The sequence below is a fragment of the Gymnoscopelus microlampas genome (assembly GCF_963454915.1).
Source record: "Gymnoscopelus microlampas genome assembly, chromosome: 6".
NCBI classification, from domain to species: Eukaryota; Metazoa; Chordata; class Actinopteri; order Myctophiformes; family Myctophidae; genus Gymnoscopelus; species Gymnoscopelus microlampas.
In genome coordinates, this window is record NC_139943.1 from 730,799 (window position 1) to 802,887 (window position 72,089).

General features: G+C 42.3%; 4 protein-coding genes across 9 annotated transcripts in view; 1 reads left to right on the forward strand and 3 right to left on the reverse strand.

Moving 5' to 3' along the window:
- kcnq1.2 (potassium voltage-gated channel, KQT-like subfamily, member 1.2) overlaps positions 1 to 1,265 on the reverse strand; it is a gene marked incomplete at both ends in the record, with an annotated part of 592,759 nt that extends 591,494 nt beyond the window's left edge. Inside the window, one exon of the mRNA XM_084060875.1 lies at positions 703 to 1,265. Within this exon, the coding sequence (XP_083917001.1) occupies positions 703 to 1,265 (563 nt within the window). The remainder of the gene's footprint in view (positions 1 to 702) is intronic.
- Positions 1,266 to 13,925: 12,660 nt separating this feature from the next.
- Positions 13,926 to 28,555, forward strand: mrps35 (mitochondrial ribosomal protein S35). The gene is made up of 9 exons (XM_084059861.1): positions 13,926 to 14,046; positions 14,877 to 14,923; positions 15,500 to 15,667; positions 17,253 to 17,313; positions 17,452 to 17,591; positions 19,876 to 19,985; positions 20,390 to 20,459; positions 27,296 to 27,403; positions 27,936 to 28,555. Exons 1-9 carry the CDS (start codon positions 13,929 to 13,931, stop codon positions 28,104 to 28,106), a joined length of 993 nt encoding a protein of 330 aa, XP_083915987.1. The 5' UTR covers positions 13,926 to 13,928; the 3' UTR covers positions 28,107 to 28,555.
- A 5,290-nt stretch (positions 28,556 to 33,845) lies between these two features.
- mansc4 (MANSC domain containing 4) lies at positions 33,846 to 39,232 on the reverse strand (the record flags this gene model as incomplete). The annotated part of the gene is made up of 5 exons (XM_084060876.1): positions 33,846 to 34,280; positions 35,321 to 35,550; positions 35,878 to 36,231; positions 37,254 to 37,388; positions 39,001 to 39,232. The coding sequence occupies 5 exons, from the start codon at positions 39,230 to 39,232 to the stop codon at positions 33,846 to 33,848; spliced, it is 1,386 nt and encodes a 461-aa protein (XP_083917002.1).
- Positions 39,233 to 43,376: 4,144 nt separating this feature from the next.
- tead4 (TEA domain transcription factor 4) overlaps positions 43,377 to 72,089 on the reverse strand; it is an 88,734-nt gene continuing 60,021 nt past the window's right edge. For 2 of the 6 annotated variants that reach the window (XM_084059310.1, XM_084059309.1), the window contains exons 5-12: positions 69,757 to 69,891; positions 68,202 to 68,245; positions 67,016 to 67,077; positions 65,098 to 65,228; positions 63,949 to 64,122; positions 53,562 to 53,702; positions 48,622 to 48,774; positions 43,377 to 45,386 (exon numbers count right to left, since the gene is read on the reverse strand). In XM_084059310.1, the coding sequence (XP_083915436.1) occupies positions 45,273 to 45,386; positions 48,622 to 48,774; positions 53,562 to 53,702; positions 63,949 to 64,122; positions 65,098 to 65,228; positions 67,016 to 67,077; positions 68,202 to 68,245; positions 69,757 to 69,891 (954 nt within the window). In that variant the 3' untranslated portion in view covers positions 43,377 to 45,272. Of the gene's footprint in view, positions 45,387 to 48,621; positions 48,775 to 53,561; positions 53,703 to 63,948; positions 64,123 to 65,076; positions 65,229 to 67,015; positions 67,078 to 68,201; positions 68,246 to 69,756; positions 69,892 to 72,089 lie in introns of all 6 variants that reach the window. The other 4 variants (XM_084059308.1, XM_084059307.1, XM_084059312.1 and 1 more) reach the window with 2 other exon arrangements.

Consider the following 72,089-nt stretch of genomic DNA (forward strand, 5'->3'; position numbering starts at 1 on the left):
AAACATAAAGGACATGTAAGTCATTACTGTAGCAACAAGTGGCCTCATAAGTACACATTCATTCATTCATTCATTCATTCATACATTAATTCATTCATTCATTCATTCATTCATTCATTCATTCATTCATTCATTGTATACTGTTCAGCGTAAACAGAGCAGTGGTGGAAAAAGTACTCAAATGTTTTACTTAAGTAAAAGTATCAATACTGCAATATAGAAGTACTCCGTTACAAGTAAAAGTCCGGAATTCAAAATTCACTTGAGCAAAAGTACAAAAGTATTGGTAACAAAATGTACTTAAAGTACCAAAAGTAAAAGCACTAAATGTTTGAAAATAGCAGATCTACAAGCTCACAACGCGTCGCGATGCGACGCGTTGTGAGCTTGTAGATCTGCTATTTTCAAATAGCCTATGTATAAAATAGGTCTAAAGTAGTTAATGTATGTTTCATAATATCATAATTAATTTATGTCTTAAAAGTAACTAGTAACTAATGTTTTCAAATAATTGTAGTGGAGTAAAAGTACAACATTTGCCTCTGAGATGTAGTGGAGTAGAAGTATTGGAAATTGGAAATACTCAAGTAAAGTACAAATACCTAAAAATTGCACTTCAGGTACAGTACTTAAGTAAATGTACCTAGTTACTTTACACCACTGAAACAACAGAGCCAGGGAGGCGTTAGGTGTGTTACTCACACTAGGAAGTGGTAGAGGAAACATTTCAGGCCGGCGGGTCTCTCTAGGAAGTTGTAGACATCCCCCTGCATGCTAGTCTTGATGTAGGGGCTGTGGAACTCCCTGTGGTGGTGGTGCAGCCAGCTGGAACGAGGGAGAGGCGGCGGGGGAGCTGAGACGATGGAGGGCCGGCTCTGTGCGATCTGCAGCGCAGGGTCCTTCTTTGTGTCCGACGGCAGGCAGTAGGGAACGCCTGATCCATTATTCACCCCCGCCGCAGGGTCCAGTTCCAGTGAAACAGGAGAGTAGAGGCTCCTGGCAGCAGCAGCAGCAGCAGCAGCAGGAGCCGTGTGGGCTGTGGTAGTAATCGTAGGGATGGTGGCCGTGCGGGCGGCCTGGTCGCCGCCGTAGTCCAGGCTCTGGTCCAGGCTCTGGTCCAGGCTCTGGTCCAGGCTCTGGTCCTCCAGGCTGGTCCAGGTCCCGGCGAAGCCGTTGGGCCCAAAACCCGACTTCACGGAGCTCCCCCGCCGGCCGCCGGCCGTGTGGCATGTCATGGGGAAGGAGCGCGCCCGCCTTTCTCCCATGATGCTTTGAGGTGGTGGTGGTGGTGGTCCGGTCCCGGGTTCAGGAGGAAAGCTGGCAAACGGGTGCTTTCAAGCCGGGAGGTTCACAGCAACCAGTCTGAGGTCCAAGTGGAAGGGAGAGGAGAGACGGTGAGGTAGAAGACCTTAGCTATAGGGATGTCTGGCTTCCCACTGCGATGAGGAGCTCTCTCTGGTGGGTACATGTGTGTCAGGACCTGTGGTGGGGGAAGTGAAAAGAGTCAAGGAGATTGTATGACAGTGAGCCCTTTGCCTTGTACTGGGATGGACCTTTGTAACCTAGTAGTCGTGCTCATGGCTCCAGCCCACGTCCCCTTTTGGCCAATAATGCATGTGACCAGTTTACAAAGTTTACAAAGCACACACATCCAAAAGATGAAAACCCCCCAGGTCCTGAGTGGACAGAAGAACATGTTCAAAACCTCACCTTGCTGGTAATACATTTAATTAACTATGGGAGCTTTATCCATCCATCCAGTGTTAGGACTATTTGTCCTGTTATTCAGTTCTCCCTAGGACCATTTATTGATTGATTGAATAGTTTATTAGTCAAAAATGTAAACAGCACGTGGTACAGTTTTTTTTAAGGCAACATAGCATAAAGATAACACAATAATCAACAAATACAAAATACTACATGTACAAAGGAGAAAATGGAAAAACAGCGGTAGTGAATGACACCTCATTTCTATGGGAAATTGCTTTAGGCCAAGAAGTTTGTTTTGGGAGGTCTGAAGCTTAGTTTTTAGTGATATTGAGATGTTGGAGAACGAAAAGGTATAAGAATAGTCAAAATGGCATTGAATGAAGCCTCCAGCAAGAGTCTTGGGAGCACTTTTGTTGAGAAAAGACAAAATTATGCCCAAAAATCCATCTAAAAAATGTATGGTAGTATGTTGATCTGTTCAGAAACTATGTGCATGTTTGTACCAGGCCACACCCCCGTTTGGCCAACCAGCATGAGAAGTTAATGGGTTCTTTCTTGGCCCAGGACCAACCTTCCCACCAAGATGACCTCCTTGGCTACAGGAGGTTAATTATAGAGCCAGGTCTGCTGTCAGAAACACCTGAGACAGGAAGGCGCTGTTCTTACAAGGTGTAACTCATAATCTCTAAATCCAAATCTAAATCAGGAGTCTGCAACCTTTTTGACATGAAGTGCCATGTCTACATTTGATTGATAGTCTGTGGTGTCATAATTAATATTATGACATAATTAATATTATGACACCACAATCAAATTTAAAAAAAAATCTAACATATGTTGATTGTCCATAATATACTAACATAGACACATATTAGAAACATATTCGTTCACATCAGGACATTGTAAAGATAATAAGACAATAACCCCACCCACCTTATCTCACAGACTCCCACCCCATATTATTATGCATCAGTCAGTGTTCAGAGTTTAGATAGCAGCAGGACACTTATGATTGACTCTATTTTGTCTGTTAGCTTGATCTTTGAAAGACACCTCGTGTTTAGCCTCAAGTTGGCACTTAACACAAGATGTTCAGCAAACACTATTTTCAAGAAATAAACAAAAACAAAACCATATTTGTCCATGAGGCAGGGATTTCCCAAATATAGCTTTGTTTGTCTTTTTTGCCATCGTTCTCTGAGCCAGTACCGTGTGATTACACGGTCATTGTGAGCAGACGTGTGACGTAGGCTACATGCTCCAAGGTGTACACATCACTAAATAGGATAGGCTTCATGAACAGGAGGAAGGATTTCATTGAAATGACTACATTATCAGTGATGTTGCTAGGTTTTCAATGTAATGGGTCCTGGGATGCAAGGGTGGTCTTTTAGATGGGTCCCAGGGACATTTTATGGGTCCCACAAAAATGCACAGCGTTTAACTCGTGTTTCATCTTATATGGTTATATTCATGTAGAACATGTATCTGAAAGAAAAGTACACAATTCCAAATCCGACAACTAGTACTTGTAGTACTTGTAGTACTTGATTTTTTTTTTACATTAACCACTTGAATCCTAGTATCCCTTTTCTGAGGAGAACTTTAGCCAAAAAGAGCAGATCTACAAGCTCACACTTGTGAGCTTGTAGATCGGCTATTTTTGGAGTTATAGGTGTGTAAAGGGAAAAAAGAGCAGAAAAAGGTTATCTGAAACACAATTTTATACAATATAGAGGGGGTCCCTGCTTCATCTCTCTCTCAACTAGGGGGTCCTTGGCCTGAAAACACTGAAGACCCCTGCTCTACAGGGAATTATTTGATATCTGGCTGCACGGAAAGACACAAGAATCACAGCTGCCATTAATTAGTGCTGTTCAGTGTTGATTGCCTAGTGGTCAAATTGGGGTCAACGAGCCATCGTTAACTTGCTTTGAAGTTGAGCTGTAAGTTGCGCAGCACTCTGACTCTCTCTCCCTCTAGCAGCAGCTTGCACTGCCCTGAGACAGAGAGAGAATACTTCTCCATACGGCGGTGTTTTACCGAGATTTTTCTTGTTTTCTGCACTATGCCTTGTAATCCGCGGACGGCTTTGAAATCCACGGATGGCCTTCAAATCCGCGGTAATTTCCGCTAAATTGTAGTGCGTCCCATGGACGCAACAAAGGTGCCATGAATGCGTCCTTTCTCAATATGGTGCGTCAGAGACGCAGGACGCAGGCCTATGAGCATCTCTGCATTATGAAAGTAAAATCTCTCTCACACTTATGCCAGTGTGCCCGAGATTACCCTCCCTCATGCCAATAGGTGGCACCCATGCCTAAGGTTGTCTACACTTGCTTTAAATGATGAACTAAAGGCTGATCACAGGGGCCACATCTGTTGATGTACAGATTATAATATGTACAGATTATAATATGTACAGATGATTGTTTTATTTTATTTTGATATTCTACCGTTTAGACTGATGATAGGTTATTGGTTTACTTATGATCCTAGATCACTATGTCTATGCATTTGATGTATTACCTTGTGTTTACCTTGCTTACTGTAAATCTCTCTGGATGATCAATGCCTACATTGTAATTGTAATCCCTCATTAATTCTCCATCGTCCAGCGACAAACATGGAGAAGGTGATGATGACACAGAGCCTTGGTCTGGCTGTTTTAGTAAAGTAATTACACAGTAAAATCCTCAGTGTGAATGTATCTCTGTGACTGAGTTGTGACTGTAGCTTGTAGCTCGTACTGTAGACCAGCCATTCTTGCAGCAAAACAATATCGACAAAGTAAGAGTCTGGTATTCAGTGATATTAACGTTAAAGGGAAGCGGAAACCATGGGGATTACTACGGTGAATTTGTGAGAAGACATCTCTGTGCACTGTTGAAAAGGGCCTATACATACTGTACGACACATACTGTATAGACAGGGCCTATACATACATACTGTATGACAGTGCTTCTCAAACTTTTTCATGACAGGGACTCCCAAATTGATATATATTTGGCTGCGGACCCCCATCTGAAAATATTTTGTGCCAGGGACCCCCAGAAGCAAAGATGTGTTAAAATGTTTGCTTTAAAATAAATATATTCAAAGATTTGCACGAATCTTCAAGATTTTTCAAAAATAGCAGATCTACAAGCTTGTAGATCTGCTATATTTGAATAGCCAAAGTATAAAAGGTTAAAATTATTGTGATGCTATATTCACACATTTTGCTGGGGACCCCCTGGAACCCCCTCAAGGACCCCAGAGGGTCCCCGGACCCCACTTTGAGAACCAATGCTGTATGACACATACTGTATGACGTGTGCACATAACACAACACAATACAACCCCATAATAACACAACACTGTCTGTACTATCCTCAGAAAAACTATGCTACTCCAGGGAATATGACAGCCAAAGGTCAGCACAAAGGTTCTCTTCTGACAGCACTTTGGAAGGATTTGCTACAGGAAATAGTAGACAATCCAGCTGTAAAGCCTTTAATCGATGTGGAACATGCCTATATGGAGAAGTTAAATGCTATTGTATCCATTATAATTGTATAATATCCATTCATAGATATATTCATGCATATATCCACTGGTGATAGACTGTATACTACTATTGATAGCATATTCAACTCAGTCAGACCAAGTGCAGATATCTTGGGTCAGCCTGTCTGTATGTTTATTAATTCATTCAATAACTCATTAATTAATTATCTCTATAATCTTACCTGTACCTATCCTGTTAGGGACACCAGGTTGAAAGTGGTTAACAATAAGCTGTTACATCGTGCATTAACCCATTAAGACCTGAAGCCAATTCTACAAATGTCTTCCCAACAGTATTCTGAAAAACGTATGTTTCTACTGTATATGTGGTGCTCAAACTTTTTCATGTCAAGGACCACCCAAAATGATATGTATTTGACCGCCGACCCCCATCTCAAAATATTTTGTTCCAGGGACCCCCCAGAAGCAAAGATTTGAGTTAAAAATGTTCTCTTTAAAAGAATATACATATATTCAAAGATTTATATTTTCATGATTTTTCAAAAATAGCAGATCTACAAGCTCATAGCGAGGCACTCGGTGCCACGCTACGACCTTGTATATCCGCTATTTTTGAATAGCCAAAGTGTAAAATAATGCTTTTTAGCTCAAATCAAACAATGACACAGATCTTAAAGGATTACCACAAAGACCACCGAAGTCCTGACGTCACTCGCTCATCCCCAGGTTCGTAAAGTAATTTCGCTATGGAGAATAACATTGGGTCATCTTAGAATCGTCTCATATAATAATTGTGGTCCAAAAATAAACAAACTGTCTCGGCGCGATTGTCAGGGAGCAGGCTCTGTATCGTTTATGATAATCAGTCACTTATATTTGATACAGTCTGTTTCTAGCGAAAATGTAACTAATTCGGTGGAAGTAACATTAGCGTTTTCTCACCGTCAGTTGATGCTTCATATCCATAAGAGTCAAACCGCCGGGATCATTTGTTTGTTTTTGGAACACAATTCTTATTTGACGCGATATTAAACACGTCTATGGGATTCAGAATGGGGGTGGAAAACTGCGAACCAGGTAGAGAAACAAAGGATGTGTAAATGACGTCAGACTTCGGTGGTCTATACCACACACACACACACACACACACACACACACACACACACACACACACACACACACACACACACACACACAGTGCTTAATTTGTAAATGATTAGGTGCCGGAGCTCATGAACCGGACTAAAAGTAAGGAGGTGACAGAACCCTTTCTAGAGGTCCTGGAGCGCAGCAGGCAGGTTCCAGAGCTGAGCTCCAGGGCAGAAAAGAAGCCCTGCGCACACCTATAATTAATTAGTGTGCGATCGCATTCATTAACACAGCTTATTACACGGCTTGGTTGAATGCTTGATTCTGATTGGTTATTCACTGAATTGGGCGGTGTGTTATTTCTGGATAATGACGATGAGCTCAATAACAGACCTCTGTCTAATCAAAGGCTCATACCTGGCTGCGCTGCTTGAATGTTATGCTGTATCCAACATGGCAGCCATGTAAACAAACACACAATGTCACGTACACAATGTCACGTACACAATGACACGTACACAATGTCATGTACAGCTAAACATTGCTCTCAAAAATGTGTTTGAAAACATTTGAAGCGAGAAATAGACAATGCAGTAACAACACCGAATATGTATTCTATTTGATCAACACTTCCTGTTGTTTTCCGAGGCGACCGTGTTACACTGGACGGACGACCACACAGGGCATAAAGCAATGGAATACTTTCATTACCGTAAGCAAGGAGATACTTTGTTTTGTTGTTACTTTTGGGTCAAATTTGATAATATATTATTAAGTAGCCGTGTATTGTGTGTAATAAGCGGGCTGGGAGATTTAAATCCCTCTGGATTTAATCACCCGTCAATTATCCCTTGCATGCTAAACCACACAGGTGTAACGAGGGTGCAATCCCAGTCAAACCATTGGAGTGATTGTGATTGATGGGTGACTGACTGCATGGCAGCTTGTCTTGCCCCATTCATAGGTATCTGTTTCTTATAGAGCTGAGCTGCATCCATGGGAAAAGTCAAGTACACTAATGAAGAACACAGCTATCTGCTTATCAAACATGTACACAACACAATCCTACTGTGAGGAACCCCACTGTCTGTCTGTCTGTCTGTCTGTCTGTCTGTCTGTCCTCTTCCATTTCTCCCCAGTGGGTTGACCAATCAATCTGAACATGCACATAGGCAATGACCATTGGCATACGTAGGGAGAGGGGAAGCCTTTTTCCCCCACAATGTAAGCTGTTTATTACATTTCTGTGAACTCTCACTCAATTGGGTTGAGTGAGAGTTCCAATTGTCCCCGATTCCAATTGTCTAATTAATTGTGCTCTGCTCTCTTACAGTAGCATGCTGGACCCGGGCTCAGGGCTATAAAGAGAGACAGCTGGCTCTATCAAAGTTATAAAGGACTTTGATTTAGACACACACACACACACACACACACACACACACACACACACACACACACACACACACACACACACACACACACACACACACACACATACAACAAGCAGCAGACCTGAGGCTAGTGGGCATGGGCAGCCTACTAGAGGATGGGGCCGCTACACAACCCTCACATCTACAGCTCAGGCCACTATACGCGGCCCTCATACCTATGTGTGTGGCTCTGGACAACCGGATCTCTTTATTTGTCAGTCCTTGTCCCTTTTATGCCCATATATGGAGATCGCTGATGTCATCAATAGACTATATGCCCACATATGGGCATGCCCCCTTTTGTGCCCATATATGGAGCTTCCTGATTTTTTTGCGGCTGATGCCATGATAACACATTTAGGGTAGACAACACACTCCATATTTGGGCGTAGCTGCATTGGGAACTCCTTATATGGTTATGGCTGAGTCAGAATGATGTCAGAGGTCCGCCCGCCCTGGCTAAAATTAGCCAATTTTAATAGCCTAAACTAAAGGATATAGACTGTGCACCAATAGGCCCTACAGTATGTTATATGTTATATGTTGGCCTATGAGTGCATAGGCTATTGTTACAACTAATCGTTTATGCATGGTGTGCATAAAGATGGAACCAACGGGTCCATTTGGTTCCATTTATACATTCTCAGAGCTAAATTCACACTGAGGATTTTACAGTGTAATTACTTTCCTAAAACAACCTAGACCAAGGCTGCGTGTGTCATCACCCACAGCACAAAGCGTCAGGATAGTGTCAGTGATAAGGGGACACATTGTCCCAAAGGGGATCGGAAAATTGTCTTTGGGTCAGGAGCTGGTTGGAGGTAACTGGAGCTACAGCCCCCTGTCTGTCACCATGAGGTGATGACAGCACCTGACACTGGCTGCCAGGGCTGGAATAAGTACTGTAGCTACACAGATTTGTTTACTTACTGTAAGTAAAAGTACCAATACCACAATATTAACAAAAAATATACTCTGCTACAAGTATATGGTCTGATGATGACAGGCAGCACCTGCCTCTGTTAAGCTGCTGCTGTCTTTTACTAGAGTTTCTGCTTTTACAGAGACTATCCAATGAGGGGCCACAACAAACTCTCTCACACACACACACACACACACACACACACACACACACACACACACACACACACACACACACACACACACACACACACACACACACACACACACACACACACACACACACACACACACACACACACACACAAACTTGACTTTGAGACTTGCATAGATACTTTAAGCCTCTACACTCTACAGTTACACAGCATTGTGTCTTTGTCTTTCCAATCAACTCAATGAGCTCCAGCCGTTGGGGTTATTATGTTAATGAAGCTTACAGTTCACATTTAGTTCTTCTGCCTAGCTTTAGTACAAATATATCATATAGCCTATACTTTCTTTTAAGGCGTATATAGGCCTCGCCCAGATAGATGTTGTATTACATATATTAAGTGTTTGTTTGGATAAACTGTAAAATGATCAGTGTTGGAAGAAGTACTCACTACCCTATTGTAGAAATACTCTGTTTCTAAAAAGTAAAAAGTAAAAGTATGGAATTCAAAATTGTAAAAGTACACAACTATGTGTATCAAAATGTAGAAAGTACTCATTATGCAGAATGTAAGTTTTCAAATGCATAAAATGTATAAAATATATTTTGAGTAGTCTAGGGCTGAAATGGTTAATGTATGTTTTGTAATAATATTCAAAATCTAAAAAAAGAAATTAGTAATTAAAGTTTTCAAATAATTGCAGTGGAGTAAAAATTACAATATTGGCCTCTGAGGTATAGTGGAGTAGAAATGAAAGCATTAAACATTGGAAATACTCCACTAAAGTAAAAGATACCTCAAAAGTGTACTTAAGTACAGTACTTGACAACTTGAGTAAATGTACATAGTTACTTTACACCACTGGTTTTCAACCAGTGGTCCGGGGACCACCAGTGGCCCTTGAGGGAGTTCCAGGGGGTCCCCAGCTAAATGATGGATAGGAACCAAATGGACCTTTATGGGTCTGTAACTCTGAGAGTGTACAAATGGAACCAAATGGACCCGTTAGGGTCCATTTGGTTCCATTTGTACACTCTCAGAGTTAAATTAACATTGATTTTATAATATAAATTGGGGTCCCAGAGATAGAAATGCAGGTAGAAATGGGGGTCTGTAGTCTAATGCATGTTAAACTGGGGGTCCTTGACATTAAAATGGTTGAGAATCACTGCTAGAGCCGTAAAAATCGTCTCTTATTGGGGGTCCCTGGCATATCTTTTCAAATGGGGGTCCCTGGGCTAATGTGTGTCAATTTGGGGGTCCTTGACGCAAAAAAGGTTGAACACCACTGCTTTACACCACTGCACTGCTAAATGTCAGTAGGCTATATGCAAATAGCATATATAGCCTACTGACATTAAACACAGTGTGTACTCCTGTAGATAAGTAAAAACTCAGAATTCAGTATGTATTTCACGCAACTTTAGAGAAGGAAAAGCTAAACTAAACATAATGTTACACGTCATTATGTATAAGTAGAACTTAAAGGTAACCGTTAACCTACCTTTAGAGGTAAAGGACAGTCTTCCTCATCTCCACAACATGTCAATGTTTGTCTCTGAAGCTTTTAACAACAAACACTCACTGTCTCGATGTTTCGGGAAGAAACGCACTTCCTGTCAATGACTTTCTCTATAAAGAAACAATAAAACACAACATTACGTCTAAAAAGAAACAATAAAACACAGCATTACGTCTAAAAAAGAAACAAAACGGTGATTGTGTCATTTATTTCATCACGGCGGCGTGTTGTCCTTTGAAGCGCATCGTCTGTGTGGAGACAAGCTGCAGCAGCTGGATGATGATGAGGATGAAGAGGAGGATGATGAGGATGCTGACATGTGGACTATAGCCCCTACGGCAGTGGTTCTCAAACTATTTCATGTCAAGGACCCCCAAATTGACACTTATTACCCCGCAGACCCCCATTTGAAAAGATATGCCAGGGACCCCCATAAGAGAAGGTTTTTTTACGGCTCTCTAGCAGTGATTCTCAACCATTTTAATTTAAAGGACCCCCAGTTTGACATGCATTAGGGCTACGGACCCCCATTTAATGGCATTTATACCTCTGGGACCCCAATTCATATTGTAAAATCAATGTTAATTTAACTCTGAGAGTGTACAAATGGAACCAAATGGACCCGTTACAGACCCATAAGGGTCCATTTGGTTCCTGTCCGTAATTTAGCTGGGGACCCCCTGGAACCCCCTCAAGTACCCCTGGGGGTCCCCGGACCCCACTGTGAGAACCAATGCCCTACGGAACCTCTCTCTCCGCTGTATAGCTCCGAGATCAGGTTCCTCGTTCGTCGGTGCCGTTTGAGCAGGACATAGTCGCACATTTTCCACTTTACATGTTTCTTACCCCTTTCTGCACATCGTATCCAAAAAGTAAAGCTTTTCTGAAATGCTCTCAGATGTTTGAAATTTTAACGCACAATAAAATCTACCCAACGAGTTGAAAAAAAGCGTTTAATCCGCTTCTCTCCTCAGCCGGCTCCATAATATTTTGCATATTAGAAGATGCAATTCAACATTTGACCAGTAGGGGAATCAGTAATGTTATGTTATCTCTCTACGGGCGCAACTCTAGCGCAATGTCTTAAAAACATGTAACCGGATGAAGACAGAGGCAAATTAAATACTTTCTTTGACTCATGGATAGATTTTATGGTGCGCTAGAACTTAAAACATCTGAGAGAGTGGCGGAAAAGCTTTACTTTTTGGATACGATGTGCAGAAAGGGGTAAGAAACATGTAAAGTGGAAAATGTGCGACAATGTCCTGCTAAAACGGCAGAGGGAAACGAGGAACCTCATCTCTGAGCTACACCGCGGAGAGGTTCCGTAGGGGCTATGTGTGGACATGTGTAAACCCACTGTAAAAACAGTACTGTACTTAAGTACAATGTTGTACTTCACTGGAGTATTTCCAATTTTCAATAATTGTACTTCTACTCCACTACATCTCAGAGGCAAATATTATAAATAATTATATATACATATAATTATATATATAAATATATATATATACATTTTACTACACTACAATGATTTGAATACTTTAGTTGCTAGTTACTTTGCAGATATAAATTATTATATTATAAAACATACATTAACCTCTTTAGCCCTTAATGCGGCCCGCAGATTAATATCAGAATACTGATATATTATTGATTTCAGCTGTTACAATTCCAAACATGACCCGCTTTAATTATCAGTTTAATGACTTTATGTCCAATGTATTTGTATTTAAGTTCATAAAGTTAACTTAATCAACTAATCAACTTAATCAACTGAAAAGTATCATTTTTATTTGATTTCTAATGCATTATGCATTTGAAATCAAATAAAAATGATACTTTTCAGTCCAATTAAAAAATATCAAAAAAATAATTCAGGATTCCAATTCCAAAATAGAAAAATGATATAATAATAATAATAATAATAATAATAGCTAATAATACTTTTGTGTATACCAGAATGATGCGGCATTAATTTACGAAAAAAAGTTAAAATATGGAGATAAGAGGAACAACATGCAATGTGGCCCCCTGGAGTGAGTGTGGTAATATAGTGGCCCTCTCCATCATCAAAGTTGCATCACCGCTGTCATAGACCCTATATTTGGGCATAACTGACATCGCTTGCTCCATATACAGATATGACTGACATCACCTTAATGATGACACTAGCACTGTAAACATAAAGTATTTTTCATACGCATTGTGAGCTTGTAGATCTGCCATTTTCAAAAGATTTTTTTTTTACATTTTAGATTTGAAATTATCATAATGAGTAGGCCTACTTTCTACTTTTGGTATACTTTTAAGTACATTTTGATGCCAATACCTTTGTACTCTTCACCATGATTTGTGTGCGTGGGGAACTCATTTGAAACAAGCTCAGTGCTTTTATGAGTCTTCCAGTTTAGTAGACCTCGTATTGTGAATTTGTACTTCCATGTACTGTTGTTCTCATGTCTTACTAAATAAAGTACATCAATCAATCAATCAATCAATCACTCAAGTAAATTTTGAATTCCGTACTTTTATTTGTAACAGAGTATTTCTATATGGCAGTATTGATACTTTTACTTAAGTAAGAAATGAGAGTAGGCTACCTTTTATAAAATGAACCAGATAGCCCCTCGCAGAGCCTTGTACCTTATATTAATACAATTAATATATAATAATAATGTATAATAACGTAATACTCTTGTATTAATCTCTCTCTCATATGGGTCTGGCCCCTCGTTAGGTTATCTCATCGTCTAAATCATTGGTTCTCAAAGTGGGGTCCAGGGACCCCCAGGGGTCCTTGGGGTGGTTCCAGGGGGTCCCGAGCAAAAGTAGTTAACCACTTTATCCATTTATAAGTTGCCTACTCAAAAATAGCAGATATACAAGCTCACAGCGCGTCACGAGCTTGTAGATCTGCTATTTTTGAACATTTTTGAAAAATCTTTAAATTCTTTTGAACATTTTGCATTTGCAACATAAATCTTCTCTTCTTTGGGGGTCCCTGGCTCAAAATATTTTTAGATGGGGCATCATGGGGGTCCGCGGACAAATATATAGGAAATGTGGGGGTCCTTAGACATGAAGAAGTTTGAGAACCACTGCTCTAAATCATTGGTTCTCAAAGTGGGGTCCGAGGACCCCCAGGGGTACTTGAGGGGGTTCCAGGGGGTCCCCAGCTAAATGATGGACAGGGACCAAATGGACCCTTATGGGTCTGTAACTCTGAGAGTGTACAAATGGAACCAAATGGACCCTAACGGGTCCATTTGGTTCCATTTGTACACTCTCAGAGTTAAATTAACATTTATTTTACAATATAAATTGGGGTCCCAGAGACATACATGCCATTAAATGGGGGTCCGTAGCCTAATAATGCATGTCATACTGGGGGTCCTTGAAATTAAAATGGTTGAAAATCACTGCTAGAGAGCCGTAAAAATCTTCTATTATGGGGGTCCCTGGCATTTCTTTTCAAATGGGGGTCCGCGGTCTAATAAGTGTCTATTTGGGGGTCCTTGGCACGAAAAGGTTTGAGAACCACTGCTCTAAATTGTCCCTCGTCAGCTGCCTTCCGCACTAGTACTGTCAAACATGGCGGCTCACAGTGTCTGTAAGGTGTTGTCCTTAGGACGTGTTTTATCCCCTCACAGTCCTCTGTGCAGACTGACATACTCCACAGGCCTGTCCTCTAACAGACCTGATAATAAAGGTGAGAATATGTTTGCTTTTACTTAATATTCCTCCTTTATGTAGAGAGAACCATGCAGACATACAGTACACAGCCTGCTAGCATGTCAGTTAGCCGCCTGCCATGCTAACTAAGTGCTTATGCTGCTGTTATGAACTGGCTTTATCTCTGTACCAGTGGTTTAAAGTAACTAAGTACATTTACTCAAGTATTGTTGTGCTCAAGTAAAAAAATCTGAGTTTTCTTTTTACTTTACTGGAGGGAGTGTTTCAGTAAATCTTTAGTTACTACTGTAGATTAAGATTTTGATTATTATTACAAAACATACATTACCCACTTCAGCCCTATATACATTTAGGCCATTTGAAAATAGCAGATCTACAAGCTCACAATTGTAGATCTGCTGTAGACATTTTGCATAATGAGTACTTTCTACTTTTGGTACTTTAAATACATTTTGATACCAATACCTTTGTACTTTCACTCAAGTACATGTTGAATACCTACTTGTAACAGTCAGCATGTCTACATTGCAGTATTAGATACTTTTACTAATGCAAAAAAATTTAAATACTTTTTTTTACCACTGCTCAGTTCTCAAACTTTTTTTAAATTTCAAAAACCCCTAAACTCTGAGAGTGTGAGTTACTGATCCGTTTTATCAAGGAACACTGCGCGGTCCCTGGACCTCACTTTGTGAATCACTGCTTTATCTCATCTGCTGGTTCTTGTTATTATGCTGAACATATACAGTATCATATATAATTGTTTTATTTCACTAGTTTATGTAGTTAAATGTAGCTCATGAGCCTGTTGTTAATGACATGCTTCCTACACTGTGTTATTGTAAGGATTTCCTGATCGAGGCAGCAGAGGACCCAGAAAACCCAGGAGAGAAGTAAGTCTGTCTCTTTATCAATATCATAAACCCCACAATAAAACCATGCATTGTAGGACTGACTGAGTCATTGATTACGTCATAGCGAATATTCTTTTGGTTACTTTTTCGATTAACCCATTCAATCCGAGAACGCATTCTCTGTCATTTTAGATTTCTTTGGCTTTTAAAAAATAGCAGATCTCATAGCGCGGCAACGAGTGCTGCCCTATGAGCTTGTAGATGTGCTATTTCTTTGTAAAAACGTGAAAATATGTGCAAATCTTTGAATATATATTATTTTCGAGCGAACAATATTTTACAAGTGTTTGCTTAAAACATATTATATTGAAAGATTTGCACACATTTTCATGATTTTTTCAAAAATAGCAGATCTACAAGCTCATATCTCAGAGCTTGTAGATCTGCTACTTTTGAATAGCCAAATAAATCTAAAACGACAGTCATAGATGCGTTCCCGGATTGAATGGGTCAAGCAATCAATTAACCAATCAGTTTGATTAACTGTTAACACCCCTAATGCATCGTTTAAAGAAACGTTTTAATCCTAAACATCCTCCCTGTGTTACTCTATAGTCAGGGGAACCCAGGACAGAGCAGATGGCAGTGGATCAGGACTGGACCGCCGTGTACCCCGCCTGGGCTCCCTTCAGACCCGGCTCGGTGCCCTTACCTGTGCGTATGGGCAAGCCCGTGAGGGGGGGCGTTCCCCCCGAGAAGAAGGGAAACCTGGAGCTCATCAAGGTCTGAACACATCCATGAACACATCCATAAACACATCCATAAACACATCCATAAACACAATGAGAAAAGTGAAGGAGGAAAAAAAAACACATGCACTTCCCCCAATGTCCAGTGAGATAACTGTCTGCCGGATCAGAATAAAACCTTTAGAGCAGACAGACACGCTCACACACACCAAAAAGATCCCATTCGTCACTGTCGGATGGAAAGCTTGCATGTCCAAAACTGCAATGGTGGAAAAAGTACTCACATTTTGTACTAAGTAGAAAGTACTCATTATGCAGACTGTCCCATTTCACAAGTTTTCAAATGTATAAAAATCTTTTGAAAATAGCAGATCTACAAGCTCACAATGCGTCGCATCACGACGCATTGTGAGCTTGTAGATCGGCTATTTTCAAATGGCCAAAATGTATATAGGGCCGTAGCGGTTAATGTACGCTTGGTAATAATAATCTAAATCAACAAAGTAACTAAAGTTTTCAAATAAGTGTAGTGGAGTAAAAATACAATATTTGCCTTTGAGATGTAGTGGAGTAAAAGTAAAAGTACTGAAAATTGGAAATACTCCAGTAAAGTAAGAACACCTAAACATTTTACTTAAGTACAGTACTTGAGTAAATGTACTTAGTTACTTTACACCACCGCAAAACCGTTACTACTTAGTACTTCAGGAAATGGGGGGAAAAATAAGCTGTGTTCCTTTGGATCCAGTGTAGTTATTATTTAGTCACAAGCTCTATTGTGCATCTTGTGTGTGACAGTGAGTCTTGTATGACAAAGTAGGGCATTCATTCATTTATGAAACACTTACAAACATGAAAAGCTGGAATATGGACATACGAGGTTTATGCCTGACAGCCACGCATTAAGAGGATTTTATTTAATGCTTTTTTTGGGTTATATTTTACTTCTACCTAAAGTAGAAATCCTCTTAATTTAATATGAGCTTTTTGGTGTGTATCTCTCTGCTCTAATGCACTGCATTCATAGTTAAATACATAGAGACCCACAGACCTCCCTCTGTGTTTGGATGAGGACCAACCAAACTAAAGCATTGTCTCTTTGGTTAAACTCCAGTAATGATGTCTGTCTGTCTGTCTGTCTGTCTGTCTGTCTGTCTGTCTGTCTGTGATGACAATGTTTTGGGGTTGTATGCATCTATTAAAGGGAATAGGGGAACGGCTATTTTTATTGTAGGATTGTCACTATCATGACGAATAATTATCATACACATAATTGTGATTAAGTAATTTTCAATTATGTTGATTAATAATTGATAAACCTAGAAATCAGCCCAATTGCTAGATTTCTTTTTTTTTTAAACAATCAGCCCTATTTATACCTTAGTCACTTAGTGAGCTTGTAGATCGACTGTTTTCGGTAAAGAGATTTGTTGAGGGAAAACAGGGGGGGCTATTACAGACCCGGGAGACTGATAATGAAGTATGTAGGGTTTAAAAAGATATCTGTGATGTGGGAACGTGCTGTATATTGTCTACTATGGAAATGTGAAGATATGAAGGTTGCTCTATCTCAATACAGGCTGCTAGTAATGTGTGTATTTATAAAACCTCTCTTCCAGATTCCCAACTTTTTGCACTTGACACCAGCAGCCATCAAGAAACACTGTGACGCTCTGAAACGTAAGCCCTTTTTTCAACTAGACAAGCACCTATATATATATATATATATACAGTATATATATGTGTATTCATTATTATTTCATATCAAATAATAATCCAATGGAGGGCATACTAAGTGAGGGGGTGTGGTGTCTTTAGCCTTCTGCACAGAGTGGCCCTCAGCGCTGCAGTCTGATGCTGTGTGTGATGAACACTTCCCCATCAAGTTAACAAGCACAGACTATGTTCCTGCTGGGCTCTCCCTTAGAAACCCTTCTGCTCGCATCGTTCACCTCAAGGTAAGTGTTTCCTCTAGTGCTCTCTTCAGGGTTCCATTTGTAAAATAAAGACAAAACTGGGTGACATTTATGAATCCAACTTCCCCCTTTACCTGTTGGTCAAAGTGTTTAGGTTCCTTTCCTTTGTGAAACATCAAAGTGAGCTGAACTCTGGCGGTGAACTTAAAAAAAGTCAAAGGCACCCCCGTTCAGTTAAAGTTAAGAAGCCTTTATTTGTCCATCTCAAAGAGAAAAAACAAATGGAAACGCAGGTGACCAACATGGTTCGGCCTTCATCAGGGTCCACCTTTACTTGCACTACAATATTTTGCATAGAAAACTGCAAGAGAAAACCATATAGCTTACAGATGATGCTGAATGAATGATAAGATTATAAATCACACATAAGAAATGCAGTGAAAGATCACTGCCTCCTGAGCAGATCTATTTTAAACTGTTACCATAACATTCGCCTATGTCTAGTTTTCGATGTCATGTTCAAAATAAAAAAAGCATAACGGGAAATGAGTATTGCTTTCTATTCAATAACAGTTGTGCTAGTGTTGAATTTAATCAGATTGAACAAAAGTTAGTTTGATTTGAAACTATTTTTTTGCAAGTGTTTACATGACAGACATACCCAATATAGGGACACCAGGTTGAAAGCGGTTAACGAGCAGCCATCTTCTGCAGTGACACTTTGACAGTAGATTAGGATGCTGAGGTAAACATGTTTTAGCCATTAATCCCAGTGGATTAGGCAGCATCAAAGTTAATAATGCAGATAATATGAGATGATATTGCACTGGAAGGGAGATAGATTTCACTGGTAAGTCCCAGAGAGCCAGGAAATAGTGATGCACAATATTGGAGTTTTGGCAGATAATAACCGATTAATTGCACGCTCAAATCAATCGATCGATATGATGGTGATTGCAATACAAGTGATTCTAGGTGCAGATGCAGACTTCTACAAAACAGTAGATTCTTATTACCAGACCTCACAACACGTTATGAGCTTGTACAGTGACTATGTTCGCCACAGACACTTGGTGTAGAGGGAAAAACTGAGCAGACAAAGTATAGATCCCTGGGGGACTAGCAGGGATCTGCACACACACACACACACACACACACACACACACACACACACACACACACACACACACACACACACACACACACACACACACACACACACACACACACACACACACACACACACACACACACACACACACACACACACACACACACACACACACACACACACACACACAAGTATACAGTCGGAGTATATTTATGTTGTCATGTACAAGTGATATAATACAAATCCACGGTGAGACATTATAATCACACAGTAATCTCTTTTGTTCTACAATAGGGTCACTGGTTAATCAAGAGATTTACGTATTGAATGTATAGGGATTTAAACTAACGGTTGACGTAGTTGATATTGAATGACCTGGTTTTAGGCTTGGCTGTGTTTTCATTTTTTCCTTTTTATTTAGAGTAGAGTCTTTGTAGTAATAATAATATTACTATAGAATATGTGTGTGTGATATTTATTATTTTTATGACACATTTCATAAGAAAATGCAGCTCTCAAGGTGCTTTACATTAAAGAACAAGAAAAAGACCAGGAGACCTGGTTGTGCCAGACCTAAGCCGGTGTTGTGTGAAGTCTAATTCTAAAGGTAGGGTAGAAGATATATCTTTTAGTCGTCTTTCATCTCAGAGAAATCAAGGTGCTTTTCCTTGACGTTAGGGAGGTAGACCAAATGAACATCAACATCGGTCAAGGACGGACCCTGTTCTATCTCTCGTTTCCTCTTCCTCTTCATGGACTCCATTGGCAAGGTTTGCTAAATGAATCGAACTTTGTTCGATATACTGATAAGGGGAACCCTAATTTATGGATAACAAGACCAGGATATTTGACATTGAAGGTCTAATTGAAATCTTTGTGTCTTACGTTATATACCAACTGTATTTATACCTGTGACATAATAGTGATGTCACGAATAGTCTGTGCCTATTTATTCATGCATAAGAAACCTAACCACAACCAGACATAACATGTATGGACACATTGGTGACAAAGGCTTGTGTAGGCCATACCTTTCAGGTCTGGCAAAAAAAAGGAAATATGGACAAACAAGAGAAACAAGGTGCTTTGCAGTAAGAGGGAAAACAAGACAAACGTAAAGAGTAAAGCACACAATGAATCAATAATGAAGTTACATGTGGTCTGTAAGAGTATTAGTAGAAATGTGTTATTATATTATTGTCATTGTGATTGTAGGTAAAGCTGTCCAGTCTGAATCTAGACGACCATGCCAGGAAGAAGATGCTGAAGCTGGTCGGGGACAGATATTGCAAAGAGACTGATATCCTTAGCATCACAACTGACAGGTAAAAAAAAAAACGCTTCCTAAAAAGGAGTTTTGCGAACCGTCCTGTTGCGCTGGACGCACCTGGCATCATTTAATGGACTAAACTGTATTTTTTTTCTTACAAAATTAATGAAATCTTTTTGCCGTTACATTTTGTGTCAAATTATAAATTGCTTTAATGAATAGCCGTGTAATAAGCTGGATAATGAATGGTGAGCAGATGGTTGTTGAGAAATAAAGCCCTTCAGGGTGATAAAGACCCCTCCACTCAGGGTGATAAAGACCCCTCCACTCAGGGTGATAAAGACCCCTCCGCTTCAGGGTCCAATTTCTCAGCAATGACCTGCTCAACATTCATTATCCTTTTGCTCATAGGTCATCATTTTCATCTTAATGATTCCTAAACGTCTCCCCCTCCCCCAGTTGTCCTTTGAAGCAGCAGAACAATGACTATGCCATGTACCTGCTGACTGTCCTCTACCATGAGTCCTGGGTAAGTGCTTCATGAGTTTCCTTCTAATCAACATTTTAACGCATCTGTATCATTTTCAGATTTCTTGGCTATTTTTTTTTAAATCGTGAAAATTTGTGCAAATCTTTGAATATATATATATACATTTTTAACTCAAATCTTTGCTTCTGGGGAACACAAATTTTGGAACAAAAATATTTTGAGATGGAAGTACATATAAAATACATACAATTTTGGGGGTCCTTGACATGAAAAAAGTTTGAGAACAACTGATATTATATCAACATTTAGTTTAAAAAAAAGAGAAGACATTTGTAGAATCCCCAGAAGCAAAGATTTGAGTTAAAAATGTTTGCTTTGAGAAAAATATATATTCAAAGATTTGCACAAATTGTAACGATTTTTCAAAAAAATAGCAGATCTACAAGCTCGTAGCGTGGCACTTGGTATCGTGCTACAAGCTTGTATATCTGCTATTTTTGAACAAAGAAATACAAAAATTACACACAGATGCGTTCCCGGTCTCAATGGGTTAAAAGACCCTCTGTCGTCATCACCCCGAAGCAGTCCATGACTCTGATCTCGGTCTAAACCCTTAACCAAACACTCTTTAGTCGTCGTCATCGCACGTTCATTCAGGGTGTTATTCAGTGACAAGGAATTTGAAAAAGAAAGAAAAGTGCCCCATGGCTTGGCAGCAGTTTGTTTGGTCCATCTGAGAGTCTGATCACTGAGACGCCACTTGACTGTGTGGACACATGACACTACTTGGTCAGCCTCTCGTGGTCAAGGGTTGGAACACACTAAAGGTCTTTGTGGTGGGATGAGCACTACAGGTTTGTTCTGCTGCCTTTTCCACTGAGCCATGAATATTTCATGACTTCACCATTCATATATCAGCCCTAGTTCCACAACGACCCCCCCATCCCATCCCATCCCCCATCACCTTAGTCCTGAGCAGTGTTGGGCCGTCACTAGTTACGGTAACCCTGTCGCTTTGTGGCCTTTTTTGGTCTTTCCTCTTCCTTTTTGTTTAATAAGCCTTTCCACGTTTTATCAAAGGACTTGATTCATTGGAAGGGTTGTTTATTCTTTGGCATCACCCCTCTACTCACAGTCCACTGTCTGTCACTATGTCTGTCAGCATGTTTGCCATATCAAGAGATTGTTTGGGATTGGACACAAGATACCATCTGTCCTTATGTGCCCTGACACACATGTCTATATTACATGAAAGCCACACAGATGCTCTGGTGAGGCCCTACTGTATGCCATGGTTCAGGTGTTTGCTGATGTTTTACTAATGTCAAGAAAATCAAAAATCACTACTAACATAATTACAGTAATTACCACTGGTACTGCTAGTACCATATCCTCTCCTCCAACTATGAAGAGCAGTGACGTACCGTGTCTGTATTAGCTTGTTTTGATTTTCAGTGCCCTGAGCACCCAAATGTTGACTGCTTCATGTTGATAAAATGGGCCTTCATAATTCATCACAAACAAGGGTAAGAATCCACATGCAGGTTGTGATCAGAATGGTATTAGAGAAAATATTCACGTGTGGAGCAGGTGTTCTAGTATCAGAAGAAGAAGGTCTCACACACACACACACAAACCCAAATGACAAAAAGATGCCAAGACAGGTCTAGCAAAATAGAAAACCTAAACAAAGAATGTGTAGAATGTGTATTAGTCTGAATGTTAGGTGCCCAGAGGTCCAAATGCAAAAAAGGGAAAGATCCCGCCCACCTACAGTGTGTGGGATCTTTCCTTTTTTTGCACCTCAACATTTTTACCCGTGCTTCAGCCTTTTGTCAGGAGACCAAATGTGCCACCAGCATCGTTTGGACCAGTCACTGAGACACTGGTGAAGACCTGATGGGTCGTAACGTGGCAGTGGACCCCCTGCTGCCTCTTTGTTATTCATGATGCACATTCAACATTTTATTGTTACTGTATCCCATATATTGTATTGTCACTGTCAGGTGGAAACCTTGTACAGTATGTCCACAACCGTTACTTTTCAGAAATGGAAAAACAGAAGAAACTGTGTTCCAAGCTCTTGTTAATACTTTCGATTGGCTAAATATTAATAAAACCCACAGACATACTAAACCACTTTCACTTCAGAAATAGCCGATCTACAAGCTTGTTTTTGCTACTTTTGCGTGACACTCTTGTACGACAGAGCATGAATTTACGAAAAAACATTACAACAAATTTGAAATGTGGAGACACAGGTTTTCTGCTCCAGTCACCATTTACAGGTTCAGTACATGAGGGGAAAGTTCTAGGTTTTCGGCTTGCAGACAAGATTGCAAAGAATGCAGAAAAAAACATTTCTGCCATAACGTTGGTGGTGTTTTAACCACTTTAACCCTGGTGTCCCTATTCTGGGATTGTCATTATGCAAATTCAAACATCTCAAATTTAGAAAACATTTCAGATTTGTTTTGTAATATATATTTTTTATATAATATATATATATTTTTTAAATTGGGCATTACATGGTTAAGAATGTATGGGATATTTTGGGGATAGGCTAATGTCTGTCTTAATTTTAACCCATTGATACCTGGAACGCATCTGTGTCACTTTAGATGTCTTTGGCTATTCAAAAATAGCAGATATACAAGCTCATAGCGCGGCACCGAGTGCCGCGCTATGAGCTTGTAGATCTGCTATTTTTGAAAAATCGCAAAAAATATTTTTTAAATATTTTTTTTAGATTTTTTTTTTTAGGATTTTGAATTTTTTTAGACACAGCCTCAGGTCTTAATGGGTTAATTAGTGACATTTACATAGTGTTACAAAGTAGCTCTTTAGCAGGACACAGTCATCATGTTTTATGGGAAAGTGAGTCCATTAGGGAGACATCAGGCTTGAATGGACCCAGGCCTGCAAACTGACCCATTGTCCGTTTGACATTTCCCTGCAGGGGACGGGGGGGGGGGGGCGGGGGACGTGGGGGGGGACAGCCTCCCCTATCAGGTGTTGAACCTGACACACATTCACATTAAGCTGGCCGGTGGCCATGCCCCCACCAGAGCAACTCACCGACAGGTCATTACCAGGTGATGCCATTAGGCCGGTGGTTCTCAAAGTGTGGTCCGGGGACTCGCAGGGGGTCCTTGAGGGGGTTCCAGGTGGTCCCCAGCTAAATGAGTTGATACAGCCTTAAAGTTTAAAGTTTATCCACTTGAACACTTTTTTTCCTTTTTTACTTTGGCTGTTCGGGGGAAAAAAAATCGAAATCTGCAAAATTGGAATAATTTTTAAAACCACAAATCTTCTCTTATGGGGGTTTCTGGCACATCTTTTCAGATGGGAGTCTCAGGCCAAATATAAGTTTGGTCCTTTGACATGAAAATATTTGAGACACACTGCCAATAGGCCACAAGATGACCCCCCCCCCCCCCCCCCTCCTCCTCCTCCTATTGTGCAAACTGCTACTTTGGGGAGCCTTTTCTCGTTAACGTTTTAGTCACGTTTAAAAAAAAAAGAGATTGTTCTCTGTTGGGAATGAGTGTCCGGAAAAGCGTCCTGGATGCCCTTTAGGGAGGCACAATGGAAGGCACAGTGCTGTGCCCGTCGGCCTGCTGGAAGCTGTGAGAGTGGAGTGGCGCTCGGCTGAGAAACGCAAAGCCCCACAAAGAGGCTGATTGTTGGCAGCCACCGAGGTGATTTTATCTGCCCCGCTCAGGGAGAACGCAGGACCATAACCTGCCTGCCTGGGCCTGGTAATGCCACTGTGTGCTAATCCAGTACCAGCGCTCAAACCTCCTGCCCGGGTCTGCCCGTCACCCACCCAGTGGGAGTCTATTATGTTCTACTAACTGCTCTTTTTGTCTACGAGCTCATAACGTAACGTGCTTCTTTATCGGCTATTTAAACTTATTTTTTTTTCTTGTGGGGCGGGGGGAGGAACTTTTAATTTTGTTCCCCCGAAATTGTTTATTTTTTATTAAAATCGAATAGTTCGATTGGAGTAACTGTTGCGCCCCTATTCACCACAAGAGGGCCACTCGAGTCACTTTTTGCCCGTGCCTCAGTGCCTGGACTGTCCATATTATGTGAAAATGTAAACATGGAGTCTGTGTCCCATGAGCCAATCAGTGCACATGTTGTCCTCCTCAGCGGGGGAAGGACAGGTGGCCGCTGGGCTCTTGGCAGAGTCTCTCAGCGCTGTCTTTTCCTCCTGTCGGCCAAACTCTTTGGAGATGGATGAAATGACAGACATGGCGTCACGACTGTCAGCACCTCATTATTTACTTCTAGCTTTGGTATTTTTGAACTGGAGGACAGTAAGCGGAAAAAGAGATGATGTGCTCATTCATTTCATTTCTCATTCACTGCTGATTGTTCTTTTTTTAGTTATTTGTTACTAAATAAAATGTAAATACAGAGATGACCAACAGAGGCTGTCTCTGTCCTGAGTGAGAGCAGACCATGTTGTTTTTCACTTTCTGTGTTTTAATGTTAAAGTAGTCTCTGCTTGGGATTCGGATACATTAAAAAGGGACGCACACCGATCTATTCTCAGTGTTAATCCTGTGCCCGGCGGCAGCGTCACTCCATCCAGTGTCTTATAGATCAGATAATGTACGGTATAGTTAGTAATGACGGTCATTAACCTCACAAACACCTGGCAAAGAGCACGAGATGCCAGGTTCTATCGCTGCCTTCGCTTTAAGCTGACACACAATGGAGTCTATTGTCCTGGTCAGGGGAATGTGATGGCAGCCGGACAGGGCCGTGGACGGGGCCGCACGTATGGAGAAACCCTATCGCTGTGAGAGGACCAAAACCCCCACAACACACCTGTACAACCTTTTGAAACGTACGCTTATAAAGATACAGTGCGTCGTACAGGGCTACAGCTATTGATACATTTTTCTTAGCCATTCTATGGATTACTCGTTGGAATTATCAAGAAGCACGTTTTATTGTACGCCGTTGCTGTCGGCCAGTGTTGATTTTGACAGCAAGTTTGGATTTAGTTTTAGTCATAGTCTTTTGAATCAAATTCCATTTAGTTTTAGTCATATTTTAGTCATCTGAAATGTTTTAGTTTTTGTCTAGTTTTAGTAAATCTACAGTTGATTTAGTCGACTAAAATGTATGTTGGCCGTGCCTTGATGGCGTCGTAATGGCTGATTTTACACTTGGTTGCGTGCTGAAAATAGCAGATCTACAAGCTCACAACGTGTCGCGCTGCGACGCGTTGTGAGCTTGTAGATTGGCTATTTTCAGAGCGCAACACCCGAGCGCAACCAAACATAAAATGACTTGTCTTTTAGTTCTACTGGATCTCTTCTCCACTAGATCCCTCACTAACATTTTAGTCTAGTTTGTATTTGTTGACAAAATTGTCAATATATTTAGTCTTAGTTTTAGTCACCATAGCTTAGTTTTTATTTCGTTTTTATTTTGTTTTCGGCAGTGAAAAAAGGTAGTCGACGGACATTTTTCGTCATAGTTTTAGTCGACGAAATCAACACTGCTGTCGGCCAGAAACCTTATCTTCATATTTTAACTTTTGTGTTTTTCTGGTAAATTATTGCCCTACATCATACAGTCACACAAAAGCATAAAATGTTGATCTGCTAGTTTTGCCATTTTTGAATTTGAATCCTGAAAAGCAACAATTTTGGTGGTGAGGTTTCCACCCGACAGAGACCATATATATTTTATTTTTTAATGATTTTCATAATCAACTGCTCAAAAATAGCCGATCTACAAGTTCACAACGCGCCGCAGTGCCTTGTGAGCTTGTAGTAAGTCACCGCCACGTACTAGTGTCATGTCCATGGGGTGTACTTGTAGGAAAGGGGAAAGAGGAGACCTGGTTAGACGTGGTTCTGATGAGTGTTTGAGGGGTATAGTAGGATTTAGGGGGCTGAGTGTCTCGCTCATGGACACCTCGACACATAGCCGGGGCTGGGAATCAAACCTTCCCAGGCTCCTGGTTCAGCTATGACCGCTGCCAACAACATAGCCTGTACAAAACTTATGTTTCTATATCAGTGGTGCTCAAACCTTTTCATGTCAAGGACCCCCAACATTATATGTATTTGGCCACAGACCCCCATCTCAAAATATTTTGTTCCAGGGACCCCCAGAAACAAAGATTTGCACACATTTTCACGATCTTTCAAAAGCGCGGCACGAAGTGACACGCTATGAGCTTATAGATCTGCTATTTTTGAATAGCCAAAGTATAACATTATGGTTAAAGTGGTTACAATGAATGACGGGTGCTTTCCCGGTCTTAATGGGTTAAAAACTTGGTGAAACCACATCATAACATAGCAGATAATAATAATAATAATAAAACAACATTTGAGTTTTTAGCTTGAAAACGATCATTTTTGACAAGCGACAGCAGAGCAAAGTATAGATTAGGTTTAACCCATTGAGACCTGGAACTGTGTCATTTTTAGATTTGAGCTAAAAAGCATTATTTTACACTTTGGGCTATTCAAAAATAGCAGATATACAAGCTCATAGCGCGGCACCGAGTGCCGCGCTACGAGCTTGTAGATCTGCTATTTTTGAAAAATCGTGAAAATGTTTGAAAATCTTTGAAAATATATATTTTTAAAGCAAACATTTTTAACTCAAATCTTTGCTTCTGGGGGGTCCCTGGAACAACATATTTTGATGGGGGTCAGCGGCCAAATACATATCATTTTGGGGGTCCTTGACATGAAAAAGATTGAGCACCACTGATATAGAAACATACGTTTTTCAGAAAACAGTTGAGATTTAGGAGACATGTAGAACCGGCTTCAGGTCTCAATGGTTTAAGGAACCCAGACATCAATCCTTTTCCTCCTCCTTTCATTGATCAGAAAACGGAGACGTGGGAAGCAGAGAAGACAGTGGGGGACATGGAGGAGTACTGCTGGGAGGACAGTCCATCCCAGAAGAACATCGTGGACACCTTGGTTCGCATGAAGGTAGGACTGCAACTATGGGTTATCTAATTAGCCTTTATTCTATTGATTAACGTTTTGCTTGTGTGCTATTTTCACTCATTTGACACGTTACCCGCCATGATATCAAACATTAGGTAGGCGGAGGGATCCGTGTATCCACTGGGACAATAACGTTCCAACCGCGAGCAGCCATTTTGGGGCCGTGGCCCGCTGAAAACGGGTGGTTTTCAATGCAAAAAAAAGAAACTGAGTTAGAAGTGTTTTTCTAAAAATCCCATAGTCTGGGTGGGTGGATGTGTGTATTTTTGGAATGACGTCACATCCTACTACTTCTTCTCTGAGTGACGACCGATCATTCCAAAGCTGTGATAGGGCGCTGCTTGTGGAATTTTCAAAAAATAATAATTTGATATTAGAACGCAGATCTGTGTCTTTGGCAGGTAATGTGTTAAAAAAAGATTTTTCCGTTGCCTCGACATGGATAAAAATGGATTATGTTTCATAATCAAATGAACAGATTAGGAGCATTAACTGTTAACACCCCTACATGCAGGTGGTGGAGGAGGAGGAGGAGGGAGGCGCGGAGGTGGTGAGAGAGGAGGTGCTGGGGCGAGTGGAGGTGCAGGAGTACAGGGACTCCGTCACCAGACTGAAGAACGAAGGAGAGAGTGAGAGCACCATGCTGCAGTACAGAGAGGCTGTCAGGAAGTTATTCAATATGTAATCCATTTATTCAATCTGTTGAAATTACTCTTTTTCTCTATCAATTACTCACCCCATGAAGCCCCCCCCCCCCCAGGGGCCTATGCTTGGTCCTCTACCTTTTTCCCCTCCACCAAATCTCTGGGCTGAATCTGGCCCAGCTACAAGCATGGGCCAGATGTTCACCTATTGTGAGAACATGCCCAGAATAGGGTTCATGTGGTTCATACAAGATTTTCAATAATAAGTTAAAGTAAAAACGGACAAACGGACAAACATTTTTTGTTAGCGTTCATACAGTAACCTGAAAACCCTAAACGCTAAACCCAGGTTTCCACGGTCTAAACAAACCCTTTGATGTACATAAAGTGTTCTTCTGATCATCAACACAATGATATGTTGTATTTATTTTCCAAAAATAAACTCTAAACTGTTGTACATGCATGTCTGATACGATAGTCCATCATTCAAGACCACAGACTGCATCGCTACTTTAAAGATAAAAATGTATCTTCATATAAATGGTCCTTATGCTCATTATAAAGATGGCACAGTTTCTGTCTACTTGCTCTGCGTCTCATTGTTGGGCTGCCACAGGAATGCCACCTCTTTAGACATTGAGGTTCAAGACTACATGAAGACGTTGCAGGTGAGCAGATGTGTTTTTCCACTGCATCTTCAACAGTATCCATGCATTTAGCAGACAGTTCATCACCATCTTGGACTGTTCCAAAAGCAGAATCAAGCAGTTGTAGATAAATAGCAGGCAAAGCGTCTGGAGTCAAGTGCTTCACCAGATCTACAGCTGGAGAAAGAAGGCTTTCAAGGATCTTTCTGGATCTCAGAAGATCAGACACAGCAGGATCTTTCATGATTAAATCAACACTGGATCTCCAAGTATCATAGTCAGCTTCCTGAGAGGGTCTCGGTACCTGGCCGGAAAAGGCTCTCAGTCGTTGAGAAGAAAAGTGAGCCGCTTTTTCCTCACTTTAGACTCTGTGCTCAACAACATAACGCTGGAGTTCAGGAGGGTTGAGATCATCAGGAGTAATAGTAAGTATTTGGGGTGAAGTTTTCATTTGCTCTGGTTCCTCTGTTGACTTGAGGTCAGCAATGGATTCACCAATTTGAGACATCATGTCCTTAAGAACTTCCTTTAGTCCTTTCCACTCACATGAGACAAATGTTAAATCAGCCAAATAGGTTTTGGTCTTTGTATTGCCTACACTGTCTGTATACATGTCCCACAGAAGTTGAATAATGAAAGTATTTGCTTTGTCATCAGTGGGATATTTGTATGGCAGAAGAGGCTCTAGAGACAACACACTCCCTGAGGAGTATTCAACAACCATATGGTGATTCAATTCAGATTCAGTGTCCTTGATTATTTCAGACCTATTAAACAGCCCCATATCCCTTCAAAACATCCAATACCTCCTCATAATCCTCCGTTTCAGTTACCCCACTCACCAAAACTGCGTTTGGGATTTTGATACCAGTTTTGTCAAATACCTCCATGATTATTACAAGCTCAATATTAATTTAAATGTTGCACATCAAAAACCTCCTAGCTGGCTCACCAAAATGATGTAGCATTATGCTTAGAGTGGGCAGAGCACAATATAGCTATATATAGGACCAGTTAATTACTGCAGACAGAGGTAGGTGAAAAGTGGAGGAATACATTATATTGATGGCAACATTAAATTAAATAGGCAGGAGTCAGGATAGAAGAAAAATATACTGTGTATTGATCAAAATCAAAATAAAACAAAACATACAACAGTTCAATATAGTCAAGGTATATTCATCAAGGTATCAAAGTCCAATAGAGTCAATAAGCAGTCCCTGGTATTGTCAGGTATGGTCAGAGGGCAATGGCAGTGTGAGGGGAGTGTAGTGTGTAGTGCAGGGGTCCTCAACAGGGGGTCCGGGACAGGGTTACTACAGGGGGGGCCGCCAAATCTTTGTGTGATGTGATTTATTTTTTACATTAACCACTTGAACCCTAGCATCCCTATTCTGGGGAGAACTTTAGCCAAAAATAGCAGATCTACAAGCTCACAACGCCTCGCAGCGCGAGGCGTTGTGAGCTTGTAGATCTGCTATTTTTGGCACAGGGATATAGTTGTCGAGGGAAAATGGAGCAGACCAAGAAAAGAAAAAAAAGTTCAATCTGAAACACAATTTTATACAATATAGAGGGTGCCATGTCATTGTTCCGACGGCTCATTGTTCCGACGGTTACTATACTAACCCTATACCTAACCCTAACCCTAACCTTAACCGCACGCGGAAGCCACGTAGTCGGAGTCATGGGATGTCGGACTTATGTGCAGTCCCCATATAGAGGGGGGTCCCTGCTTCATCTCTCTCTCAGCTAGGGGGTCCTTGGCCTGAAAACGTTGAAGACCCCTGGTGTGGTGTTAAGGGCGGAAATGAGTGTGTGTGGCTGTCGTTTGGCCTACCCGTCCTGGTAGGACAAACTTCATTAAAGTTGGGTTCAGCTTAGTTGGCTCGCCATCATTATCCTTTTTCTTATCAAGAAAAGAAACCTGGCCTGGATTCATACAAAAAAGGCCAAATTAATATCAAATAAACAAAAACAGCAGATCTACAAGATCACCGATTAACTCAGAAACAGCTTATCTACAAGCAAGCATAACCTTCAAAATAATCCAATCCAACCAAAAACAATCAAATTAGAACAAACATTTCAAACAACAAAAACAAACATTTGAACCTCGTAATCACTCACCAATTCAATCTGTCAATCTGTCACAGCCAGCAGGTCAATCAGTATGGGTTGGGTCTCTTAAAGCCACAATATAACCTTTTTAGTCAATTGATCAAATGTATAAAGTTTGGAAATGTAGAGTATTGTTTGAATATGGTACAGACCTGCTGCAGCTTCAGAGTGGTGTGAACCTCACTCTACTACTGCAGTGATTGCCAATTGCAAGCACTGGTGTGACTGATCTCTCTCTGTGTGTGTGTGTGTGTGTGTGTGTGTGTGTGTGTGTGTGTGTGTGTGTGTGTGTCAGCAGTGGCACACAGACAGCAGTGACACAGTATGACACAGACATCAGTGACAACATTATTATTTGAAACCTTTTGAAACCTGGGTTACAGACAGTTCAGAAACCTGCTTATCAGTGACATTGATATAAACTATAGCCTTACTCTAACTGGAAAGTTTGCACGCTGAAATAGAAGCCATTGTTCTTACATTAATACAATTACTACTGTCAGCAGTAGACTGAAACGGTGCGAGTGAGGACCAATTCTATGAAGACGTGTTGCAAAATGGGTGAAGTGCTCCTTCAAGTTGCCGTATAACATAAAGAGCTCTTAATTTGACACCAGACAAGGCCAGTTGTGCTCATCTCCTGCTCCATCATGCTCCAGTGTGCTCCATCCTGTGCTACTCTCCGTCTCCTAATGGGGTGAGGAGAGCGTCGTCCCCCCTCAAAGGACGCATTGAGCTGCAGGGCTGTTTAAAAAGCCCCCAAGTCCCATTAAACAGCTTTGCTCTGTGCTCCTCTTAGTTCTAGGTCACCAGAAACTCAATGCCATCCAGAGATGTGTGTGTGAGCCTGGAGGAGAGCATAATGAATCTATCTAGAGACACAAGACCCAACACACATCCATCAGCAGTGCTGGAACATAATGGAGTACGTTTACTAACAGTACTGTCCTTCAGTACCATTTTGTGGTTAATTTGCTTTACTCGAGTATAAAAAATAAAATAATTATGCTACTTGTTTCTAGATTTAAATATTATTTTTTACAAAACATACATCAACTATTTAAGCCCTATTTTAAAATGTGTCTATTCAAAAATAGCCGATCTACAAGCTCACAAAGCGTTGCAATGCCACGTGTTGTGATCTTGTAGATCGGCTGTTTTAGAACAAGTTTGACAGATTCTTTTTTTTAAATTGAGTACTTTTTCTTTGGTACTGTAAAGTATATTATTATTATATGCCAATACTTTTGTACTTTTACTCAAGTCAAATTGAATACAGGCCTTTTACTGATACTACTACTTTTAGTAAAAGAAAAAATCTACTTCTTCCACCGATGCACATCACCACCGCCCCGCCCCCACACAGCGCTGGTGTTTGTTACTGTAGCATTTCTTGCTTGGAAGCCCACATCAATGCACTTAAGTGTAGGGCGGAGGACATCTGGGGAAGGGCCATGGGGTTTGGCATCAACATCACTTAGAATTTATTGGAGTGCATCAAAATGTAGGTCTGCCAAACGGACACTATCATTTTTCTGAAGGCATATTATCCCACCTTGGATGAGTCGCCCGTTCTGTCTCAACCCGCAATCCTCCTAGCAAACTTTGGACTTAATGTTTTTGGCACACAATATAAGTCTATACACTGTACTAGAACTGTAATGCCTAATTTATGCTCCATTGTGCGATGGTTTCTCTCACGCCGAAACTAGTTCTACGAGCTCGTAACGTGTTGTGAGCTTGTAGATTGGCTAGATCTTTATCCCTCGCAAATTAAACTATCAAGCCATATCGACTATTTTAGGTTTACACGCGTACGTCTCGGCTAACACCGACTACATTTTCCTCTGAATTGTCGTAACATAAAGGAAGGTTTTATATCTACACACTGCTTTGCTACTGAATGTCATTTGGCATTTGGCAAACCTTCACAAAGAATCAAAAATACATTCACTGTTCTAGAATAATTAAATATTAATAATATGAATACGACCTCCTGCTGGATTCCTTCTTAAGATGAATTCTGGTAAACTATGGTGACCACTGACCAGACGTCCATGTTCGGTCCGGTATTGTCCCAGTTTTATGCTGGGTGTCCCGAGTCCCAACAAGAACCTATAAAACACTGAAATGTTCCCGGTGTTCATCATTCACCACCAAAATGTCCTGGTTTTCACCACAATTCACATAATACTTGTTTTGAGCGCTTCCATAGGTTATTACGTTCTGTTCCGTTGAAAGGTGCAGTCACTAGGTGTACTAAGTCCTAAAATAATGCTCCCCCATCCTGATGAAAACCAGGTGAAAATAAAAACAATCAAAACAACGTCAAAAGAAATTGTGAAAAGTTGCCAAGAACAACAGATCTTCAAGCTCACAAAGCGTTGTGAGCTTATACGTCTACTATTTTCGCTATTTTTTAAATCGGTTTGAGTTTTTGGAAACATGGTCACCCAAACACATTCCAGAACGTTGAAACCTTAGCTCCGCCCATATAGGCTCTATGCACAGCAGCGATATTGGAAGTAAATTGGGCCTCTTCCTTACTTCCTTCACAGGTGTTACCAATGATACTAATGAAGGCTCTGTACCATTTAGTGTAGCACAGTGGTTCTCAAAGGTTTTAATTTCTAGGACCAACATAACTCTGAGTGTACAAAATGGAACCAAATGGACCCGTAAGGGTCCATTTGGTTCCATTTGTACACTCTCAGAGTTAAAGGTCCATCTGGAACCCCCTCAAAGAACCACGAGGGTCCCTGGACCCCAATTTGAGAACCACTGTAGAGTGTTTCCAGTGAGCCAACATGAACAACACTGTCTCAGCAACCTGACTCTGTTTGAGCAGAATGGAACAGAGCCTTCATTAGTATCACTGTTAACACCTGTGAAGGAAGTAAGTAAGGAAGAGGCCCAATTTCTTTCCATTGTGGCTGCTGTGCATAGAGCCTATTCCGGCTCCCACTAGCCCCCCCCCCCCCCACACGCCCTCCCCAGCGGCCGTGGACCCCTTCAGGAGCTCTCCCTGACCAGGACGTACTTAACGAGCCTCATGGAGCCCCGGCGTCCTCGCCAGGCGGTCCTGTAGCGTCCCTTCCTCCTCCGCCGCCCCCTCCAGCTGACCGCCACCACGATGGAGCAGCAGCAGCTCAGGAGCACGGCCACCATGGTGGCGGCGGCGATGAGCAGGCTGTGGGCGGCCACGTGCCAGCCGGGCCCTAGCTCGCCGTGGCTGTCCTGGTCCTCCTCGCTGCCGGCCTGGCCTCCTCCTCCTCCTCCTCCTCCTCCTCCCTCGCCGCTGTGGTTCCTCCCCCCCAGGTACACCTTGGTGTCGTTGGGCGGGTAGTGCTGGCTGCTCTCCACGTTGGCCATCAGGCCCATGGTGGTGGGGGCCACGCTGGCGTGTGCGGGGGGACTGCTGGGCACGGTGGCCCCCTGGGAGTAGGCCTGGCACCAAGCATGACATGTTAGTTGGTTGATTAATAGTCATACAGATAATAGGTTCTATGCCAGAGGGGTCTTCAACGTTTTCAGGCCAAGGACCCCTTGGCTGAGAGCGAGATAAAGCAGGGACCCCCCATTATATATTGTGTCAAATATTTATTTTTTCATAGATTTCATAGGCATCTTCATAGACTTGTTTCACAGCACTATCATGTTGGATTCATGTTAATGTGTATTTCCAGACATTTAACCATGCACTGACCTTTCACTCTGTACTTAGTCTGCTCTTTTTTCCTCCTACACCAAACCACTTTGCCAAAAATAGCAGATCTACAAGCGCGAGGCGTTGTGTGCTTGTAGATCTTATTTTTGGCTAAAGTTCTCCTCAGAATAGGGATGCTTGGTTGAAGTGGTTAATGTAAAAATCCCACAAAGATTTGGCGGACCCCCTGTAGTAACTCTGAGGACCCCCTAGGGGTCCCGGACCCCCTGTTGAAGACCTCTGTTCTATGCATAGCTTCCTTGTGTTCCATTCTGGTCAAACAGAGACACGGTGCTACTATTGTGCATGTTGGCTCACTGGAGAGACTGCTACACTATGGGTGCGTTCGAAAATACAGCACTGAGCGCACTGGCCAATACAAACTAATAGGCGAGTGTGCTCCAGTGCGCAATTTCCGAACGCACCCTAAATGGAAGAGCCTTAATAAGTAACACACATGTGAAGGAAGCAGCCAAAGTTCTTGCAAATAATGTCTGCTGTGCATATAGCATAATATTGTCATTAATGATTTAATTGTGTTTTTGCCATTGGACATTGAAACATACATAAAACATTACATTTCTGTTTGTCTATTGGGCTTTGTAAACACACATTGCACAGGGCAGATATATGGCAAATATCTTACAAAGAAATGATCTGTACCAATGATCAAAATAAATAGTAAATACATAAATATAATGGCCAAATCCGGCCATAATAGTTATCATTTTATACTTTCAAAATGTTTTTTTTTGCAATGATCTAATTGTGACATGCCTACCTGAGAGGGGGGGTTGGTGGTGGTGGTGGTAGTAGTCTCCATAGATGTGGGGGTGAAGGTAGGGGTGGTGTGGGTGGTGTAGGGGACATGCTGGGTGGTGTGGGTGGTGTAGGGGACATGATGGGGGGACGTAGGGGGTGGAGGTGGTGTTGATGTGGTGGTGGTCCCGTCAGTGATGGAGGTGTGTGGTGGGTCAGAGAGGGTGGTGGGTGCATCGGTCCCCACCTGGTCTATGGAGGGAAGGACCAAAAGCATGGTTATTATAGTGAACTAAAAACTAATGAATAATAACTATAACTAGAATTAGAGCAAAAGAAAAACATTTTAGTTAACTGAATTTAACATTTTTTTAAAAATTGACTGAAACCGTATTATGTGTTTACAAAACTAACTAAAACTCAAATCAAAGTGAAATTTGTCTAAGCCTTTTCACAAAATACTGAACTAGAAAACCCGCTTCGAAAACTAATCAAAACTAAACTGAAATTAAAAACAACAAAAGTCAAAAAGACAACAAAAGACAAAAAACAAATGAAAGTGTCTAAAACTCTAATAACCTTGGGACAAAGCTGATGTGGTTGTTGAAAAGGTTGTGTGTTGACTAGCAGCGCTCTGCGGTGTGGAGGAGGAGGTGGAGGAGGTGGAGGAGGTGGAGGTTGAAGTGGGTGACGGTGGTGTTGGTGTTGTTTTGGAGGATCTTGCGGTGGATGCTGATGAAGCAGACGGCTGCGCAGGGGGCAAGGGTGGCCGGTTGAACTGCCTTTTGTCTGAGGCCAGGGGTTCTGAGGGCGGGGGTTCTGAGGGCAGGGGTTCTGAGGCGTTGACCCGGCCGCCGGACAGGTGCGGCCACAGACGCACGTTGCCATTGGACGTGAAGTACTTCCCAAACACCAGCAGGTCAGGATCTACACCTGTGTGACATAAGACCATAAGTATGACTCATCATATCTGATCTGCTCCTTGGCTCTTCTCTCAGTCCACAATATGACAGCTTTTTATCAACAGTATTATCTTTAATGTTTCTTTGATAGTTAAAGCTGCACTGCGCTATGTAACTGTCCTCTTTTACCCCCGATTTGAACCCGGTTTCCTGCACAAGTGCTGACATTTTACCATTGAGCTAATAGAGCCGGCCTGCTTGCTCAGGGGATACATTTAATCTTTGACCATCAGGTCAAAATTCATGTCAGATCCTGTGTCTAGGTGAGACATGACCTTTGACACCATCTAAATAATGTTCAATAGAAGAGCAGGGAGACAACACACAACCACCCCAATTATATAATTCAGGGGTCTTCAACAGGGGGTCCTCAGAGTTACTACAGGGGGTCCGCAAAATCTTTGTGTGATATGATTCTTTTTTTTTTTACATTAACCACTTCAACCCTAGCATCCCTTTTCTGAGGAGAACTTTAGCCAAAAATAGCAGATCTACAAGCTTGTAGATCACTTTATACACCTATAAAGAGTTATACAGTAGGTGTAGAGTAGACCATAGAGGGAAAAAAGAGCAGCAAAAGTTTATCTGAAACATAATTTTTGTATAAGAGGGGGTCCCTGCTTCATCTCTCTCTCAGCTAGGGGGTCTTGGCCTGAAAACGTTGAAGATCCCTGGTATAAATTATATTGAATTAACATATACTCTACCATACAGATTAGACAAAAATACTCTTTATTCATTAAAAAAAGTTACCAAGTTAGTGTTGCTGTCGGGCAGAAACCTCTTATCTCCATATTCTACGTGTTTGTGTTTTTTCCCCGTAAATTAACACCCTCTACTTGATACATACTACAGCGTCACACAACGCTAGCAGATCCACTTGGAGCTTGTAGATCTGCTACTTTTGAATTTGAATCCTGAAAAGCAACAGTTTTGGACATATGAGGTTTCCACCCGACAGAGACGATATATGATGTCAGCTCAGAGACTCACCCTTTGTGATATTGTACAGAATGACGTTGCTTCTTTGACTCAGAATGCAGCTCTCCAGAGTGGGACAATGCAGGTGAAAACAGTTCACATTCTCTTGAATAGTATCATAGTGGAATATGGCCAGGTTACAGGAAACTATGAAGGAAAAGAACAGATTAGGGGCTTATCAGCAATTAGGCTACGATACCATTTATGTCAAGGACCTCCATCTGAACATGTATTTTTCCAGGGACCCTCCATTCAAGATTTGTGTTGTTAATGTTTCACAATTATTTAAAAAAGCTGTGTGTTGTAGATCGGCTATTTTCAAAAAAGGTTAATGTGGTTCAACTGATTTTTGATGCTATAATAGTATAGAACATGTTTTATTGGGGACCCACTGGAGCCCCCTCAAGGACCCCTGGGGGTCCCCAGACCCTGAGAACCACTGGCCTAATAATCAGTGCAGAATGAATGTAAGGTCATATTAAAAAAGGTAGTGTACTGTAAGTGATATTTTGAAACACAAAGTATGTTTTAAAAGCTCTGTATTCAGATAGATTGTGAGGTTGTTCAGTAACAGGAGTCTTCCGGTCTCTCCAGCTCTTAAATAATAAACAGATTTATCAGCTTCATTTCATTTCTGTGTTCCAGTTTTGTTTATTTCGTTATCCTGGCTGTATCCTGTATACAGTATTACATCTTGATTGGATCAAATTGGTATCCTGACTGGAACATTTATTTTCTGTTTGTTCTTTAACTGTTTTTTAAAGAGCTGGTGAGACCCTTTAACAAACATTCTATAGCAGTGATCATCACATCAATACAGAGTATATATGCATCTAAGACTTATTCTAACAAAATGACAAGAAGTCACTTGAACAGTGGTGTAAAGTAACTAAGTAAATGAACTCAAGTACTGTACTTTTTTACTTGAGTATTTCCAATTTCAAATAATTTTACTTCTACTCCACTACATCTTGGATCCAAATATGTTACTTTTACTCCACTACAATTATTTGAAAACTTAATACTACTTTGTAGATTTTGATTATTATTACAAAACATACATAAACCACTTCAACCCTATATATTTCGGCCATTTGAAAATAGATCTATAAGCTCACAATGCATCCGTGTAGATCTGCTATTTTCAAAAGATATTTATACATTTTATACATTTGAAAACTTGTGAAATGGGACATTCTGCATGATGAGTACTTTCTACTTTGGTACATTTTGATACAAATACTTTTGTACTTTGACTCAAGTAAATTTGGAATTCCTAGACTTTCACATGTAACAGATTATTTCTACATTGCAGTAATGATACTTTTACTCAAGTAAAAAAAAAAAAGTACTTTTTCCACCACTGACCATAAATGCTCTATACCCTTGGTTCTCAAAGTGGGGTCCGGGGACCCCCAGGGGTCCTTGGTGGGGTTCCAGGGGGTCCCCAGCAAAATGTGATAATATAATAGCATCACAAAACAATTTACCTTTTATACTTTAGCTATTCAAAAATAGCAAATCTACAAGCTCATATAGCTTGTATATAAAAAATAGCTTGCAGATCTGCTATTTTTGAAATGTGTGCAAATCTTTGAATATTTTTATATATATATTTTTTTTTACATTCGAAACTCAAATCTTTGCTTCTGGGGGGTCCCTGGAACAAAATAATAGTAATGGGGGTCCACGGCCAAATACATTTCGATGTGGGGGTCCTTGACATGAAAAGGTTTGAGAGCCACTGCTCTCTACTCACAGTTTGTGGTCAGACAACACGATCTGCTGCATTTCAGAGCCGTCTCCTCCTGGTAATACTTGAGGAGCTGAGCGCCTCTCCTCTGGGACTCCTCTATGTCTATGAACAGCCCGGGGAAGCGGCGGATCCAGCAGTTCTTGTAGTAGGAGGTGGGGGAGCACCTGGACTCAGTGGAGGCGCTGACCACCAGGCTGACCACCACGCTGGACAGCAGACCCCATGGGACGATCATCGCGCGTAATGCTGGACATCAGACCATGAGTTTAGAGATGTGCTGGACATGATGGTGTGGTCAGGCATGAGACATGAGGATCTAATGGTCTGATTTGATCTGTGTGTGTGTGTTTGTGTGTGTGTGTGTGTGTGTGTGTGGCTGCAGGTGTGTGTCACCTGCAGGAGGAGGAGGAGGAGCATGGAGACCTGCTCATTCGTTATTCATTCAACCTTTTTTTTTTTATTATTCTGGGAGAGATCATTGAGGGAGACAATGATGCCGAGATTACACACACATATATAATATATAACATAAAAACAACAAAGAAAAACTACTGTATAATGCTGACAATCAGTTAAAACAGTTAACAGTAATGCACGGTTATTAATAGTCCTGATATGTTCATATCATCATGACAGTCACGGATGAACTTCAACTTGGTGTTTGCACTTTCTCTTGAGCTTATCACATGGCCACGGATGTTACAATTATATACGGGGCCTCAGAAGTACCCGAATGTTCTGTATTGTTCAATAAAAAGCTTTTTAATCCGATAGGTGGCCATTTTCTCATAGAGTTATAATGTATCAGAGTGCAATACACCTCCCAGCCAATAGGGTCACTTAATTGAAAGCAAAGGCAAAAAAACGGAGAAAATGGCCACCGATCGGATTAAAATGCTTTTTATTGAACAATACTGAAGATACAGGTACTTTTGAGGACCCGAACATGATTGTAACATCCGTGTCCATGAGGTAAGCACTTTATATTTGAAATATGAACGTTTATGTAGATGGACGGGCCAAATATGGAGAAAGTGCAAAAAACAGGTTGAAGTTAATCCTCCTATACCCCTCCATCCCCTTACTACCGTCACATCAGCTATGCAAGCAGGTGTAACTGATGACAATTAGGAGAATGATAACAGCTGTTCCCGATCTGATCAACCGGAGGCACGTCTATACCACACACACACACACACACACACACACACACACAACACACAGACAGAGATACAGAGTCAAACTGAATTAGTACTTTTTACAACTACAGTTTTTTGGCTTTAAAGCGACGCCCACATTGTTTTTTTATAGGAATAATATTTTCTAGTTATTGTATAATCTCATTTTGTATTCGATTTTTTTTTATTATCTCAGACCCTACAAAACATTGCGAGGCGTCTGATGATGTGAATGTAGAACCCAAGCCCATAAATACTAGCCTACCATGTTTTGTGAGGGATTGGCTACATTTCCTAACTTTTTTCCCTCTTCCTACTGCAGAAATGTATTGTGCATATAGGCCTATTCTCTGAAACTTCCCATGCACAGTTATGTATGGGAAGAACCAGTTGGTGTAAAAATCAAGATGTTTATTTATGTTTTTGTTCCAAACAGAGAATTCCAGTAGATCTTCTTGTACAAACAGTGGTTCTGACAGACTGCATGCCAGAAATCCTGAAGGGGCGTCAACAAGTGTCATTTAGTAGCGGCAGACATCTTTGTGGGGGATATAAACATGTTGACTTAACATTGCCCCCCACCAGTATGGCTGCTGCAGCTATCTATACCACGCCCCCCCCCCCCCCCCCCCCCCCCCGTGGTGACGACACGTTGGCACGCACTATAGCTGCCAGAATTCCAACAAATGAGATTATCCCCAATAAGCCATTTTGTGTCTCAGTTTCATGTGTTCCTCCTCATGCATGTCTCTCTCACCTATTGTCTGCTTGTCTGAGCTTCATTCTCACTTTACAGCCAACAGCAGGTTAGTGGAGAAATGGACCCAGTCTGGCTCACACTGTGTTGTTGTCAGTATTTATGGAGTGGTAACCTTTACACCATAGTTCTCAAACCTTTTTTTTTTAAATTTCAAGGTCCCCCAGTTTGGTATATACAGTAATATACTCTGTAATAGGCTATATAAGGCCACAGACCCCCATAACTCTAGCCTCGGGAACCCATGCATTTCTTTTTGGTTTCAAACCGTAACTCTGACAGTGTACAAATGGAACCAAATGGACCCTTATTTGGTTCCATATGGGGTCCATTTGGTTCCTAACCATCAATCATTTTGCTGGGGAACCCCCTGGAACCCCCTCAAGCACCCCTGGAGGTCCCTGGACCACGATACTGACCATACTGACCATACTGACCATAATACTGATCTATTACGTGTGCCACAGAGACATAGAAGCTTAAGTTGACGATGAAATACTTTACCTTATAGAATTTAGTATTCACATTGTATTGATCACAGAGTGATAATGTGTCCCACTGTGGTCTTTAACCCACAGTGGTCTTTAACCACTTTACCTTCGGTTTACAAACAGTTTTTAATTTATTTGTTTGCAGATCTGCTGTTTTCAGCAAAGAGATTGACTAGTTTACCAAGTATAGAGGGTATAATAAACAGGTTAAATAAACAGAAAAGGTAGAGAAGGGAAGACTCCCATAGTCGCTGCAAAAAAGCAGTCACTGCAGTTGAACAGCATTGCCTATAATTTATACAATGAAGTATAATAGTATAGTTTAGTATTCAGACTGAATCCTAGATATTTTAAGATATTAAATTACAAATGACAAAAAGGTAACGTCCCTGCCCCACCTCCCACTATGGATATTTAATCCATAGTGGCACTATGAAGTCTGGAATTTAAAATGTACTTAAGTAAAAGTACAGAAGTATTGGTATCAAAATGCACTTAAAGTACCAAAAGTAAAAGTACTAACATGTTTGAAAATAGCAGATCTACAAGCTCACAACGCGTCGCGATGCGACGCGTTGTGAGCTTGTAGATCTGCTATTTTCAAATAGGCTAGGTATAAAATAAGGCTAAAGTGGTTAATGTATGTTTTATAATAATAATTTATATCTGCAAAGTAAACTAGTAGTAACTACATTTTTCAAATAATTGTAGTGGAGTAAAAGTACAATATTTGCCTCTGAGATGTAGTGGAGTAGAAGTAAAATGATGGGGTCCAAATCTACCATTGTTTAAATGAAAATATAAAATGTGTACGAGGAACAAGAAGGGGGAAGAAGTAAAGGATGGAAATAGCCACTCCGCAGAAGGCTGCCATTGTAAGCCTCCTGTAAACTATCTGCCTGGGCTTGTGCCCCAGTTTAGAGTCTGGCATAAGGAGCAGTGGGCACTTAACACTAAAACTCATAATCATTCTTTGGTTTTGAACTGCCACCGGCGGTGGATCACATGGCCATTGGCACGGTTTCACCCACTGATACACATCACATGAAAAGCTGGCGCTGCCGCTTGTAGTTGGTTGCCAAAGCCTCAGAATAGAAGCGTTATAATGTTGCTAAAGACAAGCCCCCCCTCCTTGACTGATCTTCAAAGTGTGTTAGAGCAATCCTCCAGTTCTTATACTGTCTGTGTTCTGTGCTGCTGCTAGACTGAAGGCTGAAAGAAAAGATGGAAAACAGATAGTTTTTTGGAAAATGTGATGACGCCTCTTGCCCACTAGATGGCACTGCAGGCTTCCATACTATACAATACAGAGTGTCCATACTCAAACCAGTAATGTGAGCAGATCTCTGGGAGCCCAAAATCTACATACATTTAGTTTTCTTCCAAAATGTAAAACAAATACAGAATGTGGGAAATAATGTAAAGTCTACATGATTTGAACATACACAGTTCGTCATTATGACCTAAATTTACCCAACGTATTGTTTATGTCCATAATGCTGGCTAGCCACAGGTTTTGGAGCAATTGTAGAAATATTAAGCCTTAAAGGTCAAATTTAACTCTGAGAGTGTACACATCTGTACACTCAAAGAGTTACAGACCCCCTGAGGGTACATTTGGACCCCCGGTGGTCCCCGGACCCAAAGTTGAGAACCAATAATCTATAGCAGTGGTTCTCAAAGTGGGGTCCGGGGACCCCAAGGCCGTCCTTGAGGGGGGTACCAGGGGGCCCCAGCTAAATGTGTTAACATAGCACCACAATCATTTTAACCATATTTTGTACTTTGGCTATTCAAAAATAGCAAAGGAGCACAAAACATTTTCAGATGGGGGTCCACAGCCAAATATAATATATATCAATGTGGGGGTCCTTCACATGAAAAGCACTGATCCATAGTGATTACAACCAGGTTACATTGTTGGAATCTAAAATCCAGCAACAGACACACAGATTATGTAAAGAAGCACTTTGTATTTTCCATCTGACGCCTCAGGGCAAGTTACAGTTTACAATCAACTCTGTAATCAGCTTACAGATCCAAATAAATCTGGTTCAAGTTAGCAGTGTTATTATGTGCCTTTTGTTGGAGTCAGAAGTTGTTTGTTTTTGTTTTGTCATCCAAAAAAACAGTAACAAGACAGTACAAGAAATACTGAACATTAAACAACATCAAACGAGATGAATACAATATAGTTATTTTCAAAAAAATCACAATTCTTTAGCCTCTATTCTTTCATAATGTTCAGAGGAGATGGATGTGGCACTGTACATTATTATGCCTCATCAAATAACACAAAAGATTGGCACAAAAAAAAACTGCAATACATTATGGAGGTGCAGAAGAGGAGGTTTCAGTCTCCACTCCGTATTTTTTTTCTTTTTTTCTCACTGTTATTCATATTTCTATTCACTAGGTGGCGCCCTCAGGCAGCCCAACTCTTCACAAGTCCATGTCAAACCGTCCCCTGCACATGCACCATGAGTGTAAAAGGAAACTAAGTCAAACAAGCACTAGTTAAATGAGATGAAACCACAACCTTCTTCATGCAACGTCTTAGTTGGCTCCTTCGGTGCAAGAGACCACACCATACCATAAGTCCTCTTCTCTGTGTGTGTGTGTGTGTGTGTGTGTGTGTGTGTGTGTGTGTGTGTGTGTGTGTGTGTGTGTGTGTGTGTGTTAGAGGTGTGCATCGGCACTGGCCTCACGATTCCATTACGATTCACCTCATAACGATTCCATTTGATTCTACGATGTATCTCTCTTTATTGTATTTCTGCACAACATGGCCATTTTCTGAATAATTAATACTAGTCCATACCCGTGGGGGGATCAAAGCAAAGCAAAGCAAAGTTTGTTGTTTACCCAGGGTGTCGGACTAAGCACGAAGCTTGTTTCCAGCCGGACCCTGCATGGAAGCCTTGCTCAAGGGCTATTCAGCGGTGATTCATGATTGATGTGATGAATTGGGGAATCGAACTAGGGACCTTCCGGTATCAAGGCCGCCCCTCTAACCACTAGGCCACCGCTGCCACTGCGCACATGATCTGGCAACCCGGGAGCCAGCGAACACATTGTAATGGTCAATGGCTGTGTGCAAATTCAGATCAATTGCTCCAGGAGAACCGGGCAGAAGAGATGTTGGGCTCACCACCTCACAGAGCTTTGTAGAATGATAGGAGGATAAGCAGTCAGATACTTTTTGTATTGATAAACTGCTGTGTATGTACAGTATAATCACTCTCCTCCTTGACATGAATGCCTTAACATTAAATGAGAAAAAGCTCAATGTATTGTGCATGTCAATGCAACACTGCTTCCGGAACTAATTGTAATTTCACAACTTTTACTGTCCAACCAGAGAGCAGAAAAGAAACAATAAATATACGGCTATAAATTGATCATGTCACGGACGCAACGAATCACAATGCATCGTAGAATCGATTATTTTCCACACCTCTGATGTGTGTGTGTGTGTGTGTGTGTGTGTGTGTGTGTGTGTGTGTGTGTGTGTGTGTGTGTGTGTGCGTGTGCGTGTGTGTGTGTGTGTGTGTTGTATTTGTGCTGTAGTAGCCTCCTCTTCACACAAAATCCCCGAATCAACTTCCACACAGTGTCCCAAATCCAGCCCGTCTTCTTCCCCTGCTGCACTCACTGTTCCTGGGAATGCTGGCTGCTGACACAGCCAGTGTGTTCCCCTGGGTCCTGACATTGAACTGGGTACGTTTTACAGAGGAAGTGGAGTCCATTGTTTAGTGTTTTGCTGTTTGCTGGGTTGAGGTGCTGTAGTGTTTAGAGTTCAGAGCAGCGGAGCAGAGCCATGGCGGTGCGGTGGCCCAGCGGGTACGGTCAGTCTTTGACCAGCCTGTAGATGTGGTGCTGGGCACCGTGCTCGCTGGTAGACACCTCGAACACGTAGGCTATGCACAGCAACGTCTCCAGGGTGTCTCTGTTCGTCACCACCTGTACGTGGAGACACACACACACACACACACACACACACACACACACACACACACACACATATAACATGCTCTGTTGGATGAGGTTTTTTAAAATATTAGTAGTATGGAGCATCGAAGTCTGATGTAATTTAGAAATCCGACCTGGGTCGCGTTTCCCCCCCTCCCCCCATTCTTTTTTGTTCAAGGTTTTTTTATTTTATATTTTTACATACAGGTCAGTAATAAAAGGCATACAAAAACAGTGAATGTATGTTACCCCTCCCACCCCCCCAAAGTTCACGCTCCGAAAGAGCCACAACCCTGGTATCTTATTGTACCATTAACACAAAGGACAATATAAACAAGTCAAAAAATAAATACAAAAAATACAAAAAAAAATAAAGTATACACAGTAGGATATATATATATATGATTAAAGAAGGATTTAAATTGAATTAAAAAGTAATAATAATAATAATAATAATAATAATAATAATAATACACAAAAAAATAATAATACAAAAACAAATTCAGTGGGGTCAATTTATGGGTCATTAATGTCAGCAGCATTCAGTCTCTCTATATATGTTAAAAAAGGTTGCCAGATGGTGTAAAATTTCAGAGCACACCCCCTTGTGGAGTAGCGAATTTTCTCCAAAGTCAAATGATACATAACATCATTAACCCATGATTTGAAAGTTGGTGGGAGTTTTTCTTTCCATTTAAACAGTATCAGACGCCTAGCCAAAAGGGATGCAAAGGCTATCATATTCCTTTCTTGGCGACTAAGTTGTACATCATCTCTTTCTTGTGGAACAACTCCAAACACTGCAATAGAAGCAGAAGGTTCTATGGGCACTTCTAACACGTCTGAGAAAGTTTTAAATATTAATTGCCAGAATGTGAATAACTTTGGGCAAAACCAGAATGCATGTGCAAGGGTGGCTTCCCCTCCCCCCATTCTGAATTCCCATAGACGTGTTTAATATCGTGTCAAATAAGAACAGTGTTCCAAAAACAAACAAATGATCCCGGCGGTTTGACTCTTAAGGATATGAAGCATCAACTGACGGTGACAAAACGCTAATGTTACTTCCACCGAATTAGTTACATTTTCACCAGAAACAGACTGTTTCAAATATGAGTGACTGACATTTTGTTTATTTTTGGACCACAATTCTTATATGAGACGATTCTAAGATGACCCAATGTTATTCTCTATAGAGAAATGACTTTACGAACCAGGGGATGAACGAGTGACGTCAGGACAACACTTCCAGTTAGTTAATAACATCAACCTACAGCAAAACACTGTTTAGCCCTGAAACTGAAAGGCACTGCTCACTGGCCAGCAGAAATCACAGTCAACTTAAGCACGGCATAATATTAAAGCGATAACTTTGTCAAATATGAATCATGAGACTAATTTGGGGCTTAAATGTGCTGACCATTGTCCTAGAGACAAAGCTGCAATTCTGCCTGGAAAGTGAGTTCAGTGTCTCAGATAATCAGACAAGAACAAGCAGCCTTCACCAAGTCATTATGCTCAATAACGCCATGTCAATGAATAGAGCCACTTGTTGCATGACGCACACCATCAGCAACACATTGTGTGTGTGTGTGTGTGTGTGTGTGTGTGTGTGTGTGTGTGTGTGTGTGTGTGTGTGTGTGTGTGTGTGTGTGTGTGTGTGTGTGTGTGTGTGTGTGTGTGTGTGTGTGTGTGCACGCTCACTATCTGTGCACTTCCTGGTTAATATGAGTTTAAATCAGCCCATTGAGTAAAGCTAATGACATGCTGCCATGTAGCCGTCAGTGTGGGCTCAATATGGTCATTGTCCCCCTGTCCAGGAGGAATGCAGCCCCCAGTGGAAGGGACACCAGTGTCTTTGAACCCTCTGCTGTCTGAGTGACTATAAGACGACACACTCCCTGTTATTCACCTCCCTCTCTACTGGTGAAGGCCAACAGGCTCATTCACAAAACTACCAACCACAGCGAAAAAACACACTGTTTGAAAATACTTTATCCCTGCAGGACGCCCAAGGAAAACAAATGACATACAGTATGTGTTACAGGTAGCCATGGTTGATCCAGCAGTACACAGCGGTGTAACGTAACTAAGTACATTTACTCAAGTAATGTATTCAGTACACTTCTGAGGAATTTTTACTTTACTGGAGTAATTCCCATTTTCTGTACTTCTATTTGTACTCCACTACATCTCAGAGGCAAATATTGTACTTTTACTCCACTACAATTATTTGAAAACTTTAGTTACTAGTTACTTTTCAGATATAAATTATGATATTATGTAACATATACAGTACATTAACCACTTAAGCCCTATATACATAGGCTATTTGAAAATAGCCGATCTACAAGCTCACAACGCGTTGTGAGCTTGTAGCAGCCTCTGCTGTTTTCAAACATTTTAGTACTTTTTCCACCACTGGTAGTACAGTACCTACACTACTGTGTACAGCTACAAGTATAAATCAGGCTTTACGACGCCATCAAGGCGCCGCCAAAATACATTTTAGTCGACTAAACCAACTGCAGATTTGGTCAACTAAAATCTTATGCCATTTAGCTTTTAACTAAAACTAGAGTAAAACTAAAACATTTCAATGACTAAAATATGACTGAAACTAAATGGAATTTTATTCAAAAGACTATGACTAACTAAATGAACATTTGCTGTCAGAATGACGATCTGACGATCCTGTCCTGTACCCGTAAGATGTTCTCCAGCACACTGTTCATCATGCACTTCTCTTACTGTACTCATGTACTGCTCTTACTGTACTCATGTACTGTACATCAGTGGTTCTCAAACTTTTTCATGTCAAGGACCCCCAAATTGACACTTATTAGCCCACGGACCCCCATTTGAAAAGATAAGCCAGGGACCCCCGTAACACGGCTCTCTAGCAGTGATTCTCTACCATTTTAATTTCAATTTGACATGCATTAGGGCTACGGACCCCATTTAATGGCATTTCTATCTCTGGGATTTATATTGTAAAATCAATGTTAATGTAACTCTGAGAGTGTACAAATGGAACCAAATGGACCCGTTAGGGTCCATTTGGTTCCATTTGTACACTCTCAGAGCTACAGACCCATAAGGGTCAATTTGGTTCCTATCCATCATTTAGCTGGGGACCCCCTGGAACCCCCTCAAGTACCCCTGGGGGTCCCCAGACCCCACTTTGAGAACCAATGCTGTTCATCATGTACTTGTCTTACTGTACCTGTAAGATGGTGAAGTTCTCCAGCACGCTGTTCATCATGTATTTCTCTGGCAGGTGTTTGAGTTTGTGGATGAAGTTGATCATGTATTCACACAGCGGTGAGCGGTGGATCCGGAACACGTAGCGCCCGTTCTCGAACCGTGCGTATTCCGTCTATGGAGAGAGAGAGAGAGACATCACATACAGTATGTACATCCCTTTTATCACAATGTATACATTGTTTTTAAACAATATATACTACAGTATGTTACAGTATTGTACATGAGCAAAATGTTTCTCTCTCTCTGATGCTGTCGGGCAAAAAACATCATATTCTAACTTTTTGTGTTTTTTCATAAATTAATTGATCATATTACAGCAGGGGTTCTCAAACCTTTTCATGCGAAGGACCCCCAAATTGACACTTATTAGCCCGCGGACCCCCATTTGAAAAGATATGCCAGGGACCCCCATAAGAGAATATTTTTACGGCTCTAGCAGTGATTCTAAACCATTTTATTTTGAAGGACCCCCAGTTTGACATGCATTAGGCTGCGGACCCCCATTTAATGGCATCTCTATCTCTGGGACCCCAATTTATATTGTAAAATCAATGTTAATTTAACTCTGAGCGGGTCCATTTGGTTCCATTTGTACGCTCTCAGAGTTACAGACCCATAAGGGTCCTAACTATCATTTAGCTGGGGACCCCCTGGAACTCCCTCAAGGACCCCTGGGGGTCCCTGGACCCCACTTTGAGAACCAATGTATTACAGCATCACACGAAAACATAAAAAGTAGCAGATCTACAAGCTGGAAACGTGGTGCGAAGCGACGTGTTTCCAGCTTGAATATCTGCTACTTTAGCTGTTTTTGAACAGCTTTAGTAACAGTTTTGGACATGTGAGGTTTCTAGTTTTGGACATGTGAGGTTTCCACCCGACAGACGATATATACATATATAAATATATGGAAATTCATCATGGCAAACATCAAAATAACATTTGCCACTGAAACTCAGTTGAATACATTCAATAGGGTCATCTATGTGATAATGTGTAAAATGTGTAATATAATATACCTAATGCAATGTATGGCTCTCTAAATATGACAATACATATATTACCAGTGACGATAATCAAATGATAAAGGCACAAAACATCATTACTGTATGTGGCAGAAGGCTCCACCAAGGGATCGTATGTAGTGTGTGTGTGTGTGTGTGTGTGTGTGTGTGTGTGTGTGTGTGTGTGTGTGTGTGTGTGTGTGTGTGTGTGTGTGTGTGTGTGTGTGTGTGTGTGTGTGTGTGTGTCTCGGGTTAACGGGAAGCATAATGGTGAGTCATGACTCATGATGTGGACTTGAATAATGATTCATAATGTTTTATCAGTGGAACTCATCTTCTGGGCTCGGGGTTATTCATTCTTTAATGTGCCAATACTGGCTTGCATCTTTCCACTCAAACAGAGAGCGTCTCCTTCCCAAACCCCAATGGTTCTAATCAGCCCCCCGCCCACAGGAGTAGCCCAATTCACTCACAACTTGCTACAAAAATCGCTCATGAAAAAATATATAATCTCCTACATTTCATTTTCCACCTTCACATGTGTCTCCTTCTCTAATAATCAAAAAGTGCTATATATTTCATCTCGCAATCTACTTCCGGATGGTTCGTTTTGCACCTTCTCTTGCCACATCGGTCACGGGAAAGAAATAAGCACTGCCGTGGTCTATGGAAACAACGAGCCCAAAAGTGCACCCAAATAAGCCCACAATCGCTTATACAAACAGTCAGACCTGGCAACGCAGCCTACGCCAATCATGCGTGAGAGATCTACAAGCTATGGGGCAGAGACGCCACCGTATCTTAGCAACAACTACAGCGCTCACTCTCATTGGTCGTGTCACGCTAAGAGCAGTCTCCAGACAATGGCATCTCAGAGAGCTTGCTGTAGTGTTTATATATCTATGGCTGTAGCCATCACAGTCTAGCCTGGGTGGCAGCCTGCTTCGCTGCGTTCGGCGGACTTTTTTTCTCTCTCCAGAGAGAAAAAAAAATCCGCCGAACGTAGCGAAGCAGGCTGCCACCCAGGCTAATCACAGTCAGTCGCAGCGACGACGGCCAGGGCGCTGTGATAGCTGCCATGTCGCTAACGTGGTTGTCATGCCTGCAGAGGCTGTGCAATCACTTTGTCAACAATGCACGTTCGTGTGGTGAATGTCAATATTGCTGCTCAGTTAGTCCATTGTAGATGGTGTATGTTTGTGTGTGTCTTCTGGAGAACTATAGCTCCACAGCAACTACAGTAACTAACGTAATGGCAGGACCGCCCCGTGCTACGCATGTCAGAGGCTGCATTATGGTCATGTAGTAAATTCAGATAATTTCGCTCAGATTAGAGCAGTGCTTATCAACCCTTTCAGGCCGCCCCCCCCCCAAATAAACGTACTTGATCTGGGGACCCCCCCATTCTGTTTGACTCCGTTCCACAAGTAAATATTGTGAAAATAGCCGATCTACAAGTTCGAAACGCCTCACGTTGAGAGGCTTTGTAAGCTTGTAGATCGGCTATTTTCTACATGATTGCCTCTTTCTTAGATTATTTGACAATGTGGCCCATGTTTTTATAGTATAGTTTGTTGACTACTTTTGTTGCAGAAATGGTCATTTCCTTTACTTTCGTTTTTTTATTGTCTCCGCCAGGCCGACAGGCATGGTGCAAGACTATGTTTCACCCCCTGTCCGTCCGTCTGTGATAGCTAATCTCTCACATCGTTGACTTGATCGCAGCGAAACTGTGCACACACACTCCCTGGATGCCAATTCAGAACCTCTGCCCTATTTCTTTCACATGGCCCTGTTACAGTGCCACCAGGAGGCCGCTTTTTGCTAAACACATTTTCTCACAGTACTCCTACATATTTTGCCCAAACATCACGCAAATCGGTACACAGTATCTCCACAGTCATTAAAAAAAAAGGCTCTTTCAGATTTTTCATATTCCATCCTGATTGGCTAAAATGGCTTCCAAAGTCTGCAGGACTGCTCCGTTTGGACCAAAATGCCTCACATTATGAACACAGCATGCACTTTCCGTGCAACTTTGCACCCACATTCCCACTATGCCGAGGAAGAAATTCCACTTGAGATTTCTCTAATCAGCCTCATGGTGGCGCTATAACAGCCCGATGTGGAGAGTCAGTGAGAGCTGGATAAACGAGGTCAAATGTGTCAAAAGGAGTCTGTACGGCTGTCGATACATGAACACATGACGTCGGTCGGAGAGGAGATATTGTGTCTTTTGGACAAACAGCAGCGTGGTGCTGATGTTTGTTGTGTGAAGCAGCTTAATGTCAGAGTGTTTGTGTTGGAGCGCCTCAGTGCGGCTGCAGAGTTCATGTGCAACCTCTTCCAGAGAGAGACAGAGACACTAGAAACTCTGCTGGAGAAAAAAAAACACTGCTGGGCATTGACTTTCATATGGACATTGATCTACACACTGCAGGTATATCTGCTACACACACAACATCAAACTAAACACTACAGGTATGATGCAGCGTTTGCATTCCAGCCAGCATGCCAGCGTAGTTCCCATATGGTTTCAAGGTGGGCTAAACCATATGGACCCCATGTCAGCAATGTCAGCGGCATCCACTTCAGTCCCAACTGCGATGCCCATGCAGGCTATAAGTAGCTTCTACCTGGCCCTTAGGTGGGCCCCAACTAGCCATGTTTATGTGGGACCAAGGCGGGTCCTAACTGGGTTTGCCCATGCAGGCTTTAACTGGGTTCTACCTGGGCCCTAGGTGTACCCTAAACAACCAGAGTGCAGTGCCCATCGCTCCAATTGTTGTGACGTCAGGGCTCTCAATACTGCACATTGGTGGAGGAGGAGGGGCCGCAGGGCGACCGCACACATCGCTGAACCAATGGTAGCCCACGGATGTTTCCTCTGGGGATTTACAATCTGCCCCTCTATGCCACATATCATCCGCACTACAGGGTCTTCACTGACCGAGCCACGGCCCCACTGGCCCTCATGACGCTACGCCACTTATATGAGTTGCCAAGTGGCCGCGGGCGCTACGTGGGCGTGGCCGCGGGCTAGACGCGAGCCCCCGCGTAGCGGGGGCGAGCTTCTAGTTATCTCAATTGTGGTCAAGCTCACAGCATCAGCTTTTTCAGAAAAAGTAATCCTGGTATCCTACAGATGTCTGTTTTATGAAATGGAAAAATTACTCATTGGGTTGAAATAACTTTTTAAGGGTACGGTCACACCAACTATGGCTGCAGGCTGATAAATGCAGAGGCCATATAACGTCACAATCATTGTAAAGGTAGGGTAAGTGATTTTCTTTGGTTAAAGTTAAATAGCTCTATATTCTGATAGTAATCATTGCTATAGAGTGTTTGTTCAGTAACAGGAGTCTCCGTGTCTCTCCAGCTCTTAAAGAAACAGAAAATCCATTTTCAGGTTGGGATATCAATTTTATCCAATCAGGATAGAGAACTCAGTCAGAATGCAGACTAAACAAGTGATATTAGAAGTGATGACACAAAGAAATGAGCAGACACACATTAGGAACTGGAACACTAAAAATGTAGCTGATAAATGGGTACTCTCTCCTGATTGGCTGAAATGTTGAAAATGTATTAAAGAGCTGGAGAGACAGGGAGACTCCTGTTACTGAACAAACACTCTATAGCAATGAGTACTAAGAATATAATGCTTTAACAAAAACACGTTTTTGTTTTAACCAAAAAATATCACTTACCCTGCCTACTTTAACCATATTTTATACTTTAGCTATTGAAAAATAGCAGATATACAAGCTCACAGCACGTCACCTTGTGCCACGCTATGAGCTTGTAGATCTGCAATTTTTTAAAGAAAAAATACATAATTTTGGGGGTCCTTGACATGACAAGGTTTGAGAACCACTGCTCTCTCCTCTCTCACCTCCACTTTCTCCACCACCTGCTTGCCGAAGGAGCAGACCTTGGTGGAGGAGGTGATGATCATGTTCTCAGAGCTCTCATACTGACTGGACACGCCGTAGAAGAAACCACTGTCATCCTGTAGGTTAGCACTCAGGTCCGCCTGGAGGGAGGAGGGAGGAGGAGGAGGAGGAGGAGGAGGAGGAGGAGGAGGAGGAGGGACAAACACTGGTCAAAAACTAAATATTAACATTTATTTTTCCAAAACATTGCATAACGTTGTTGTCGGGCAGAAACCTCTTATCTCCATATTTTAAGTTTTTGTGTTTTTTTTGTAAATCAATGCCTGACTTGATCATACTACAGCGTCACACAAAAGCATCAAAAGTAGCAGATCTGTAAGCTCGTGTGAGCTTGCAGATCTTGCAGATTTAGAATTTGAATGCTGAAACAGTTTTGGACGTACAGGTATGAGGTTTCCACCTAAATCAGGCCTCAAGTGTCAAACCACCGGAATGTGGTTCAAATCTGTTTCTATGTGGTTTTATGGTGACTTAGAGCGGTACTAGTTTTCTTTATGAATACATTTAATTCAGTCCAATCTGTATGGTAGAGTATGTTAATACAATATAACTTATACCATTGGGGTGGTTGTATTTGGTTGTACTCTTCTATTGAGACATTTAGATACGGTGACCTTTGACACCATCCCGTTTCTTGTTTGACACAAAGATTTAATTTATCCCCTGAGCAAGCAGGCAGGCTCTATTAGCTCAATGGTAAAAAAAAATCACTTGCACTGAAGACCTGGGTTCAAATCCGGGGTAGAGGAGGAAAGTTACATAGTGCAGCTTTAAAGGAGAGTGCCGGTCAAGTATGTTTGATGCGTCGCTAATCACTCACCAACATACAAAGGAACGTTGAATATTTCCAGATCTGCCCCTGTTGTCCATTCTGCAGACCCCTTGCAGCGGCATAATGGGAGACGTGTGTAAGAGTGAAAATCGTCTATTTTAACCCATGCAAAGTTGTTGTTTTTTCTACTACTCCTCATAGTGGAGTCTCATGATACTCAAACATGCGCTGAATGTCCCGCATGAGCTACCGTTCGTGCAGAACGACATGACGCTCGTTGCTTGTTTCTCTCACAAAATCTGGCACATGCCAGGTTCTGTTCTGTGATTTTCACTCTTACACACGTCTCCCATTATGCCGCTGCAAGGGGGTCTGCAGAATGGACAACAGGGGCAGATCTTTGTATGTTGGTGAGTGGTTAGCGACACATCAAACATACAACCTAAAATGACCGGCATTCTCCTTTAATAAAAACCCAATCTGACTCCAATCTGGACAGGCCAAAGAAACTGTGATTCCTGAAGGAGGTGGGACATTGGGTGCATCGGGGTGGACGATGAGAGGAGAGGAGGGTGTCAACACGTGTGCTGAGCTTGATGAAGCTGTGTTACTAACTCTGACAGCTCTACAAAGCCCCAGAGGGATTCTCTGCAAAGCCAAGGAGCGTCCCATGGCCCCAACGTGGCCCCTGTTGACTTAGCATTAGGCTGTCAATCCTGCTCTAAGCATTCCCAAGACGCAGCGTGTGTGTGTGTGTGTGTGTGTGTGTGTGTGTGTGTGTGTGTGTGTGTGTGGCCTGGAATTACTTTCCCAGCAGTTAGTCCATTGATTACTTTTTCGATTCATTGAATAATCAATAAGCTAATTTTTTGGTATTTGTTTTTTCAACGAATCGACATGAATTGTTTTTATATATGTTTTCTTCGACTAAATGAATTAGTCTGATTAAGCAGTCAAGCTCTATACTTTATACTTGATCCGAGAACAGTGTCACACAATAGCGAAAATAGCTGCTGTGCTTTTGTGCGCACACACGCACGCACGCACGCACGCACGCACGCACGCACGCACGCACGCACGCACGCACGCACGCACGCACGCACGCACGCACGCACGCACGCACGCACACACACACACACACACACACACACACACACACACACACACACACACACACACACACACACACACACACACACACACACACACGTATTATCACTCAGGTGGACATCAACACATTAATCCAGGTTTCAGATCCATCTCAGATCCTCCTGATAGTTCAGACATCAGAATACGGTGCTGCTGTAATCTGATCTCAGATCAGGACGAGAGAGGTGCCATCTACATCATCAAGACAGCCAGGGTAGGGGGCGGGGGGGGGGGGCACTTTATACCTATTCCCCTCTCAGGCCCTTGTCTCCTAATAGGCCATTGAGCCGCCGTTCAGCCTCTCCTCATCTCTTCGTCTTCATCGCCCCGCCCCCATAATTCCTCTATTTGTCTTCATCCCGGGGGCCTGGTGACCCCCACCACACCGCCGTTTGCCCGCTCCCCTAACGGCCTGCGAGGGAATTCATCCAATTACAATCAACAGCACACAATTGGCTGATTAGATCACGGTGGGCCCGGCTGGCTGTGTAACAATTTAGCAGCGCCGGCCCAAATCGGATTCCCTCAGCACTTCAAAGGCACAAGACAATCCGTTAGGACAGGGCCACGGGCGCTGTGGGGGGGGGGGGGGGAGGAGGGGTACAATGCAGGGCAGCCAGTGGGTGTCTAACGGTGGTAGAGAGGTACTCGATTACTCCATTATTTCTTTTACTTTAGTAAAAGTATCAATACCACAATGTAGAGAATGTCTTGTATTCAAGATGCTGTGTGAGTGAAGGACACTTAAAGGACCATAAGTAAAAGTACTCATCATTAAGCAGAATGTCATTAACTCATCATTAAGCAGAATGTCATTAACATATGAGTGCTTGAAAAGTTTGTTTTATCTCAAGATAATACAAAAATATAACGTGTCACCAGATTCTCCATTTTCACACAGACAAAGGATAAACCAGGGCTTAATTGGTAAATGTATGTTTTGTATTAATAATCTACTGTAAATCTAAATCATAGTAACTTGGTAAAGGTTTTAAATATTTGCCTGTGAAATGTACTGTAAAGGGTATGAAAAAACAACACGCTCAAGTAAAGTAAAAGTACCTCAAAATTGTACTTAAAGTATATATAGTACTTGAGTAAACGTACTTCAGTTGTTTTCACACCCCTGCTGTCTCGGTGGGGAGGTGGAAAGGGGGGGGGGGGGGGGTAGGGGGGGGGGGTGAGCTGGTGGATTTGCCGGCTTGGAAATTCAATCCAGAATGCCATAGCTTTGGAGGCAGGCCAGCCGCCTGTCACCGGTCGCCATGCCAACCCCTGTGCCTCAGGACACCCCCGAGTCATGACCCGCCCGACAACCTGCTGCGTCGCCCCGGCAACAACATCAAACACATTGCTTTTTTTTTTCTGGGGGTCTTTATGGAGGCGTTAACAAGGTTATCATATCTGAGGATGTGTTGAGGATTTCATTCTGCTTATTTGTATGGCCCCCCCACCCCCACCCCCTTGTTCTCTTGGAGGGTTGGGGGGGTTGAAATCCTCTCCCTTATACCAGTTGTTCTCATGGTTTTTCATGACGAGGACACACAGATTCATATGTATTTTGGCAACGGAACCCCAACTCTAAATGTTTAGTGCCTGGGACCCCCTCCAGAAGAGACCTGGGACCCCCTCCAGAAGAGACCTGGGACCCCCTCCAGAGGAGATTTGTGTTAAAAAAAACAATACTTTCAGGATATTTTTCTTCTCCAAAAATAGCAGATTTAAAAGCTCACAGCGTGGCACTAAGTGACGCGCTGTGAGCTTGTATATCGGCTATTTTTAACAGCCAACGTATAAGACATGGATAAAGAGGTTAAAATGATGGTGATGCTGGATTAACTAGCTGGGGACCCCTCCCCCCCCGCCCCAAGGACCCCACTTTAAGTTACATTTTGATACTCTGACAGTAGTACGAATACACACCAACACGTCCCATTAAGATTCATACACTGTCAGAGTTTTGGGGGGGCGGTGGTGGTGGGTGGTGGGTGGGGGGTGGGTGGGGGCAGTGGGTGGTGGTGGAGGAGTTTTTGCTGCAGCAGAATGTGTGTTATTTAGTGGTGGATGGATGCCAGCAGAATGAAGACAGGACCCCCCTCAGGGAGGCAGATAGAAGGAGAGTTGCCTTTGTGTCATCATGGCTGCTGGAGGCCACAGCTCTGTGACATCAACTGCACAGGAGGAGAGACACCATGTCCCACTGACTGATGACTGGTTGCATCCATATGTCCCCAGTCTCTCTGTCTGTCTCTCTCCCCCTCTCTCTCTCTCTCTCTGTGTGACTCTATCTGTCTCTCTCCCCCTCTCTCTCTCTGTGTGTCTCTGTCTCTCTCCCCCCCTCTCTCTCTCTGTGTGTCTCTGTCTCTCTCCCCCCCTCTCTCTCTCTGTGTCTGTCTCTCTCTCTCTCTCTCTCTCTCTTTCTCTCTCTCTCTCTCTCTCTCTCTCTCTCTCTCTCTCTCTCATTAAAAAGAATCCCATGTCCATCCCCCCTTTCTCTTTGTTTTCTCAAAATCCACTTCTCTTCCCTTTCCCTCTCTATCTCTTCTCCCCTCTTCCTCCATCCCTCTCTCTGTCTGTCTGTCTGTCTGTGTCTTTCTCCATCTCCGTCTCTGTCTGTCTGTCTGTCTGCCTGCCTGTCTGTCCGTTCCCCTCTCTCTCGGTCTCTCTGTCCCCATCTAACTCTCTCTCTCCCTCTCTCCTCCCCTCTCCCTCTCCCTCTGTCTCTCTCTCCCGCTCTCCCCTCCCCTCTCTCTCTCTGTTTATCTCTCTCTCTCTCTGCCTCTCTCCTCCCTCACCCCCTCTCTCTTTCTCTCTCTATCTCTCTCTCTCTCTGTGTTGTAGTGATATACAGCCCTAACCCCCTTCATCAAATGCCACACGCCCTCCCCCACCCCCCACCCCCCCCCCAGCAGCAGCTGCTGCTCCTCTCTCCGGGACAGGGAGACGGCCGCTGTATGTGTCCAATAGGGGTGTCACTCACCAATGTCTTTTATCTCCCCACAATAAATAAGGTGGTCCGTGTGAGAAGGACGGCGGGCCAACTGGTGGCATGAGATAGCGTCCGGCCGCGCCGTGAAACTGACATTCAACGGCCTTGTCGGAATGGCAGGCCGGGTGCAGATGAGAGCAGAACCCATGGCGCCGACGTGTTTTTTGAGGGCAGTGCTTCCTAATACTGTGTGTCAGACATGTTCCCTTCCTATACACAACCATTGTGTGTTTTATTTAAAAACAAATCAGTTTTTAAGTAAATGAACAAAAAGTCATTGAAAAAACACGGCCCCTCACGTATATTGTAAGGACAATATCAGTCACCAGGACTAAGGACGCGTGTTTTAAATGAATCGAACATGGTTAAAATGGAGTTACAACGGGTTTGTATAGGAATAGTATTCATTGTATAACATGAATATCAAATATCTAAATACTGAACCAAGCAACTTAAAAGCTGTCCAGGGTGCTCACAAAAGCCTGAGTAGACATTAGAATGACCCCAAACATGTTTGAAAGTGAAATATCCCTAAATGTGTACACCTATACAAAAAGTCATGATTTTTTTAAATTTTATTTACTACATCACTTTGTGTGCACACATTTCACAATAGGCACATTCTATAGCCTAATACATATACATTTTAAACACTGACATCCCTATATATATATATTGGACATGAAATAGGGCTTGTGGTTAAACTTTTTACCTGGCATTAGTAAAATAAAAATAAATGTTTACATAATTTTAAATCAATGCAACGCCCCACTTGATCATACTACAGCTTCACACTAAAGCATTGGCACCACGTTTTGAGCCTGTAGATCTACAACTTTAGCTATTTTTTAAATTTGAATCCTGAAAAGTAACAGTCTTGGACCGCCCGACAGAAACAATTTACTGGTCCACAGGGGAGCGAGGAATTACTTTTCTGCATTTACCCAGCAGATATCTTGCTCAGATGGCTCATATGAGCAGCACACAGGCGGGAGCTGTGGAGTGTCTTGCTCAGGGACACTTCCACATGTACTGTAGACAACCTTCCTATTTCCTACACAGCCGTCTCTCTCTACACACTCGGCTACGGCCGGCACTAAAGCTGCCAGGGTTGCTGGTTCTGGTCCCACACTACTAAGGGCCACGTTCTTTACTAAGGGCCACGTTCTTTACTAAGGGCCACGTTCTTTACTAAGGGCCATGTTCTTTACTAAGGGCCACGTTCTTTACTAAGGGCCACGTTCTTTACTAAGGGCCATGTTCTTTACTAAGGGCCACGTTCTTTACTAAGGGCCACGTTCTTTACTAAGGGCCACGTTCTTTACTAAGGGCCACGTTCTTTACTAAGGGCCACGTTCTTTACTAAGGGCCACGTTCTTTACTAAGGGCCACGTTTTTTACTAAGGGCCACGTTCTTTACTAAGGGCCACGTTCTTTACTAAGGGCCACGTTCTTTGCTAATCTCTCAAGAACAGATTCAGAGCTGCGCTACTGAATCTGTCAGGAGCCCCGTTCTGAACGTGTGCGGGTTAGCCTACAAGTGGGCGTGCCTTCAGATCAGGAAGCAGGCCGCGCTTTACCCAATCAAATGTAGTGGGCGGGATTTACATCTGTGCGCTCGCTTCCCACTGAAAACAAACCGAAACTCATTTAACAACAGCGTCCTGGGAGCAGACAAAACCACGGAAAGTTAGTAACATTTTAACGTGTTCTTTCATCATAGAAACAAGTGGGCTTATAACCAAAACCATCCATGTTCTCTGGGAGAAGTGGTGTTAGTGTTCCGTGGATAAATATTGTTAGTGGGAATGAAAACACAGGCGCACCACCGGAAGTGGAGGGCTGAGGGCATGTCCAAACCCCGGTTTCCAGTCAGCATAGGTCTAGTTAATCACCCCCCAGATTGGCACACGATCGTTCTTTACTAAGGGCCACGTTCTTTAAGGGCCACGTTCTTTACTAAGGGCCACGTTCTTTACTAAGGGCCACGTTCTTTACTAAGGGCCACGTTCTTTAAGGGCCACGTTCTTTACTAAGGGCCACGTTCTTTACTAAGGGCCACGTTCTTTACTAAGGGCCACGTTCTTTACTAAGGGCCACGTTCTTTACTAATGCTGCACACGATCGTGGCATTTTGGATGAAAATGTCCACCGAATGGCATGTTTGGAGAACAACGCAGACGAAACGAGTGTGTGTGTACTGTATGTACCGTACTGTATGTACGTGTAAAATTGTGCTGATGTAGCCGTGTACACGTGGTGTGTGTGTGTGTGTGTGTGTGTGACTCAAACACCAAAGGTCTTGTCGTCCAGAGGTAAAGTCAGGAAGGTCAGGGATGGTAAAAACGGACAAAGTTGCGTGTGCACACACAGCGAAATCCTGACTTCTTTTGACTCTTGGGACGGTCAAAACGTTATGCTCTAGAGCAGTGGTTCTCCAACTGTTTTGTCACCCATGTAAATAACTTTTGAATCCATGGCACCCCTGAAAAACTTTCCATTAGGACAGATTGAAAATAACTTTATACTTGAGGCCGTTCTACAAGCTCACAGCACGTCACAAGCTTATAGATCGAGAGATTTGGTGTAGATGGAAAAAGAATCCACCAAGTACAATGTGACTCATGTCTTAGTAAGTATAGAGGGTCTAAGTGGTTAAACTGAAGTGATATTGATCAAATATTATCAAAGTATTCTGCAGCACCCTGGACTTGTGTCATAGGGTGCCATGGCGCCCACTCTCAGAAACCCTAAAGCCTAAAGTTCAACTAACACCCAGGACTGAGCTGAGAGGAAGCACACAGCCACATCCTTAGTGCTCATTTAAAGGGTCAGGACACCCCGCCTCTTCATTTATTTGATCAGAATCCAGAAATGAAAAGAAACATAAAATGTAGGCGTGGTTATCCGTTGTTGGGTGGGAGGGGCGGAGTGGAGCTACGTGCATATCATTATATTCTGAATCGAGCCACAGAAAAGCTGACCACACTGAAGTTGCAAATTCTGAAAACAAAAATTAAAACTAGCTGTTGCAGGTGTAATAATAATAAAGGGCATATAATGATATGTATATCACATATGATTTTATATCCAATAAGGAGAGACAACTCATACAGGATACAGGATAAACAAGTGAAACTGGAAGTGATGAAACCGAAACATAAGCAGACAAAACTGTGATTGGAACACTATAAAATTGCAGCTGATAAATGGGTACTCTCTCCTGATTGGATAAAACACAGCTTTACATTACCTTTAACTCTGCAGAGTTACACATGTTACAGACTCTTACGGGTGAACCTTAAACCCCTTTGTAATCTCTCTCCCTCATACACATAGTAAAGTCCTCAGTGTTCATCTATAAATGATGACTTTACTATGTAAACTTTCACATCACATTCAATAATACATATTATATAAATCCATTCATACCGCTAAGAGTTAAATGAACACTCTTTCACACACTGTTCTCTTCACATAGAGGAGGAAAACATCCTCTCTTTCTTCTCCCACTCCATCCATCCCTCTGTGTGTGTGTGTGTGTGTGTGTGTGTGTGTGTGTGTGTGTGTGTGTGTGTGTGTGTGTGTGTGTGTGTGTGTGGTCTATAAATAAGCGTAGTGCGTGTGGGCTGGGTTCAGTCTCATAGCGAGGGGGACAGGTGCCCTGTCTCACATTTCCCAAGTGAAAGATCAGACCTGCCACTCTCCCCAAGGCTGCTGTCACACACACACACACACACACACACACACACACACACACACACACACACACACACACTAAAGAAATTAAAAAATGTACGCACAAGCAGACGCAGGGGGGGCACTAACAAATGGACACACACACACACACACACACACACACACACACACACACACACACACACACACGCACACACACACACACACACACACACACACACACACACACACACACACACGCAGCCCTCCACTGCGATGCCCTCTGCCAGTGAATACCACCACATTCACGTCTGTGGATCAGTGACTTTCCATTCATTTTATCACTAAATCACCTGTAAGTTCCTTTAACTCCTGACGCTTAGCTCCACCAGTGAGATAAACGCCGCCGGGCCATTAACGGTCGACAGGTGCCAAAAAACATTAACGACAACATAAACTGCACTCTCTCACCTTGCCTTCATGACTAGGAGACACAGCATACATGTGTGAACCTCAGCTCAACTACCATTCAAAAAGGTAGGGTAAGGCATTGGTTCTCAAAGTGGGGTCTGGGGACCCCCATGGGGTCCTTGAGGGGGTTCCAGGGGTCCCCAGCAAAATGATGGATAGGAACCAAATGGACCCTTATGGGTCTGTAACTCTGAGAGTGTACAAATGGAACCAAATGGACCCTTATGGGTCTGTAAACCCTAACGGGTCCATTTGGTTCCATTTGTACACTCTCAGAGTTACATTAACATTGATTTTACAATATGAATTGGGGTCCCAGTGATATAAATGCCATTACATGGGGGTCCGTAGCCTAATGCATGTCAAACTGGTGGTCCCTGAAATTAAAATGGTTGAGAATCAATGCTAGAGCCGTAAAAAATCTTCTCTTATGGGGGCCCCTGGCTTATCTTTTCAAATGGGGGTCCGCGGGCTAATAAGTGTCAATTTGGGGGTCCCTGGCATGAAAAAGTTTGAGAACCACTGGGGTAAGGGATTTTCTTTGGTTAAATAAAAGCGCTATATTCTGATAGTAATCATTGCTATAGAGCAGGGGTCTTCAACGTTTTCAGGCCAAGGACCCCCTAGAGGAGAGAGATGAAGCAGGGACCCCCACTACATATTGTGTAAAATTGTGTTGCAGATAACACTTTTTCATAGATTTCATAGATAGCTGGATTCATGTTCATTTGTATTTTCAGGCAGTTAACATTTAAACCCTCAATATTTAGTCAACTTGACCGTTCGCTCTGTACTTGGTCTGCTCTTTTTCCCTCTACACTGACTCTGCGAAAATAGCCGACCCACAAGCTCGAGCTTGTAGATCTGCTATTTTAGGCTAATGTTCCCCACCACACAAAGATTTGGCGGACCCCCTGTAGTAACTCTGAAGACCCCTTAGGGGTCCCGGACCCCCTGCTATAGAGTGTTTGTTCAGTAACAGAAGTCTCCATGTCTCTCCAGCTCTTTAATAAACAGAAAATGTTTAATAAAATATTTGTGAGGGTCTCTCCCATGTCTACATTCCTGGGTGGGTTAGAAATCCATTAGACAGCATTGTGTCTGTCTGTGTTTGCTGTAATTAAGAGCGTATGAAATCTTGTATCCCCATATTTATCAAAAAAATATTTTATATTTTGTGGTATGATAGTGTCACACAAAGGTAGGAAAACTAGCCGATGTACAGGCTCACATTGCGTCACTGAACTTAGACGGAGGTCCTGCTCACCCAGAACTTGACGAGGAAGAAGGCGTTGTGCGGCCCTTTGTCAAACAGCTCCTTCAAGCCTCCCTTCTTCTCGGGGAACTTGTCGTAGATCTGCCGGATGTCCACGGCCTCCAGGTACGGGTCACTGTAGCTGGGGTTAGACTGACCGATGTGCACAAAGAGGTGCTTGTTGAACTGCAGGGTGGAGACAGAGAAGGATACTAATTAGGCCTTGTTCAGACTCCAGACACATCTGATATCTTTGCTGTCATGCAGAAACCTCTTATCTCCATATTCAAACTTTATGTGTTTTTTTCGTAAATTAACACCCTGCTTGATCATACTACAGTGTCATACGAAAGTATCAAAAGTATCAGATCTACAAGCTCGAAACGTGGCTTTTGATTTTTTTATTTGAATCCTGAAAGTTTGGACATAATGAGGTTTTCCACCAAATTTGATCTTTTAGGACTGACCGTCCACACTGTTATTTACAAGAGATCAGATTGGATTAGGGTACTCAGACAAGTGCGTGAAAATAGCAGATCTACAAGCTCACAACGTGTTGTGAGCTTGTAGATCTGTAGATATATTTCTGGCAAGCAAAAGTATACATCAGACTTCAGTGTCAGGGCCTCCCCAACTGAGACACACATTTAGAAATCTAAATCTAAAGAGTTTAATCACATTTAAACCACTATATAGGAATGCATTTCAAATCTGATTCACAAACATCAGTTTCCATGTTTTTTTGTTTGTTTGTTTGTTTGTTTGTTGCTGTTCAGATCTAAATATCGTTGCTGTCGGGCAGAAAACCTCCATATTTTAACTTTTTAATTAGAAGCAGATCATAGGCTACTACAGCGTCATACAAAAGTATCAAAAATAGCAGATCTGCAAGCTCGAAACGTGGCGCGAAGCGACACGTTTCGAGCTTGTAGATCTGCTATTTTGGATACTTTTTGAATTGTAATCCTGAAAAGTAACAGTTTTGGACAAAATGAGGTTTTCCACCCGACAGAGACCATATCAGACTTGGGCTGCAGCCTGTATAACATCACACTAACCATTGTACTGTATGGTCTCTACTCACAGCCTGTATAACATCATCACACTAACCATTGTATGGTCTCTACTCATCACACTAACCATTGTATGGTCTCTACTCACAGTCTCTGGGTCCTGAGGCTGCTCCAGGAAGGCAGAGAACTCCAGCATACGGAGCTTGGAGCTGGCGATACTTCTGCCCTGCCATGGGGGGGCGCCGGGGGACATGGACAGCCCTGCCGTGCTTTCGTATCCTGCGGGGTGGGACATGCGAGAATATTTGCAAAAAAAAAGATGTGTGATATCTTTGTGCCATTACAGCGTGTGAATCACTGCAGTGTTGATTTTGTCGACTAAAAACTATGACGAAAAATGTTCGTCGACGAAAACTAAATAAAAACTAAATAAAAACTAAATAAAAACTAAGCTATGATGACTACAACTAAGACTAAATATATTAAACATTTCGTCAACAAATAAAAACTAGACTAAAATGTTAGTGAGGGATCTAGTGGAGAAGAGATCCAGTAGAACAAAAAGACAACGCGTCGCGCTGTGACGTGTTGTGAGCTTGTAGATCTGCTATTTTCAGCATGCAACCAAGTGTAAAATTAGCCATTACGGCGCCATCAAGGCACCGCCAACATACGTTTTAGTCGACTAAATTACATTACATTACATTACAGTCATTTAGCAGACGCTTTTATCCAAAGCGACTTACAATAAGTGCATTCAACATAGGTAGGGAACGAAAACTACTAATCACCAGAAGTCTGAAGTGCATTTTCTGCAAAAACAAGCAGCCAAGAGTATACCTAGCGCTAAGGTAAAAGTGCTATATATCAGCTACCTACTTTCTTAAACAGATGAGACAAAATAGCAAAATCAAATGAGCACGAGCTAATACAAAAAGTGTATCGACCAAACAAGATCCAATAAAACAGTACAACAATAAAGCAAGAGTTCGTACAACTAGTTAACAACAAGTAAGCCAGACAAAGAGGAAGGGTAGTGTTTCCTGAAGAGGTGGGTTTTCAGCCTGCGGCGAAAGATGGGCAGTGACTCTGCTGTCCTGACATCAGTGGGAAGTTCATTCCACCACTGTGGGGCCAGAACAGAAAAAAGTCGTGACCGTGTCGATCGACCAGAAGGACCCTTGAGTGACGAGGCAATCAGTCGCCCCGAGGTGGCAGACCGAAGTGGTCGGGCAGCGGTGTAGGCATCGACCATAGCCCGGAGGTAAGAAGGAGCTGTTCCTTTCACTGCCCTATAGGCTAGCACCAGGGTTTTGAACTGGATCCGAGCTGCTACGGGGAGCCAGTGTAGAGAACGGAGAAGGATAGTTGTGTGGGAGAACTTGGGGCGGTTGAACACCAGACGAGCTGCAGCTTTCTGAACAAGCTCCAGAGGTCTGATGGCAAATGCCGGAGCACCAGCCAGGAGGGAGTTGCAGTAGTCCAGGCGGGAGATGACAAGAGCCTGGATGAGCACCTGGGCTGCCTTCTCCGTGAGGAAGGGGCGAATCAACTGTAGATTTAGTCGACTATAATCTTATGATATTTAGTCGACTAAAACTAGACAAAAACTAAAACATTTCAGATGACTAAAACTAAATGGAATTTTGTTCAAAAGGCTATGAGTAAAACTAAATCAAAATTTGAAGTCAAAATCAACACTGAATCACTGGTTTCTTTCCAAACTGGCCTGAAAAACATTCAGAAGACCACAACCACTTAAATCCTACTGTATGTACAGTAGGATTTAAGTGGTTAACGTTGACACAAGTTAGTACTTAGTTGACTGGGGTCCCCCATGGCTCTGTACTAGGTCCAAAAGTATTTACTGCGACACCAAATCTCTTCACAGAACACAGAAAACATAAAAGCGATCTACAAGCTCACAACACGTAGCGAACGTAAGCTTGTAGATCAGCTATTTTCCACCAAATATTCCCCCCAGAATAGGGATGCTAGGGTTCAAGTGGTTAACGCGAGTCTGTCAACACGCGAGAGGGTAAAAAAAATAAATGAGGGGAACCCACCTGTTATGGGGGGCGGGCCGGACGCCTGCATGGCGTAACTCTGTTGGGAGAAGGGCTTAATGCTGGGGAGACAAGAGGAGACACATTAGACCCCCTCTCAACCCCATGACCCCCCCTCGGGCTCACACTAATTGGGCCACCTGACCTCTAAAGACGATGGGGGTGTGCAAGGCATCTGTGAGCCTCCCTCCACAGAATGGCAAACAGCTGAAGCATTTATTTTCGGGTTTATATTTATTCAGTTCTCGGGGAAATCTTTACAATTGGATGGGTACAGTACAGTACAGTACAGTACAGTACAGTACAGTACAGTACAGTACAGAACAGAACAGAACAGAACAGTACAGTACAGTACAGTACAGTACAGTACAGTGTTGATTTTGTCGACTAAAACTATGACGAAAAATGGTCGTCGACTACCTTTTTTCACTGACGAAAACTAAATAAAGACTAGACTAAAATGTTAGTGAGGGATCTAGTGGAGAAGAGATCCAGTAGAACTAAAAGACAAGTCATTTTATGTTTGGTTGCGCTCGGGTATTGTGCTCTGAAAATAGCAGATCTACAAGCTCACAACGTGTCACGCTGTGACGCGTTGTGAGCTTGTAGATCAGCTATTTTCAGCATGCAACCAAGTGTAAAATCAGTCATTATGATGCCATCAAGGCACCGCCAAAATACATTATAGTCGACTAAATCAACTGTAGATTTAGACGACTAAAACCTTATGATATTTAGTCGACTGAAACTAGACAAAATCTAAAACATTTCAGATGACTAAAATATGACTAAAACTAAATAGAATTTTATTCAAAACTATGACTAAAACTAAATTTGCTGTCAAAATCAACACTAAAATGAGCACAAAAAGGCCTGAAAATAGCAGCATGTTAAAAATCAGTATCATGTCATTTAAAGAGGTCCTACATCAGGTGCATTCACCATAGTGCCACCATGTCAGTATCATGTACCTTAGAAGAAGACCGAAAACACATTATATCGTTGCTGTCGGGTCCGCTCGAAAGGCTTGAAAGGCTCGAAACGCGGTGTGTGTTTTGAGCTTGTAGATCTGCTGCTTTTGCTATTTTTTTATTTGAATCCTGAAAAGTAACAATTTTGGACACCCGACAGAGACCAAATCAAACATGTGTACTACTGTATACAAGTTGACCAAATGGTTACTTACTCCTCTGGACCACCGGGCTGCCCTGGGAGTCCCCCATGCCAAAACTGTGAAAATAATGGAAAAAAAAGTCAATATGATACAAATACTCTACATTCAATCAGACATCATGGTTGTGATCGTCTTCACAAACACAAAAAGAAAGAAAAAAAACACATCATAGGACTTCAACATTAACAGTAAAAGAAAATACTTTTTCACAGTAACAGAGAATGCACAGTCAGCCACATCATGTTTTTTACATTAGGAATTCTATTACAGGCTTCTAGATTAGCCCTAACCCAATGAAATGTCTTGAGTTTCAAACTGGAATCAGAATATTTTCTATTACATGCACAGACAGAGAGACAGACAGACAGACAGACAGACAGGCAGACAGACAGACAGACAGACAGACAGACAGACAGACAGACAGACAGACAGACAGACAGGCTGGTGTTTGTTCTGCATCTGAGAATATTAGTTTCTATTCTAATCAACGGTCAAAGTTCTCGCTACTGTAGGTAGGAATACCCTACATTTTAATTGATTATAAATGTATGTACTTTTATCATGCTCAGTTTTATTTTTCTTCGTTTCATTTATTTGCAGTGCAATCAATGACAGTCATGTATTTATCTGCATAAACTCGAGCCCTAAAAGAAGCAACTGCGTTTATATTATTTTTGATAGATATTTGATGACTAGTATGCACCAGTACATGTCAGTGGATCGTCTGTAGCACAGTTTATCAACCAGTTATGGGGTGGTGGTGGGGCGGTCCTTGGGGATTGTTTAAAATATGGTCTCTGTCGGGTAGAAACCTCAAGTCCAACACTGCTACTTTTCAGCGTTCAAATTCTAAAATAGCAAAAGTAATCTCTTCGTGCCGCAATTCCAGTTTGCGGATCTGCTACTGTTGATGATCAAGTAGGCCACAGCGTTGATTTCGTCGGCTAAAACTATGACAAAAAATGTTGGTCGACTACCTTTTTACACTGCCGAAAACTAAATAAAAACTAAGCTATGACGACTAAAACTAAGAGTAAATATATTGACAATTTCGTCAACAAATAGAAACTAGACTAAAATGTTAGTGAGGGATCTAGTGGAGAAGAGATCCAGTAGAACTAAAAGACAAGTCATTTTATGTTTGGTTGCGCTAGGGTGTGCATGCTGAAAATAGCCGATCTACAAGCTCACAACGCATCGCGCTGCGATGCGTTGTGAGCTTGTAGATCTGCTATTTTCAGCCATTACGACGCCATCAAGGCACCGCCAAAATACATTTTAGTCGACTAAATCAACTGTAGATTTAGTCGACTATTATCTTATGATATTTTGTCGACTGAAACTAGACAAAAACTAAAACATTTCAGATGACTAAAATATGACTAAAACTAAATGGAAGTTTATTCAAAAGACTATGACTAAAACTAAATAAAAAACACGAAAGGTTAAAATATGGAGATAAGAGGTTTCTGCCCGACAGCAACGATATGCTAGTGTGGCCCAGAGATAAAATAAAAAGATTGAGAAGAACCACTGCTCTGTAATATGTTTTAATGTTTAGACTCACTCCACCAGCAGTGGGGTACGCCTGCCTCGACAGGCCCTGGAGAGCCATTTTGTTCTGGAAGGCCGTGGCTGAGAGGATCTGGGCCGACGACATGGTGGCCATACTCTGCAGGGCCTTGTCCTTGGCGGCCTGGTCCTACGGGACCCACAAAGACAGAGAGACGACTTAGGCATTTAGGTAATACGTCAACTGCATAGAAACAGTAATCTAGGATCATAGGTAAACCAAGAACCTATCATCAGTCTAAACAGTATAATATAAAAAATATATATTATCTGTACATTGAAACTATACAAACTATAGGATGCCAGGTCAACAAATGAAGCTAGCACCTGTCTTCATTACGTACGTAACATGTTATCTAAATTACATTTTAACCGTTGCATCAGCCTGCAAGGTTGTCAAGGCTAGGAGGGCAAGTGCTACGGGGCCCGGGCTAACGTGGAGTCTTTAGAGGCCAGTCTTCAGATTACGGCGGAAGCTTGGGAGTGAGTCTGCAGTTCTAACTTTAATGTTGAGTTTGTGCCACAGTTTGGGAGCCAGAAGGGTAGAAGAGGCGCGTGTGTGGAGCGTTGTCCCGGATGTTTTAGGGAAGGTTCTGACAGCTTCCCTGTGTTAGCTGATCTGAGTGAGCGGGAAGGGTCGCATAGGGTTGGATCAGGCTTTGAAGATATGGGGGTGCCATGCCTTGGTTGCTTTGTGGGCCAACATGTTTTGTACTCTGTGCGGACAGAGAGAGAGAGAGTGAGGCAGAAGGGTGCACTGTCTCCTCACTCGCTCGCACCCCTGTTTAGTCTGCATCATTCAGTGCCCCGTTTCAGCGGTAACACGAGCAGTAAAGCCCTAAAATGGCCAAAGGGGAAAGACCGAAGCAGAGTTTGCATCATGGTGTGTTTGTTTGTCGGTCCCCGCACTGGCAAAGGGTGCCAGGGCAGTAAGGGTGATACTGCAGTCAAGGGCCTTTGGGTCAGGACAGGAGTTAAGTTTATTGCCTTGGCAGAGGCCGGGGCGTCAGTGTTGACAACCAGCTTCTGTTAGAGGTCATAGTGGAAGGCAGGGCACGCAACGCATGGTCCCACATGCTAACACGTTAGCCACATTAACCCTGGTGTCGCTAAATATTGGGCATGTCATTGTAGGCGGAATTCTTAAGCATTTTTACAAAATATTCCAGAGGGTTAGTACATTTTTGAAAGAATACCTATCTACAACCTCGGAGCGAGTGTGAGCTTGTAGATTAGCTATTTTTGAATGGCTGAAGGTTAATGCCTAATGCTAAGTCACTCACGCTGCGCTAACACGGACGGGCAATGCTAATACTGAAAAGGGAAATTAACACGTTAAGATGGGTTTTAAACAACAATGCCCTTCCCAGCGTATAGGGTGACATGCACCTCTCATGTGCTCTGTTGTCTTTTTGAAATCCACCACTTCAGCACTTTCCAAATCCCCCCCCCCAGGGGGGCTACAGGGCACTTGCCGCCCGGGCCAGGCCCAGCCCTAATGTGGGCAAGGCCACACAGTGCATTCTTGTTCCCAGAACTGGCCAACACAAGGGCATAACTGAAATATGGGGAGGTACATGTGCTACGGAGCTCAGTTACACCAAAGACATTTTTAAAAGGGCCTGTCAGAGAGACCAACCCTGTGACCGAGGCCGCGCTCTGCCAGCTGAGCCACGTGGGCCACCGTCCAAGGTGACGGAGAGAGAGTGTGTGTGTGTCGGTGTGTGTGTGCGTGCGTGCGTGTGTGTGTGGATGAGAAATGTAAACTGAGAAAGTGCTGGGGGGACAGGCATGTATGAGCTTTGGATGGGTACAGTATAAACTTCTTTTATTGAGATATTACCTAAATGAAATGCCTAGGAGGAACAATCCACAGATTAATTTGTTTCAGGGACAAATTGCGCTGCTGGTTGGTATTGTTGGTCATCGTGCAGCAGCACGGCCTCGGGGATGTGCCGGCATTGTATCGGGAAGGATTCATTGAAAAGTGTCACGAGCAATGAGCCTTCCATTCAAAACTATAGCGTCCATTAAGGGAGTGCAATTAAAATAGCCAATGATGAGCTCTTTGTGGTGATGGAAGGTGAATGCATGGCTTTGTGACGACCACACACACACATATTGAATCACCTTCCTCAGCTATGATAAAAGTGCATTATGCAGAGAGATGATAGAATGTCATTTCCTTCTCCCTGCTATAGCCTCTGTTCAGCCTTGGTTTTTAATCTCCTTCACCCTGGCCTCCCAAAATGTTTCGATTTTTTTCCAAACAATTCAAACAATTTGAGTTGTTAAATAAGCACTAAATGCACAGGTATGTTTACAGTC

Excerpts from the sequence above, each read along its gene's own strand:
- mrps35 (XM_084059861.1), top strand. The coding sequence starts at position 13,929 with ATGGCGGCTCACAGTGTCTGTAAGGTGTTGTCCTTAGGACGTGTTTTA. Across the intron at positions 14,047-14,876 it reads TAACAGACCTGATAATAAAG|GATTTCCTGATCGAGGCAGC; the intron begins GTGAGAATATGT and ends TGTTATTGTAAG. Across the intron at positions 17,314-17,451 it reads ACACTGTGACGCTCTGAAAC|CCTTCTGCACAGAGTGGCCC; the intron begins GTAAGCCCTTTT and ends TGGTGTCTTTAG.